This window comes from Chaetodon auriga, chromosome 14, assembly GCF_051107435.1.
Source record: "Chaetodon auriga isolate fChaAug3 chromosome 14, fChaAug3.hap1, whole genome shotgun sequence".
NCBI lineage: Eukaryota > Metazoa > Chordata > Actinopteri > Chaetodontiformes > Chaetodontidae > Chaetodon > Chaetodon auriga.
Window position 1 is genome coordinate 21,296,059 of NC_135087.1, and position 63,671 is coordinate 21,359,729.

At 41.2% G+C, this 63,671-nt stretch overlaps 1 protein-coding gene across 1 annotated transcript; it reads left to right on the forward strand.

Annotated features, from left to right (window-relative positions):
* The first annotated feature begins 547 nt into the window (after positions 1 to 547).
* On the forward strand, positions 548 to 42,639 carry syne3 (spectrin repeat containing, nuclear envelope family member 3). The gene is made up of 18 exons (XM_076748824.1): positions 548 to 644; positions 2,708 to 2,865; positions 3,920 to 4,092; positions 4,881 to 5,190; positions 8,166 to 8,321; positions 9,136 to 9,495; positions 15,531 to 15,667; positions 19,809 to 19,983; positions 21,533 to 21,715; positions 23,164 to 23,307; positions 23,910 to 24,044; positions 25,151 to 25,312; positions 27,636 to 27,808; positions 29,563 to 30,205; positions 30,828 to 30,971; positions 32,181 to 32,366; positions 33,094 to 33,144; positions 38,057 to 42,639. The coding sequence occupies exons 2-18, from the start codon at positions 2,722 to 2,724 to the stop codon at positions 38,237 to 38,239; spliced, it is 3,459 nt and encodes a 1,152-aa protein (XP_076604939.1). The 5' UTR covers positions 548 to 644; positions 2,708 to 2,721; the 3' UTR covers positions 38,240 to 42,639.
* The last annotated feature ends 21,032 nt before the right edge of the window (positions 42,640 to 63,671 follow it).

A 63,671-nucleotide genomic window follows, 5' to 3' on the forward strand; every position in this document is an offset into this window, starting at 1 on the left:
AACAGACTTGAGAGACGCGCCCTGCAGTTTGAATTAATAGGCTCTGGGACAGCAGCTGCTCCGGTTTATTCCCTCTTCTGGTTGAATCTGGTCTTCTGATGAGTTCAGCGCTATCGGAAACACTGACACACACTATGAATGGAACATAGCATGAGTAGAAAGTTGAAGTTAGATTTAAAGAGACGAAAAATAGCCATTATGCAGGCTTTTGATAAATAAATAAATGTGATCAATGAAAGCCCTTGTCGTCCGTTGTTTGAAAAGTGCGCGTTCCCCTTGTGTTTCTTTAAGGAACTATTTCCTCCCATATTAGTGTGAATTTGTCTTGGTTTAAAACAATGACATCACTAAATATATAATAAATATCTGGAACATCTGTATTTTCCTCCTTTCGGGTGAATGTTAATTGTAAAATAAAGAAAATTTGCAGTTTATGTATGAAAACCCTTGGAAGGTAGCGTTTCGGTCGGCCCGTCGGGTCGTGGTGTAGTTTACGCGGAGTCATTGAAGGCAGCATGACAGGCAGTATGTTGACTCCCCCCTTGGCCTCGGCTCAACTTCCTGCCTGCCATAACTTCACTGTATGCAACACAGCGGGACGGCGTTTTCGCTAGCTGCTCCATACACCTGATGAACACAAAGCAGTAAGTGTTTTTATTCGTATAAAGCCGCACTTTACCAATAAAGCTACCCCGCTGCTCAGCTAGCTTAACGATAAAAAGCCTAACATTACCTCTACCTACAAACACGGTAGCGTTAACTCCCTGTAGCTTCTCGTGCTTAGGCCAGCTCTACATTAGATTAGTGTACTATAATGAGCTGCGGATGTCTACACATACGGGTTTGTTGTCTTTTATGGCCAGGGATGGTACAGTTAACCAGTACGGGCCTAACGCTGAATCGTTACCTCAAAATTAGCATAGCATGTAGGTGGTTGATACTAGGCAGAAGTTACCTGTAGGTTTTGTACTTAGTATATGCTAATTTAGACTCTGTAAATAGTTATGAGCTTTCTTCGAACCAAAGAACGTGTACAGTAACCGCAGTTAGCATGGCAAGCACACAAAAACAGTGAATATTACCGCCGGCACTGGCATGTGTGATTGAAGTGGATTAAGGGGAAGTTAGTTAATGCGAGTTTAACGTTACTGCACGAGCTGTCAAAGTGAAGGAGGAGGGGCCTCACTGTCCGTAACACACGGAGGCGGTTTAACCATAAACTGACTTAACGATGAACAGGTGGACGCGACATTTTTACTCCTCTTTTCGTTAAAACTGTCAGCTATAAATTAGAAAAAGTAACGCATGGCATGTTCTATATATTGTGAGTTTGTTAAATCTAAAGAAAAAGAGGAATAAAGTGCTATAATGACAGAGAGACATGGAAGTGCATGTTTGTTTGGTATTAGCTTAATTGCTACAGATGCAAATTAGCTGCTGAGCTAATTCAAGCACATTTGGATTAATGTTTTTAAAATGTCATTGTTGATGCATGTGCATTGTCCCCTCTAGATGGATATAAGAACAAAACGTGTCAATTCCATTCCATTAAATTTAGTTGCCATATAACATCCCATTAATAGTGACAAATGTCTATCAATAATGAAAATATTAGCAAAGGAGAACAACAAATGCAGTCAAGGCTCTTAATAAGTAGTAAAGTAATAAGTTAATAAGATGTCTGTGGCTGAGGGCTCATAAGTACTAGCATGAGAAATGTTTGTTTGTTTTTGCTAAGTGTAAAGAAAGGTTTTTGTTAGTATTCACTGAGTACAGGGAGTTCTAAAAATTACCAAGCTGGAGAGTCTGAGGCCAACAAGCAGATATTGGGTGGAAAGAATGTTGTGGTGGGGAGAATTGAGTCATTCAGGGAAATGGCCCATACCCTCTGCATGTTATTCTCCCTCTACGAATGATGTGGTGCCTCATTGTGCTCCTGCAGTGCCAGAACTCCTCCTCCTCCTCATACATTTTACTGCAGTCTTCACTGCCTCTGTCAGTTATGTTCGCTCAAGGTTTTTCCTGTCAGTTGCATCTCCTGAGGGCACACTGAATTTCTGCACAGTGCCTTCCAGCCTCAATACAGCTGGCAGAATTCCTGGAATCTTGCCCTTACCATGCTCTTGAAAATGCACATAACAAGACATTGTTTACATTTATCCCAAAAGTATGAAGTATGTATTTATACAGAATATGGACAACTAAAGCAGTCTCTGCTTGTGTCATCACATACTGTGTTTGAGAAAAGTTTCAAAAATAACAAAAAGTCTGTGCAGCAGGATATATGTTTTTTTTAATTTCCTGTCTCTGTAATCCTCTCATGACCCCTGAGAGTCATCTCACGACTGTTATGGGGGTCGTGACTCTCCAGTTGGAGCGGAGGAGGTAGAGCGGTCGGTGGTTCGACCCTTGGCCTCAGCAGTCCACATGCCGAAGTATCCTTGGGCAAGATACTGAACCCCAAAACTGCCCCTGATGCTGCACCATCGGTGTGTGTCATATGTATGTCACTTTGGATAAAAAGCATCTGCCAAATGACTAATTGTAATTGTAACCACTGGCTAAGGTGGACAGCAGTGTCTATGGCACGACAGCAACAGCCAGTCATGAACAGCGTGTCTTCCGGTTTTCATCGTTCAAACCAGTTTGTTAAGTTCTTAACATTGTGTCTGTTGATATAGAGTCTGAATGCTGCTCCTCTTTTCAGGCCCAGGATTGGTCATGACGCAGCAGGAGCAGCAGGAATTCATGGAGAGCCTGGAAGTGGCCCTCTCCTGGATGCGTGCCATCCAGGAGAGGCTGAGGGCCAACGACAACACCCAGGGGCCCCGTGATGCACTGGAGGCCAGACTCAAAGAGACAGAGGTGAGATACTTCACTTACTGTTTGACCCTTTGTCTCTGACCCCGCTGCTACTTTAGTGCTCTATAATTAGACTCCAGAATGGAGACAGCCGCAGTGTCTGGTCTAGTACAGTACTTGAGGATCTTTTATTGTGACCAATTTTTAATGACATTTCATTAGATATACAAACAAATTAAAAAATCATCGACACAGACAAGAAGCAGTTAAAAACCTACATGAGACATGTCTCATGCACTAAATAAGACACATTTAAATCCTCATACAATACAGAAACCAAGTATCTAAAGATCCTCAAAGAGTCTGACATTTTAAATAAATAAATGAATTTTAAAAATCGAAAGTATTGTAGTGTCTGGATATAGCACATTCAAGTCTTCATTTTTGATGTATGATGATGTATGTCCATCATTGAATAATATTATTGAGGACGATATGTAAAGCAAAATGAATGAAATGTCTAATGTCTAAAGTCTAATGAGGAAAATAATGATCTTATGATAGGTTGTTGTATATTATTTCTTGTGCTCCATTGAGCATTTGATCTTTATCTTGATCTTTATTTTTGTTTTTGGCCTTTTAAATGCAAATCTTAAATGTAAGTTTTCAAAAAGTGTTTAAAAAGCCTTAAATATAATTTCTGAAGTGGGATTTTTTTTGTTCGTAATATAATGATACTCTAATGATTTTCTTTAAGGAATGTGGGGTCAGTGGCACGGCAATCGTGATAAAAAATTAGAACTAAGGAGAATTCAGAATCCAGAAACTTCCAGCATTTTTCTCTTCTGGCAAAGATGCTTGGCAGGAAGAGGGACAGAAAATGAAAGGAGTTAATGGGAAATGTGGTCTGAATTTAGTGAAGTATTGGCACTAATGATACATGTTGTGTGAAAAAGCTGCTAACAATCATCTCAGTCAAATTCTAATAAGTTAACAGTAATTGTAATGTTTCACAGTATTATTGTTTTTTTGTTTTTCTTTTTTTGACTTTTAATTTACAAGTTTACATTTTGAATGGACTAAAGTTTTGCCCCCTGTGACCCTGCTGAATGTGTAGAAAATCCATCAGTCGGAGCATGAAGGTCGCGTGAAGATGGACATGGCGCTGGTGGCTGCAGAGAGCCTTTTGCAGAGTGGAGATGAAGAGCTGAGGAACCACACCCATGCAAAGCTCAAAGACCTGAAAAGCCTGTGGGAGGAGACCTGCACCTACATCATCCACTGTCACAGGTGCTGCTCTATTCACTGCAGACTCAGTTATGTCTCCTCAGGTGTGCATTGTAAATTGTAGGTATTTGACACTCCTCCTGGTTAGTTTGCCCTGTCAGCTTTGGTTATGTTCACAGTTCAGCTGTTAATGCTCTGTTCTGAATATCTGTGGGTGTGTTTTTAGGTAATGTTTTACACCTGAACCATCACAGATGCTGACAAGCCATGTGCACATATTGCATTAAAAGTTTTAGATGCCTTTAAAAACTGTCTTGGTAATATTATAATAGTAATATTATTCGGATCATGGTTCCACGGTACATAGACGTGCTTAATTTCTATTTTGTTTGCCTGAGAGTTTTATCAGTGAGCTGGTTATACTCTGAAACAACAGCATGTGAGCTTGCTAAATGGGTTGAGTATGTCATCAGGCAGTTATCGCTCTGTTGTTGTTGACACATCTGGTTTGCACAATATCTGAGGTTAAATGACAGATAGCATGTGGCTTGTGGTTGTGTTTTGTGTGTTCATTGCTTTGCTCAGCAGATAGTTTGCTGTTTAGTTATATAGGTAAATAAGTAGAAAGGGAAATAAGAGGCAGTTTTATAAAAACTCTTAATGACAAGTCATATCACTGTGTCACAGTAGCAGCTTTTAAAATAGATTCACCTTATGTCACTATTGATTTGTACTGAAAACATATTCATGTGAACACAGTAATAGCATATACATACAGTATGTAGTCTGTAGTTATCTAAACCAGACTGCTCAGCCTAACTCTTCTTCATGTGTTACGCCTCACACCGTAGTCGGATCGAGTGGGTGTGGCTCCACTGGAGTGAGTACCTGAAGGCCTATGAGGAGTTTGAGCTGTGGCTGACGAAGCAGCAGTGCGGTCTTGATGTCAGGGTGGAGCTTCAGCTGGGGGTGAAGGAGAAGCTTTGGCAGGTGGACCAACAGAGAGTGGTGGTGAGCGACATCCACAGCCAGGCCACGCTGCTGGAGAGGTTGCTGGATGAGGCTGCTGCACTGCACAACAGAACACAGGACCCCAGTGTGGAGCCCCAGGCCCAGGAGAGGCTGCAGGAGGCCTACAACAATGTCAGAGACAGAGCTGAGGTGAGGTGCTTATTTATGTTGCCAGGCTCTTCACTGTTCATCTAGAGCCTGTTACATACGGTGGCCGACAAGGACAAACGTGCAGCAAATGGCAAAACGCTGCAAACGCAGGAATGATGCAAAACCAAAAACACACACACACATAAAACAAATGCAACAGAAAAACGCTGCAAGAGAAAAATGCTGCAATCACAGAAACGATGCAGAAGCAAAAACTTACAAACACACAAAACAAATGCAAAAGAAAAATGCTGCAAATATCAAATAAAAAACAAAACAAAACCCCAAAACAACTGCAAGAGAGAAATGCTGCAAATTCACTCCACAAAACGGAAGTGTGTCAGGCCACTAGGGGGACTCAACCTGACGGACGGACCGGTCCTGTGGGACCAGACCCTCTTGAAAGACATGAAGAAGAGCACTGTGTGAAAACGTGATTGCATAAAAGATATCACTGCATGGGCTCAGGAACACTGCATTCAGATTTATTTTGCGTTTTACATAATGTCCCAACTTTTTTGTACATACAAGGTGTACATACAGTCTGCTCAGAGCCACTAAAATAGGTGTGTGGGCGATGTGGCTGCACAGCATCATGCCTTTAGGGGACCTCACAATCCTGTAGTTTTCAGTCGTAACCCAACATGTTCAAAAATACATTTCTGCTCAGTAGACTTCATTATTCATGATCGAGGTCACATGGTTTTGTGCTCCCTGGGTTAAGGTCATCCTGTTTTAAACATCAGCCAGCAAAAACATAACTGCTTGCTCATGCAGGAGTCTGAGAAAAGCAGGAAAACGTAAGCTGAAACTAGTTTAAAAAGAGTAACAATGTATTTTTTTTATTATTGATTAATCTTGTGTTTGTCTGATTCACTGATAAATAATGTAGTCTCTAAGGTGTCAGAAAGTAGTGAAAGATGCCCATCACAACATCACTGCAGTGTTTTTAAATGGCTTGTTTTATCCAACAGTCTAAAATCCAAAGATGCTCAAAATTTTCACACTGGGGAAGCTGGAACCAGAAAAAGATTTCTGCTTGATAAATGACTTAAACAACAGATTGATTAACAAAATTGTTGTTGAATAGTTGTCTGTTAATCAGCAAATCTAGGAATCGATTAATTGACTAATCATTCCCAAGTTTACGGCTAATGAAAGAAGACTTTGCTGTTGACACAACTCTATGGATTGTGTACAGTATGTACTGTGTCCTTTCCCATCCCAGTTCCAATCAAATACAGTGCAGAGCGCACACTAGACTGTACACTGCAGCTTCGTTCAGACCTAGAGACCAACCACTACTCCTGTCTGAAATGCTACCTGGTCCCAGGTTTCTGTTCAGATTATTATACAAATTTGCAGTTAATTAAATTCTGTTCAATTAATTGACATGCTGTGAGCCTGGTACATTCGGGCCCCCTGGGTGCCAGGGCAGTGGTTGTGTTGCATACGCTGCTGTAGCGGATGCACACAGTAGCTGTTTGAAAGCTAAAAAAATGAACAACAAAAACAGACATTTATGCAGTTAATTCTTTTTGTTTCTATGTTTTATCACGTGTGCCCCTTCACACTGCTTTGGTATAATATGCCATGCAACTGGAAGTGGGGTAGTTATGACACATGTACTGAGCTGGTCTGTGACAGCTCTGCTTATGATAATTCAATGGAGAACTGGTGCAGGGGCTTGTGGTTTATGTAAAAGTGCACACAGATCAGCTAGTAGAATGTGTGTAGACTAATACTTTAAAAGCCAAACGCACTGAAGGAGATAAGGCATACAAATTTGAAAAAAGAAAACACTCAAAGAAAGAAAATGAAATTAAACCGCGAAATGAAAGCATGTTAATCCTCTTGAGAAAAACAAAAGCGAATTCCTTTGTTGGAATAAGGAACAGCTTCTTTGTAACAGGAAACACAGACCTTGAGAAACACTTGCAGTTGCAATAGCAGTGCCTTGAAATGGAGACTTTCATTTTGTTATGCTCTTCTTTGCTTCTTAACAACCACCACACACACTCACACACACACGCACACACACACACACACACACTCACACATGGGTGCATACTTGCAAAGACACACCTAAACATACACACAGTGCATATTGTGGATGAAGTTTGAGTTAAGGTTAAGTTTGGCGAAGTTGTTGTGGGGGTGGCTGTATGAGTTTGTGGGATTTGCATAGTTTTCGATGTCCAGCGACATTTTGAAGTGAGCACACAAATCAGTGAGCCTGCAATTTACATTAACAGCGAGGATTTCAAGCTTAAATTCATCCACTCTTTGTTTGAGCGATCCCTCAACGACATGACTGTACACAGATTTGAGATTAATGAAAGGCCTGCTCATCTTTATTATGTGCATTTCTAATCAGATCCAGACACTGCAAAAGGAGACGACTGTTTACTGAATTCTAGATGGGAACAATTTCTATTCAGAGTAAAAGATACTGTTGAATTAGACAACATTAACAGATGCATGCTGGCTGCTTTTCTCCTCTTGTGAGCACACAATGAGCTGCTCTTCCCTTTCCTTTGCAGACAGCTCTTTCATATGTCAGACAGATTTAACCACACGCCCACATCAGTCTTAACCTGCATCACATATCCACTTGAACACACCAGTTAGCTGCTTGTAAAGCTGTACTTTTAACTCCCATTGGGAAAGCTGTGATTTAAATAATGCTGTGTTTCATGGGCTAATGTTTCTTGGAGGCACCTCCTACCTGTGACCTTGCTCTTTTTGGTAGTCTTTGTCTTCTTGTTTAAAATTTCATCACACTCTCAAGAATCATGCACTTGAAGTATCAGAAAACAGAGCCTCTCACAGGAGAATACAAATTCACATTGCTATTCAGGCTCCTCGCTCAGATACCCGAGTGTGAAGCCTGTGATGTGTGCTAAAAGATGTTCATTCATTTTGAACAGTGTGATGCTAAAAATTACCACAAGGTGTGTCTCTTGCTGTGCTAGGAGCGTCTGTCGCTGCTTCAGAAGATTGCTGAGGAGCACCAGACGTACCAAGGCTGCGTTCAGAGGTTCCAGTCCTGGCTGCTGTCAAAAACCAAGGAGCTAACTGATCTGATGGAGAGGGAGGATACAGCCGAGAACAAGCTCAAAGCCTTACAAGTGAGAGTCACTGAAAGTGAATTAGGGAGCCGCTGTTTGATGTCGCCATATTCTTGGTCTTGAAACCTGTCATTGTTATTTTCAGCCATGGAAAAGGGAGAATATTCTGTTTGGAGTTTGAATAAATGTTCTCAGCTGTGTAACAAGTGCTTTTGTACTCTGAAGGTACCAACCAAAGGAAAAGCAAGTTATCCTCACGGTCACTGCAGCAAAACATCAAAAGAGCATGAGTGGATGGTCACAATACAATAAGTGTGGTCTGCAGCATTAGTGGTGAGGGCAGAACCCAAAGATGGTAACTCTGTCTAAGCCCACTGAAAATTGAGTTTCTCAGATGATTTGTCTATATTTGAGTGGGATTTTACAAACATTTATGCAGCCTGGAGTGTACTACCAAAATAAGTAACTTTTATAACTAATTTTCCAGTGCTTAATTAAAATCATGAATAGATTGACCACTTTAAAAAATACCAGGAATTCAACAATGTAATTAAAAATTGAAAACAAATGGCACACTGCTTACACACTAAAGAGAACCTACTTAAAATTAAAGCCATCTCAAAATGTGACCTATAAGTGAATTTCTAGTGTGAGCTATTATATAACAGGTAATTCCATTTATGACTGTTTTTTACCTGCCTATTACTAGCCACTAGCCTTTATTTCATTGCAAGAATTTCAGTAGTCCCAAATATTTCATGTTATAGATAAATACTTGTGATTTTAAAGTAAGTTGTAATATAATTTATATATACAACTCTACCCTTGTAATCCAAGCCAACATATTGTCACGCCTCTTCTGCCCCTGCTTCAGGCTCTGGATGACAGCGTGGCCGGCGAGGAGAAGACCCTGCAGCACGTCGAGGGCATTGCAGAGGCGGTGAGGGGCAACACTTCGCCTGCAGGGGCGGAGGTGGTGGTGGAGGAGGCCGAGGAGTTGAGACTCGGCTGGCAGAGGCTGAGACAGGGTCTGTGTGAGGCTGAGGAGGGTCTGCGCTCCAGCCTGGACTCCCACAGTCAGTACATGGCCAGGTGCCAGCGGCTGGGAGAAGACATCAGCCGCCTCAGGGTGATGATGCACGGGTTGGACCAGGAACTGGGGGAGAGTCGCGAGGCTGGGGACCATACTGACCGCACTGAAGAGCAGATGGTGGGCCAGTGGAAGAAATATACGGTAGGTTTTTTAGCATATCATTACTGATATTATTTCATTCAAACAAGTGTGCTTCAACTCTTCCTGACACTAGTTTTGTTAGAATTTGATGCCATTTACTTTTTTCTTATTCTATCAAAGATGTGTAGAGCCTGACAACCACTCAAAGCACTTTTTACAACACAAGTCTGTATTCACCCATTCACATACACGTTCATAGGATGGTGGCTAGGCCATCAACCATTCACAGGCCCACACACACACCAATAGTACAGCATCGGGAGCAATGCTGAGTTCAGTGTGTTGCCCAAGGATACTTTGACATGTAGACTGCTGAGGTCAGGGACCAAACCGATGACCCTCTGATAGGTGGATGACCTCCTGAGCTACAGGCACCCCCTGTAGCTCAGGAGGTCCCCCCTGTAGCTCTGTGGTCCAACTGAAGAAAAAAGATAGGAATTTGCAGTGCACTAATGCACTGGAAGTGCAAGTTCTTGTCTTGTCCTGTGTGCCATGACATTTGGCACATAGGACTTTCTGAACCACAATAAAATACTTCAAAGATGTCGTTGTTGTATGGTCAGACAAACTGTTTACCTGTGGAATGTTCTAAACAGGTGCTTTTTAGCATTCCACTACTCCTCAGTCTTTTGTTCCTGTCTCAACTTGTTTGAAATGTGTTGCTGCATCAAATTCAGAATAAGCCTCTGTTTAATCAGTGAATGAAGTTGATGAGGTAGAAACTTGAAATATATTATCTTCGTGCTGTGTTCATTTGAGTATCAGCAAATTATCACATTCCGTTTCATCGTTTTTGGTATCAAGGTTATAAGTAACCAGGTTGCTCAGAGAAACCTGGTTATCCATATACATAAACAAGACATCTGCATACTCCAAGAGACGTCTACCTATGGAAACCCAACTTCCTGATTCACCAACCCCCAATTAGAGAAATCAGGTTTCTACATGCCATTAATGAAATCAGCTTACTAAAGAAAGCCAGCTGTAAAAGCAAAGTGTGAAAAAGCAAATCGACTGTCATCAGAATTTCTGCCAGCTGAAACCAGTGAGAAGAGCTCAGACAAAAACGAAAAACAAAACTGTAACTGTGAAAGCAGAAAATCTCATCTTGAAGGACCCCATTGCTCATAATAATAAGCTAATTAAGGACATTGTTTTCAGGGCCTTTCAGTGGACAGATAGCATACTGTAGAGAGAGGGTATGACAAGCAACACATGGCAGCAGCTCAAATCCAACCATTGTGGTTACAGTATGGTACATGCACAATTACTGCAAAATTGGAGGATTTTATATGAGTATTCATAAACAGACATGCCACTGTATATTTTATTCATTAACACTAGTTGATATTGTGAATTTAAAACTGCTCTTATTGTTGATTTGATCTTTGCATGTCACTACTAATGCGAAAACAATAATATTTCTAATAGCCTTTCAAACCTTATGTTTATTTAAAAGGCTATATGTAGTATTTGTAATCTTCAGTGTTTTTTAAGATAATCTGGCCAGACATTTTATGCTAAATTCAGTACTTGACAGTGTTTGATTTTCAGTGTTGTGGAAACATTTCGGTTTGTAGGAAAAAGTGATTGAGGTTTGACACCCAGCCATTTGTTTAAGTTCTTTTTACTTCAGCATTGCCAATTTCACTCCACGCCTTCCCAGCATACCAAAATATATTGCACTCCATCTCTCCTCCCCTGTGTTGTCTGTTTTCCGTGCTATTTTCTTGCACACCTTCATTTTATTTCTTTGTGTCATTTTGATGCCTTCTCTCGATGGCTTTCTGCCTTACGCAAACATCATTCCTCCTCTAGTCCCTCATGGAGGTGATAAAAATCTACGTGCCCTGACATGATGACTCTTCACTGGAATCTTTATCTCCATCAGAGTGTATTTTACAACCTGTCTCACATGCCTGACACACGAAACAGACTCCAGCAGCCCTGTGAGTGAAGCTGCTTTATCACTTAAGTGGATCCACTGAGTGGCTTAGAGCGGCGAGGCAGAGTCACAGTCATTTTCTATCTGCGTGTCTCATGCTGTGACATATACGAGATTCATCCACCTCTCTTTCTGGAAAGTCACTACTGGCTGTGGATTAATAAGCAGCCCCTTGCCATTGTGTAGCAGAGAATTGGGAATAAACGTGACAAGTTTGGCCTCTACAGAATTTAGCTTTCATAAATTTATCAGCCATGACAGTGCGGTTTGTATTTGGTATTGTGTGTGTGTTTATGCATGTCCTGGAGACACCTGTTGTATCAGGAACAACCACAGAAACAGCTTGAGTACTTCTTCAGGTGTTTATTTGTCTGTGGACAGATTTTGTCAGTGCCATAGCCTCACAACCTTATAAGATGCAGTCATGAAACTTTGCAAGGCGTGTGGTTCAGATCAAAATGAAAGCAGCCCCACTTTACGCCCCTGGCCCACATTCATTTGAAGTTGCAGATTACTGTATCCCAGTTAGGCATGTTGAATAAATCTGGCACAATTCATGTGTTCCATTGCACCATATACGCCTATTTTGCGCCATGTCTGGTGTGATCCCAGGTCAAGATGGTCTAGTTTTCTGTACATGTTTGCAACACCTTAGTGGTAAAGGGCAGAATCGGCAAGAGACAGAGAGTCTTACAGAGGAGTAGTTCTGTACCTGTGGACCTGTGTTACTGCTTCTGCAGGGTGTGACTGGAATGCTAAATGACATGGTGGACTCATCTGTCTGTCATCTGCAGCGATCTAGATAGGCTGTCACCTCGCTGTGACACAGTCTGTTATAACTTTTAGTTTAAGACGTGAAATGGATTGTAAACAACAAATATGCCATTGTGGTTGAAATATTTTACCACTCAGAAAAGAAATACCAAACAATTATAGAAAATGCTCCACTAATAACCTTAAAGAAAATGCAGTTGTGTGGCCTGAATAAATGAATGCATTTAATAATTGATGAGAGCACATTTCAGTTTCTGGAAAGAAGACATCCCAACCTTTTTAGCCTCAGTAAATATTTAGAAGAGAATTTCACATCTCTGTTTTGAATGCTGGATAGATACTGGAATCAGTTATTCTATATATTAGGGTACAAATTTCAGCTGTCACGTGTCCATACACAATGGATTAAGTGAGTTATATGTAAGTTCTGAGAACTCCAGAACTATATAACAAAAAGTATTTCTGTCTTAATAGAAGAAGTGACATGTTCATTGTCTGACTTAAGCAGGGAGAGACACTCTGTGCAGCCAGTGTTTGTTAATGAGTGTTCCAGGATTTGACTGTTTGACTATTTTCCCAGTTGTGAAAATTCTGATTCCACTGCTGGCTCTTGCTAGTCATGTGTTTTACTATTGTTTGTAACTTTTTTGTGATGAAGTTATAGATTACCGACCTATCTAGTCTGTCGGTCTGTCTATGTATTTATCTACACCCAAGTACCCCAAGTACTCAAAAACACATGGAGTTGGATTAAAAAACACAAAACAAACTCATATACCCATTAGATATGCAGTCAAAATACAACTCTTGGATGTTAGCATATTATGGTGATGCTGTATCTTGATGAAGATTTCAGCCGGTTAAGCTTTGTGGTTCTTGCCTCTGTGTTCACCTCTTTACCATGGCCAATGTTTCATTGCAAATGAATAACACTTCACTGTGCGCACCATGGGTGAACGTGTATTTTGAAACTCACTCACTGTTTCACCATCAACCTTTCTTTTGCATTGGCCTGTTATGAATATGATATGTCAAATTTTCAGTTTCAGCACCTACACCTGACTACAATTTTGCTAACTGCAGCTACTAATGGCTGAAATTTAACAAGATGGTGATGTGATAGCCTTGTGTTAATTGAAAGCATAACAGGTCTGGATTAAATGTCCGTTTTCTGCCTCTGAATCAGCTCTACAGTAAATTTGGGTGCATCTCAAATCGCTCACTAGTTCAATAGATAGTGAGTCCTATACAGTGAATTGATTTTGGACACTTCTTAGCCTAAACTGATCCTGATGCTGTACCTTCAGTGTGCGAGAGTGAATGAGTGAAGGTGGCATGTGTTGTAAAGCACTTTGAGTGGTCAGCAGACTAGAAAAAAGCAGTCCATTTACCATTTTATCATTTTGTTAGATGTGTCGATGAAGTCTGATGTGACAGGTTTTCACAATAGTGTAACTCTGCTTTCCAGTCGACTCTTTTTACACGTCATAGGAGGGTAATCACTGCCAGAGCTGATAAAAGTCATTATGGGTACATTTCATTTATTTGTTCAATTAGCAGCCCCTCACAATAATACTAATAACACCGTTGGTTACTCATTGATTATTGTCTGCAGCTGTGTCATTTAGTCCATCATGACATTCGAAACAGCTGAAGTATATTTACACGAGCCACTTTTCAGGGCTTTGATATTGTGTATGCTGGCACATCTAAATGGAACAGAGCCATCAATGTTATTAGTCGCACCTGTGCTGTTCTTGCTTTGATGAGTCAAAATGTCCACTTTGCCTCACAATGCAAAATACAGCAAACATCCACTTAAACCTAAAAAGCAAAGTGGAAAAGACTATGGACGGTGGTGCCACGGCTCCAGACCGATCACAAAACATGGATACATAGTCACAAAGGTTCAAAGAACACTTTGTAAAAACTTTATTTTGAAGTTTTAATTTGTGATAATGTTCACAAGTCACATCGATTCTTCCACACCCTGTGCATATTTTTTCATTTCCACTACAAGGATTGATTTTATATTAATATTAAAATGATTAAATAGTGTGTGCTGTTAACATGAATAGCCAATACTTTATAGTATTAGTGTTGAGTTGAGACACAACAAAAAAGTTTTGAAAAGGGTCTATTGCATGTATGGGCAACTTTTTTCCTTATCAAGGGCCATTTAAATTTTTAAAATGTCCATCAGGGCCATACTGAAGTATTGAGCGCATGTATCACGCTAACATTTAATTCAATAACTGGAACTGCTTTTCCTTGGCGAGATGTCTGATGTCTGATGGCAGATGGTAGTGATGACGATGCTACTTGTAGCTGGTTTTCCAGGTTTGGATCAGTCAGTCCTGAGAAGAAGCAAGTCTTTGCAAGAGTCAGTTTTGAAAGAATTGCTCATGATTGTGCCAAACAGTGATGCATGTCTCCTCAGAATTCTCAGGACCTACCTACAGTTGCTTTGCAGCAACAAGGCACTCCTTCACAAGTTCTCTTTCTGAATGAGGTTTCACCTTCTTAGCTATTAGCTCACTCACCAAAAAACTTGCCTTTATAACACTGTCCCTGTTGGAATGTGGTGTTGAGAAAGCTGCTTGTTTGGCACCCAAATCTGGAGAGTGTTAAATGTATCCAAGCACCTTTGTCCTTGCAGCTCACCCAGTTTAATGTGTTTCGAGATTTAATGACACTCAAGATTGGCCTTTTCATCACTGCAAATGCATCTCCACAAATTAACTTGGACACACTGGCTGGCCTTTACATCAACAAAAAAAATAACTGTCTGGGAAGGGTGACATTCTGCGTTTGCTTTTCTTCATGATGCATTGACATTTCAAGTTTTTTTCACTACTGGATCAGACAGTCTCACAGGCTACATACCACCCGGAGGCTGGAGGAACCAGAAAACCTGTTATTTGAACTTGGCATTGTTTCTGCATTATACCAAGATGGTTATGCCCACTTCCAACTGTGTAGTCATACCATATAAACAAAATAAAGCTATTCTTGTTGTGTGACATGTTTTTAGTGGTTGAAGGGGTTAATTTATCAGTCTGTACGTCCTTTCTATTTAACTGAAAGAGTGAATTAGTGCTAAGATTGGATTTTAGTTGGTAATTCACTCCACAGTCCTCTTGCCACACTTTTGATGACATTACTGTCATTCTTTGAGCCAACTGGGTTGTATCTATGGTCTGAATAATGTGACGTGAACATGGCATTAAACAGTATAGACATGTCTGTGGTAACTGATTTGCTGCTGTTGTAGCTTGAGCTCATTTTGCTTGTGTTCTGTATTTGTGCCTTTCAGGGTGTGAGGAATACTTTGGCAGGGGAGGAGTCCCAAGTGGAACTGCTCAAGGCTCAACTCAAGGAGCTGTTCAGGTTCTCAGAGGACTCACGCCACCTTTCTGACGATGTTCTGGCTATTGTTAAAGAACATCAGAGGTATGTGACAGGAAGCCTACCACTGTTTAAATACTGTGAAAGTCAAAACATTGTCCATCATATGTTGGTGGTTTAATACCTGCATGTAATTCTTGTTCAAATTTGCTTGCAGTACCAAATTTTTGGATTGACCTCAGAACAGTTGCCATTTATTTCACTGAGTTCTCATTTAATGATAATGGTTAATGATTGACTTCGTATTAAGGAAATAGGGAATAAAAGGAAGGACTGTAAAATGAAATAAATAAGATCAAATAAATAGGAATAAATACTGTCAATAAAACATATAGCAAATATTTTGAGTTCAGTAGGCCCAGAGTACCATACTGTTAGTACAAAGACAGAAATGCATTAAGACCAGATATCAAAGACAGACAAAGCAATAGAATGCACTTTTAAATAGGATTTTAAAGGATTAAAACAAAGCAATATAGAAGATTGAACTATAAATAAGGTAAGAATAAGAAAGCAAATACAGTGCAGTGCAATATACGAATTAGTGCTCCAAAATTTAATTGAATAAAATGCCGTGGCAGACAGAAAAATCTGAAAAAGCCCTGATTTAAAAGGCCTGAGAGTTGGAGTAGACTTAGTGTTCTGGGCTGATATGTGGGGCAAACATCTGAATACTACTTGTCAGTATTTAATATGGGCTCTGGGGACAATAAGCAGACCTGTCCCAGACCATCTGAGTAGTCCAGATGGTTCATAACGGAACAGCAGATCAGAAATGTATTTTGGCCGTACCCCATTCATTGCTTCATAAACCAAGATTCATATTTTAAAGTCAATCTTTGACACACACAGAGCCAGTGTAAAGATCAGAGAATTGGGATGATGGTGTCCACTCTCTCGGTACATCCAATCACTGATTTGTTTGATGCTTACTCAGTGTGTGTATGGGACCATAGTCAACTGGTGTTATAAAAATCTGGATAAATGTAAGCTATTTTGTTGTTCTCTATAATATTTACTAGTGTGAGCATGTAGATGTTGAACAGAAGAGGCCCAAGAATCAAGCTTAGAGGGACTCCGGATGTCTTTTCTGCCAGTGGCAGAAACTCCTCCACAGTTGTCCAGTCTGTCCTGTGTTGTGGTCGACTGTGTTGAGCATCCAATATTTTAACCGTAGGCAGCAGGAAGAGGATTTCAAGTGTTACACAATTTCCTCTCAGGTTATATGAGTAACAGAGTGAAATTGTGTCACTCTAATTGACCTGGTTTTAAGTGGATTCAAGAACAATACAGACCCTGCACCTGATATGGAGCAACAGACAGCTTGTTTATTTTTCTGAATTTTGTTAGTGAGGGATGTAGGGATGCACCTGATTTAGTGAGTACTTGTCAGCGTCGACAACAGTAGCGATTAAAGAAGATAGTTTCCAATACTAACATGGTCTAAGGGAGTAGTGTGCACTTTGACAGGACTGATATACCCACTTTGAACACTTTTCGTGTGTCCTCAGAAATTAACGCAATGCACCTTTAAGATTCAATTAAGCCCATGAACAGTGGGGGCAGTGGTCAGCGGCAGACTCTAAACAACCCATGACAAAAACAGTTAAAAGTTCTGAGAGAAACTCATACAGCTTGTCACTGCTCCTGCTTTTTCTGCCATTAAAACGTGGTAAACTCTTTGATTGTTGGCATGTTTAGTCAGCTGGGGTGATTTGGTCCTCATCTGCCACCTAGTGATATACTCTTTAATTGCACACAAAGAACTCAGTCAAGTGTAGCAACAGTGACATACGTGTTGCTGCCACTTGCATGCACCCTGGTAAAAGCAAGTATATGTTGTTGTTTTTGTAGTTAATGTTGATGTAATTCACATTTAAAAGGTTTTAAATAGTCTTACATACAAGGTCATAAAAACTTGCCTTTCCTTCCCTTGATTTTCTAATCACCTTAAATGAAAAAAGAAAAAAAAATAGAATATTAAAGGTTCCTTGTGGAGTTTTTAACAACTGCAGAGTAATATATTGATGAGTGGGTCCTGATATTGTTTGTATATTATATGCTCTACCAACACTTGCATAAGGATGAAAATGCAGGCCACGGAGAGGGGGTTGATGGGATACACATTATTACAAACTGTAGACTGGATAGTAAACATGACCTAATTATCCTGCTACTTTGCTGCAGGGCAACAGTGCTGCTCAGCCCATGTTCCTCCTTTTCCTATGCTGGAATAACACCTGGCTCCAGGTTTGCTGTGTGGTAATGTGATGAAATACAAATGAGTTCAGGAATATACATCGTGTAAACATGCTATCAGTTTCATCTTAAAACAAAATTATTACCCTTGGATGCTCTTCAAGGTCAGTTAAAGCAGGACCCATGGGAAGTCTCTGATCTTGTCAGTTGATATTGTGCTTCAGTGCTGCTTATTATTCACTGGCAGTCACATTACTGCAGATGAAGTGCCACAATGGAACCCGGGGGCTTTGGGACTAAAGAGAAGTTGGCCGCTTTGTCGTGTTGGTAATTCAGCCTTCCACTAACTGCATATTAACGGTTAGTGGCAGTAATGCACCTGAAAACGTAGTTATTCAACAGTAAAGCAGGAGAGTGCCGCAGGCCAATGCAAACAAAGTAGTTTTTTTGTTTTGTTTTGTGTCTTAAAAAAGGGTTTTGCAAATATTTTAGGAGTTAGGAAATGTAACTTAAATCAGCTTCAAACTGCATTTTCCCTAAATTCTACCTGATAATGATCATAATGAATGCTTGGGGAAAATCCAGTCAAAATGTGTCAACAGAATCAGGTCATGGTTAAATGTGCTTCTCTTTGCCTTTTAACAGTATAAACTACTCAAAATAATAAGTAAATATATCACTTGTCTGAATTCTGTGTCCCTGCAGCAGGTTGTCCTACTTAGCTTTTAGTGCTACTCTCAGAGATTTGTGGGGCTTAATGGAGTGCCCCAGTTTTGGATATTTAAAACTCAGACATGGGCTTTGCTTTCCCTTAGATGGGTGGTAATGATGATTTAAGTAGTATTTTGGTTAAAAATCCTAAAATAAAGCAACATCAAAACAAACGAGACAGCTTCACAATTTCCACTGTGACGTACAACAAACCATTAAACATCCCATTTATGAATTTTACAGCTTTAAAACCCTAATTATGTGCACGAACCCTATTTGCCCTTTGTGCACCAACAAATGGTGGTAACACTTTTTTAAATGGGCCGATTATTTCCTGATAGCTTCCAAATATTTTCCTGAGTTTCCTGGAAAGAATTATGCGAGTCAGTGGTAATTGAAGGGGAAATGAAGACACATTTAGAGCTTCAGATGTGTTATTTTAGTGAATTTAGTTCGTTGTGATGGCTTCAAAAGCGGTTGTTGATTTCCAAAGGAACTTCCTTAAAGGAACAGCTCTATTTATACCCAAGTAAAAACTCATTCATTATTAAAAAGAAGCGTGCTTGCCTGAAGATACAATTCACATTTTTGGATGTTCAGCTGACCGGCCTTCCATAAGACTCTCTCTTCTGCTATCCTAGCAATTAATTCATGAATTGAAAACTGCATAGCTAGCCCTGCCACTGTAACAGGGCTTTCACCCCAAAAGCACTAGTTACATATTGCACAGAACACGGCAGTGGAGAGTTGCTGCACTCAGACCACTTCTGTAACTCTGCTCTCTGATCCCATTGGAACTTTAGTTAAAGCAACAAGAGAACACAAGGATGCATCTACATTCCATTGTAGTCCATAGCATCCTAACCACTTTGTGCTTCCTCCTTCTGTGCACTGCTTCTTGTAAACCATTTGCTTTTGAGTGTTTTGTATGGAATTTTGAAGTTTCCTCCAACTCAGCAGCATCAAGGGAGGCTTTGTGCGTTTAAACTTTTTAAGTAAACAGTAAAGGATAAAACAGCCAAGCTTCCACAGCACATCACAAGGGAAGAGGAGGGCAACAACAGAGATCAGTGCATCATCTTCACAAACACAACACCACTCCCCACACAATACACCCAAAAATACACTGATTAACAAACATAACCAGCATAACAAACCCACTACAATCTCTGTGCACTGTGTGTGTGTGTGTGTGTGTGTGTGTGTGTGTGTGTGTATAAATCTCTTTTTATAGCAAGTTCTCTGCTTGAAATTGCCTTGTGTGCTCGTATTGCAGTGTCAAATGCAGAGCGACAAGGCTGTGTTCAGAGTCCGAGTCAGGGCTGAGAAACATTCTCCAGGACCCACTGCTGGTCTACGCCCAGTGGAGCCACATGGTCTCTCAGGTTCTGGAGGCTTCTGCTGAGGTTACTGACTTCTCCCACATTGCCATGTTGGTCCAGAACATAGAGGTAAAACACACAGATTTCCTTAAAGTGGCTATAATCTAGATTTTCACACTAACAATGCACACTACCTGCTCAGCACCTAACAGTTAGCAACTGGCTGGTGAATATAGTGAAGTATTTAGCAGCTTAAGAGACATATATTTTTCTCAGGAGTTGGTAGACACCAAAAACATTCATGTTAGTGTTACTCCTTAACTGCTGGGTGTGTAAATAGCAACTGTTTGCCATATTAACTTAAAAGGTGACGATATGTCAATGTTGTCTTCAAAGCTGATTTCCTCTGCCTCCAAGTGCTTCAACACATTAACTGGGGTGCTTTCACACATGTAGTTTGGTTGAAATGATAAGACCAAGAAAAAATGGGGAAAACAAGATCTATTGTCACCTTTTAGGTTTTGTCTGTTCTGTGTTCACACTGACTTATTACAAAAGATCTAAGAGGAGTAAACGTGAAGTCACATCGACAGGCAGGTGACTCATTCATCGCACAGTCATCGTGCAGCATTAGCATACATGGACCTGTGGGTGAAAGATGAATTCTACCTACTGCTGCTATTTACTGATGCTGCTCGTGTGTTTATCTTCTCTGGTGTCATTAAGAGCTCATAGATTCTGTGATTGTTCTGCTTTGCTTTCATAACATTGTTTGAGCTTGATTGAAAGCTTTCTTACCAGCCTAAATGAAGGGATCAAACAGGCAATCACGCCAGAGTTTGTTTGAACAAACCAAGCAGGTTAGGCGTGAAAGTGACCATAGAAAACGTTCACTAACTTCTATGGTACAAAATAGACCTGAAGTCTGTTTGAACTGTGATCCTCATTACAAATCAAACATGTTTGAACTGCGCTACAGATCTACAGACTACAGAATGTCGGAACATCTTTGATTTTCTGTCAGATACAGACAGTATTTCATGAAACTGTGTGTTATCTCCCAGACAGTGAAAGCTAATGGATCTGATAAATAGTCTGATAACATCTGTAATGTCACAGAACTTTACAAATGTGTCACTGTCACAGCTTAAATGTGTTATTTCCCCCTCTCACAAAGTTCTTTTAATTGGTCTTCAGCCCAATGTTCGTGGAAACCTCAGCACGCTCTGACTTTTTTTTGTTTTTCAGAGACACGGTGGAAATTCTGACAAGTCAAAAAAATGTTCATTTGGCGCTTATGTTGGAAGTTAGCCTTAGCTTTCTCCAAAAGCTTCCTGTCTCACTCCATTGTTACACTAATGTCGCATAAAATAGTGAGGATAAACAGTGTCACATCATTCATTGTTGGGATCTGGGTTAGTGTATCCAAGGGTCACCAAAATAAAAAAAAATAAACTGCTAAAGCCCATAATTTTACGTCCTGCTTATAAAAAGATCAGAGAGCTTGTGTAAGAGTTACATCACTGTGGTAAAACTATATAGTCATAAAAATTCTGTGTGAAATATGGTATAAAATTCTGCGTGGAGATATTTTGTGGAGCATTTAAACAGGGGTTGCCTGAATACAAGTTTGAAAGCAGCTGACTTCATGTGTCCTCCATTTCTGTCCTCGTGTTAGCATCTGCTGAAGGACAGTGTCCAGCTGCAGGAGCGTTTAAGTCTGCTGCAGGTGAAGGGGGACCTGCTGGTCTCCGTATTTGGTCCTGAGAGGTCTGACAGCCTGCAGGACGAGCTGGGCGCCGCTGTCAGGAACAGAGAGCTGCTGCACAGTCAGCTGCTGCAGAGGAAGAGTAGACTTCAGGTAACAGAATGTTACTGCCATTCATTTGGCTTAACATCTTAAATTTTTCATGTGAACTATCAAAACCATTTAGAAAATTGGGAACATATCAGGTCTGAAATGAAGTCATTTTTAGGGCAATGTAGACCAAAACCAATGGTGCAATAACAATAACTCATAATTACATTGTCAGTGTATTGAAAAACAGTAGAGAGTCTATTAAAACTGTAACCTAAATGTTTGATTTTAACTTTTTTTCTATCACAGACCTCTACAGTTAGGAGTCCTAAGGTCTCAAGGTTGGACAACACAGAGACCTCAGATAGGCACACATGAACACAATATTTAGAGACAATCCTAGCAGATAGCAGGAAGTCTCTCCCTGTCTCAGCTACGGTGGTAACCAAGGTTTTATAGATAAACTGTGGACACATAGAGAGGACCAATCAAGGAGGATTTCTCAAGTATTCACATTTTTAGTAAGGAAGTAGGTCAAAGTGTCCTCAGTTAAAGGGGTGGAGGTCAGGACATACGTAGTACAGTAGGAGCTAATATTTGGTTTTGACTATCCAATAGAGTACCACAAGTGTAGAAGATAGGTATAGAATTTCCATTGAAGGAATAATTCAAGGAGTACACCCCTTTAGAAGGGACATCTTCAGGATTTGGTGTGGCACTACCTTTGTTCACTTGTGGACGTTGTGTTGCTCACCAGCTTCTCCTTGAAGCATCAAGCCTGCAATAAATACTTCTGCATAAGACATCTGAAGTCTGCTGGTGAACTCCGTCCTTCAGCTCACAAGAATTTCCACCACAATTGTAATATTTTAAACTATTGCCTCTTTTAACCAACTTGCAAACTCTGTCATTTATCTCAGACAAATCACAGCAAGCAACTCAAAATCCATTTGTTTGTGATGTATCATGAAACCTGATCCCCGCACTAGAAATGTAAAGAATGGCAGTAACTATAGAAGTGTCAGTCAGAGATGTTTTTTTTTTTTTTTTTTTTTTTTTAGACAATGAAACTTAACTGTCATTATTAATTATTTCAGAATCTGTTTTTAAGCAGCTGCCTCTTGCCACACGGTGTAAGGTCAATATTTCTCTGGAGGCAACAGTCAACGATGCGAGTGGATGAATGACAGCAGAGTTTTAGGCTGTCAGACTAGCTGCAAGTGGGATCTAAAAATAACACCACACCCACTCTCATTTTTCATTTGTCGGTGTTATCTCCATTGGTGGGAGGTGACACACATGCACACAAACTCTTAATTGCTTCCTGCATATTGTTATACTTTGAAAGATGTGATAAAGCACTGTAATTTAGAAGGCACCAGCTCATTGTGCAGACCTCATTTCATTATAGAGAAGGTGAAAACAGAAAGGAAATGCTCTGGTTTCAACACACAATTCAGACACGTCTGGCTGAATAACAACACACTGAATGACATTTTTCCCACTTGCAGGGCTTAATCTCAAGAACCAAGGACTTTGGTGACGCCTACGAGTTGATTCGCTCCAAGCTGGCAGGTCTCCGGGACCGACTGGTGGCAGCTGATGGCCCCCAGCCTGACATCCTGGCTAAAAAAAGCCAATCTGACCAGTTCAGGGTGAGTTCCCAGGTCAAACCAAGGCCAAGATACTCATGTCTTAACCTCCAGCAAATTAAGCAGAGAAATTCAGATCAAGTGTCATGGAACTTCTCACTGCAAACTTCAGAAACTCAGTTTTTGCAGTTTTGTTCAGGCTTTGTCAGATTCAAGAAAGACACGAGTGCTTGATGGAATGGTGTTCACGTATTTGGATGCATTACCAACAACAAGAATAATGCTGTGTTTTAATTTACTGCGTTAACATTTACTACACATCAAGTACACTTTAGACAAGTAATTTATTGAAGCGTGCTGTAGTGATGTCTTGAGTTTTGGCACCTTCAGGCAGCCATTGGTTTCACTTCATTTCAGTTCACAATGAGAATAACACTGCTATGCCTTGAAATTCATTATAAAAGATTGTGCTGGAGCATCGTACTGAATATTGTAGTATCCAGTACCTAAAGGCTAGATATTTTTAAATGATGTTAGAAACTTGAAGCTCAGTGCCTGCCAGCGTGTTTTGCCTGAACTGAAAGTTTACACTGAAACAACAGTTGTGTGTTGTTGTGTAATTTCCCATGGCATGCTATTACACTTTGTGTCTACTATGTCCACAGGTGATCCAGAAGGACCTGGAGGACTGTGAAGCCCACATTATAGCACTGGAGACTCTAGTCTCGTCCAGTCAGAACAACCGGACTCAGTTTGAGAGGCTCTATGCTGACTGGAAACATCTGCACAAAGCAGTAAGGGTAAGAAATGAGAGGGGTTTAAATGGATGAAGTTCTGAATCATTTCTTTCTGGCTAAAACTAATCCTTGATATCTGATGAAGCCTCTCCCCATAGTTACATCTGCACCAGTCATTTTTCTTTATAATAACAGTGAATCAAATGACTGTGTGTAATAGGGGTAAGGGGTTGCTCATTGTGATAAAGGACACATAAATTATCACCAACACTGCAGTTCCTCTCAGCTCTTCGGAGTTTTGGACTGTCTTTTTGATCCCATTTAAGTTTACTTGTATTACAATGTTACCTAGATAAGGAAAAAGCATATTAATGCAAGGTGTAAAGGCATCATCATTGACTGATCTGCCCGACCACACATGGCGATGGTCTGGCTCGTGTTGTGTTTGAATCTTAGATAGATAAACATAATCCATGCAATATTCTGCAGTCCGTAGGCTACACAACATACAGGTATTTCTTTTTAGCCAAAACAAAATATAGAATAATTTAGAGAGCGGCCAAACAAAGGCCTCTAATTACTGATTATACATCTATTCTGTGCCATGAAGTGCCAAAAGATGCCTTATTCAACAGAACTTTGTGTAAAAGACATTTAATTTATCTAGTGATGGGGTAGCCTATGCGCTGGCACTGCAACAGACCAGGAAGACCTGACAACATTTTTGGTGCGAGGCAAGGGATAACTTAATATATATTTGATTTGCCATTTGCCAAATAGCAATTAAGAATTTAGTGTAGACGGTGTTTCACAAAGTTTTCCCTAACTCAACAACTCAAAGCTGTGGTGATTTTTTTTATTTTATTTATTTATTTTTTTTTTTTGTCTAAACTGTCAAGGCAGCAGAACCAGAGATATTGCCTTTCTTATTTTTCATGTTCTTCTGCCTTATCCAAAACCTGGTGCCTATGTGACCAATTCCAGGTGACTTCTTCAGAGTCCAAACATTTGGACTTATTGTTCACAACCTCAGCCATGAACTGCCCACTGTAAAACTCATTGGAATGTTAAGTTACTTTTTGTATAATGGAGGCTTTTGCAGATGTTGCCAATACATTGCATGATTTTTTTCACTGTCACTGACTTTAATTTTTTTTTCTTCTTTGCAGGTGAAGGTGCATGAGAGTGATGAGAGTATCGCAGAACATGAGAGCTTCCATGACAGTCTGCTGAACATAGAGAAGTGGCTGATGATCATGAAGCAGAAGCTGGAGTCCTTCCACAACCCCTCAGGAGAGTGGAGCATAGAAGGTCGCCAGCACGAAGCTGAGGTGTGTGTGCATGCGTGTGTGTTTTATATATATTTTTATATATATATATATATATATATATATATACATATACGTATATGTGTGTGTGTGTGTGTGTGTGTGTGTGTATATATATATATCTCTCTCTCTCTTTCTCTCTCTCTCTCTCTCTCTCTCTCTCTCTCTCTCTCTCTCTCTCTCTCTCTCTCTCTGGCAGAGCCAACCCTCCATTCTCCTTATCAGCACTCAGGCAATCATATGAGTGCACGTCATGGTTTCAATTCTAGGTACATGGTTCATCGTTCTACATCACAGGGCTGTCTAACAAAATGCAATTGTAGTCCCTTTAATGTATGTTACATGCAAAATTAATTCTATGAAAGGATGGCTAATATTGGAAGTCATGAGAATTAGCTATTTTTTATGGTGGAGTGTGGAGGATGAGTTCAGGAGTCTCACAGCCTGAGGAAAAGAGCTGCTCTTAGTCTGCTAGTACAGCAGTGGATACTTCTGCATCACTAGCCAAATGGCAGCAAGGTGAACAGAATATTACACAGAATTGTTTAAAAATATGTATTCAAAATAAGAAGTTTCAGGTGATACACCCACTTCAACCTTCACTGTAATTATGATTTTTCTCCTAAAACAATTTTGCAGGTACTAATTCCCCTGGAGGAAATATGCGTAAGAGATGCACATTCCTTATTTGTAGTTCTGTGTTGGATTGGTCAGCGGGTCAGTTTCTGATTAAAACAGATTTACTGGGAAGCTGTGAGAGAGCAAATCAGGATGGCCTGTGACACATGTACGTTCATTCAGGTAATCACAGCAAAAGAACATTTTCTTGTGTCACTGCTTAGTAGAGGTCATTCTTTGCTCACTGCTTTTTGTTTACTAACTAGTATGGGGATCTTCCAGCCCTGATCGTCCAATGAAATTGCATCTGTAACTTTCTGTAACTTTTGTGAGTAGAGAAAACTTACCTTTTTTTTTTTTTTTTTTCCTTTGGGAAAATAACCTTTTAAATGCTAATTTCTAATTATTTTTAAGTGCATATTTTCATCTGCCTGCACCCTTCTTGAATTGACTGCATTATTTAAGGCTCTATGACCTGATTTTGATAGTGTACTGAAATGAACTGAAACCAGTGGGCTGTAAAGCACATAGGATTTACTGGTCCTTGAAGCAGTCTTCCTATAAGTGATCCAAACACGATTCAGACTGTTATTTCGTCATGACAGATAGGTGGCATTTTCCAGTCTGTTTCTCTCTACGATCAGCATGTTTGCTTTATTCTTAATTAGGAGCCTTGGGAACATTTTTGTTTTGCTTGTAGTTTGGAAGTCACGACCTGCGGGTGTCTGGGCTCATGATGGATATTCTCCTCACTTCATTAAAATCTATTTCCCCTGCTCTAGATTTCATATCATTTACATGTATTGTTCTGACAACTAGCTCCATAAAAGAACTGAAGACAGCTCAGTGACCTTACATGATGGCCCCAGTCATGAATTTTAATGGCAATACCAGAGAGTCTCTTTATAATTACATTGTTCGTTATTACACTGACCTACCTGCCAATTTCATCACCACCATGGGTTTAAATTCTTCACCTCTGCATTTCATTAATTCAGAGCATTTTTATACCGCTGTGCGCTGTCGTCGTGGACATTATGTTTTTGGCTACGTCCCATTCTGCGATATCTCAGGAACGCTTTGAGTGAATTTCCTCAAATTAGGCACAAATGTCCACCTGGACTCAAGGATGAACTGTTCAGGAGCTCTGCTCTGTCAAACTATGAAGTGGATATCAAATAAATGTACCAGTGTGCTAAAGAGCTTCACAAGTTCTTCATCATCCATCTTATCAGCCTGAAACAGACACCAGGAGTGCACCAGAGAGGAGAAATCCATTCCCAAAAATAAAACCATAAGCAGCCGGTACAGACCAACATGTACACTTCACTACAGATAGGAAATGATGTGTTGAAGTTTAATAAAGAAAAATTCAAACACTTTCTTATCCCGTAGTCCTTTCTCCCATAGTCATTGGTCAGTTAAACCAGAACTCAGAGACATTAAACACAGTCGAGGGCTCTGGATAGTTGTGATTAATTACACCTTAGATCTTCCTTATAGTAGCTGGACTTTGGACCTAGATTATGTCGTCTGTTATGGCAGTTTTGAAACCTTCCTGTACAATGATGCAAAGTGTCGCTCTGTGTGAAGCTCATTAACACAAGTTAACTTCATGGTGGTTCTGAAGTTGATGCTGACATGTATCATGATTGGCCTCATCCCTCTCTGACCGCTGTGTATGTTAAAATGTTGTCCTTGTCCACAGAAAGCACTGGGAGAGTTTCCAGAGAAAGAGCTTCAGCTACAGCAGATGGAGGTCCAGGGTCAGGGGGTTTTGGAGAAGACTTCAGTGGAGGGACAGGTCCACATTCTGCGAGACATGAAGCGCCTACGAGAGTCCTGGTTGGCGCTGTACAACATGAGTCTCAATCTTCACAGGTACCTGTGGATGATGAGTGGTTTTTTTTTTGACTCTGATTACATTCACCAGTGAGGTACTTTCAACAGTTAACTTGTCAAACTCAACCAGAAAGTTTTACAGAGCTTTTAGTTGGAGGAGCAGCGGCTCTCTGTGGGATTTGCTGGAGACACAGACAAGGAAAGCGTTCCAGAGCAGTAGTTGAACTACAATACATGTGACTAATTTCTGCTGTCTGGCCAACACAATGAATGAACTGCTGCTGCTCATAAGAGAAAAAAGGGATTTTCCAGATCAGCTACCCTGTGCTTCACTGAAACCTGGCTTGGTTATTGCATGCTAGATAGTACACTTAAGTCTTTTGGGCTTCCGGCTCCTCTGAGCTGGCCGTGATTGGTTGTGCAATTGGCATCAGGGCAGCCCCTGTGTCAACCGGTCTTTCAAACAGAGAAAAAAAAAAAGATGTTTCAGGGTCCCCCTCATTGAACTTATGAACAATCCACAAATTACCCACCACATCAAAGTGTGAAGAGAAGTGGTCACCTGAAGAATGTCTGTCTCGCCTTTGACCATCATCCAGGCTCAGCCTGTTTTCTCTGATCAAACTAATTTTCCACACTCCAAAGTGATCCTCGCCTGGTTAGTGTTCTGCTACATATTTTCCAAATCCAATTCCTTATCATCTTCAACCTGATGCTTTAACTTTTCATGTTCCTTTTGCGGCAGCTCCTTCTGTTGTTCAAATGACAAACCAGGTAACAGTTAGACCTAAGGCTGAAAACACACCAGTAGCACCTGAAGTAATGCCTTTCGCTGCGCCCCACAGCACATCATCTCATTCAAATTAGACTTTACAATAGACTTAACCGTGTCCTTGTCCTTGTTACTGATTTCAATTTAATATTATGTGTTTTACCTTGAGGGATATTGAATTATTAAATAAATAAGTTATCATTAACTACACACAATAACCACTAACTCCACTTTCACAGACACACACACACGCAACTAATAGGTACAAAATTTATGAATAAAAGAAGAAAGGAATGTGATCATGAATAGGCTAAATGCTACCATGAATAAATACAAAGACCACAGCAAAGACCAATTAACGAATAAACGATTGAATGACTGAAGTCATGAATGCAGCAATGTACCAAATTTGTGAATGAGGATCATCACACCCGATAAAGCATGATATCTCAATCAGATGCCTCAATTAGTGGAAGAAAAAGAACAAAAGAGGATGAAATCTTTTAGACATTAAATCAGGCTTAAGGTACCGTTCAACAGCTGAGATATTTTCTAAAGTAATTAGATATAACTTTATTGATGGGAGATCATCATTTTACAGCTAATGCTTCTTAGTATTAATATTAATCGATAGCATCACCTCAGTATCACAGGAGAAGTAATGTTTCACCTGTTGCTTGATTCCAGCTTTAGTATTTGGGAGAGAAGGGAACACTTCACCTTTCCTCCCTCTAGATCTGTGTTGTTCTAATTATTTCATTATTTTCTTTTCATCCAGTTTCTTTTCGAAAGAATAAATGATGCTTCTCACACTTTGAAGGCCTCTGTGTTTAAAAGCTGAGCCTTTTCAGCTGCTGAAGGATACCAAAACACTTTTATGAATAGCAAAAGATCATGAATAACAAAAGATCATCCATAATTATGAGGTAGCAGAACGTATTAAGGCAGGATTTCATCTCATAATGGCAATCGTTAGGTGAGTTATGAAAACACTTAACCTGTCTCTTTCTTTCTCTCCCAGGCTGCTAAACAGCTCCACAGAGCAAACAGAGTCTGACTCATGGAGGGTCGGTGGGAACACAGAGCTCAGTCTGGGGGAGGGGGACACTCAGGTGAGGACAGCAAGCTCCAGGAACCAGAGAGGTCAACAGCAAGACAAGCCAGTAGAGGTGTATGGAGCCTTGACCAGCTCGGGGCCAGGAAGAGGAGGAGGCTTGGAGGGAGAGGCAGGAGAGGGGGTGATGACGGGGCATGGTCCATGGCTGCAGGGCCAAGGTGAAGGTCACCTCATTATGGCCGGACAGGACAATGAACGTCTCAGCTCATCGAGGACGGGCAAGAACGATGCCTTTAAAGGAGATGACGTAGATTCCTCTGCTTGGGGCATTCACAGCAGAGCAGGTCATAAAGTTTCCAACGACTCCATCACTAGTGGAAGCCCTGACCGTGATAAATCAACAGGGGGCGACAGCAGCATCTTCTTAGTAGACAGAGGGGCAACAGCATTTACCACAAAAGTCAGCTCTGGTGAGGAAAGAAGGACGAGCTCTGGAGAAGGCACCATGGAGGCAGGGGAAGGCCTGAGCCCAGCAGGAGGAGCATTCATGCTGTTCAGAAGGGACCCAGCCAAGCAGCCATCAACAACACCAATGCAACACACAATGGTATCGTTGTGCAGAGTTTACTTTCAACAAGTGTTCATATTTCTTTGTAGCTAAAAAAGTCAGAGATCACCTTTCTGCAAGTTCCCATTTGCCTCTCGGTGAACTGTATTTAAAGGTACCCCCCCCCCAGTTTGGAGAGCCATTTTTTTACTGAAGTCTTTTGCAGCTACATAATTCCTCGAAAATGCTAATGTTCATTAATTTATTGTTGAAAAAAGAAACAGAAGAAAGTTAGTTGAGAGCTCAGCGTTGGCTCCAGTGATGGATGCAGCTGTCTAAGCATAGGTCTTGAGGTGCTTCTTTTCTTCTTTTGTCATCTTTCCAAATTTAGTCTCAGAGCATTGGTGAGCGTTGAAAAGCTGCATTCACCTTCACAGCCGTTTATCTGACAGATAAATTGTTGCTAAAATGAAACCTTATCGATAAGTAAACAAAGAAGCGCAGACTTCTGATGACTGCTGTGACCAGCCTCTCTCACTGATGGACTTGTTAACTGTCCACTCATCAGCCATGTGTCCGTACTTCAAACGCCAAAAAGGCCACAGAATGACTGCTGACTTGTTGGTAATGTTCATGTGTGCTGTGTAAGAGTTTTATGACATTTTTGTTTGGGGTCTTACAGGGAGGCACAGGACAGTACATATCAAGGAGGAAGGAGTTTGAGGCCTGGCTGTCCAGAGAGAATGAACTCCTCTCAGGGATCCTCAAAACCAACGGAGCAACACTCAGTGCCAAACAACTCAAGAGCAGACAGGACACACTCAAGGTGAGTTCCTTAAAACATTCAGGGTGTTTTTCTTACAGCTCAGCCTGTAGTTCTAGTATGACACCACTTCTTATTCTTGGAGGTGGATGTTAAGACTGTACTGTTTTCACTGGCTCTTTGCTAAGTGCTAAGTATGTTTAAAATGGCATGCAAAATGGATGTAACCTTCAGTACCAGCTGATGGATCACAAGCTGTTCTCACTGAAGTCTGATGAAGTTTGGAAGATGACTGGTTACATTTGTTGGTGGTTTGTTGAAAATTGATCACAGGAGTCAGGACTTAAGTTTTTGCATGTTGTTGCCCATTTATTACCAATGACACTGACATTACTGCTGACCGTCGTTTGCCAGATTTATGCCTGCATTTTCTCACCTACAACGCAGCCATTGTTGTCCAGTCATATCAGTGCATGATGACAATTAACTTGAGACATGACACTTGTTTGAGTTAGATAGTTCACCACAGTAAATATCATAACTTCATTTACTCACTCACTGCTAGCACAGAAAGTACAAGTACATGCTCAGCTGGCAGGGTATTCTAGGAACGTATCATGGTCAGCCAATATTTACATTCATTCACAAGTGTTTGTAGACAGTATGAAGTCTCATTGTTAGTCACTTAAATCCTGTGAGTCATCATACACAATCACAAACAAGGAACAATGTGTGAGCTGCATTTGGAATTTTAAATTTTTGAAAGCTGTGGTTAGAAATATTAAATAGTAGTAAAAGAAATGCATAAAACAGCATCAGCTTTTTATGCATAGGCTTTATGTGTATATGCCAAGTGATGTTTAGCTGCCTGAAGCCCTGTCAGCCTTATACAGGTAACTTAATAGATGATAATATCAAAATAATATACTCAGGGTAATACACTGTGTTGTAATTGATGTGAAGATACTGATCAGGTTGGTCACCTTTGATGTTGAAGAAAGCAGTATAGAGTCTGTGTGTGCTTCCTGGGAAAGGGTGACTCCTGTGAGTGGTGCGAATGTCAAATTTTTCAGGCTATTGATTTTATGTTAGACCTATTTATGCTGACTTGAGTGTACCATTACATCAAGATGAACTGTTGTGTTGACCTTTTATTGTTAAAATATTCAATTGTGTTGCACCTTATTTTGCTTGTCATTTCTGAACTGGGGGGAGAAAAACTTTCTGTACTAGTTCAGTACACCTAAAACTCTCTGCTGTGTCGTGGTGCAGGCTCTGAGGGCAGGAGTGGCCTGGGGTCAGGAGCAGTTCCAGCTGGTGCTCCAGGAGAGTCAGGGCAGTGAGACTGGTTCTGGACCAGCAGAAGATACGTATCTGGAGGACCTTCGCTACCGGTGGATGCTCTACAAGTCCAAACTGAAGGATGTGGGAGAGTTACGTGCCAGGACCAGTGCCAAGGTGAGAGGAGCAATCCTATATGTGGATCAACAAGAGACATGTGTCATTATCATTAGGGATGCACCAACTTTTTCTCCCCATACCAATTCAGACACAAAACAAAACAGAGGAAGGTTTGCAAAGTTGAAAAAGAACATATTGTGGAGCTTTGGGGAGAAATTTGGGGAGAAAAGGAGGCATTTTACTTTGCTGCAGTCCAGCTCTAAGTCTGCGTGCTCATACCGGAGCTGCTTGATCAACACTTGATCACTGACTCTTTCTGGAGGTTTCACCTTTTCTGGTTCAGGAGACTGTACTTGATTTGTGAAGCTGTCTATAATTGCTGCTTTTTGCAAGAGTACTGCATTAACTGCTGTGTCTTCACTGTCACATCTTGTCTTGGTATTCCCCCTTAAGTGCACTGCTTTCTTTCACCACAGGGTGGCAGTGTAACACAATTTATGGCACTGCTTGCACAGTAATGATTCCCTGTCACACATCTGTAAAAGAAGCTGCTCCTCATTAGACTCAGTACTTTAAGTAGACTGAGTGCGAGTTGCACAGTTGTCTCCAGATGTGGTGGAACCAGATTTTTACACAAACTGAACCGTCCACTGAGCTGTTAAACATGACACTAAACAGTCAGTCCAGCAGTGTGGGCCTACATGAGTCAGTAGTCTGTAAGATTGAGATTTGAACACAGTCAACATTGTGAATTGATTCAAATCTTTTTTCACTCTGTCTACAGAGAGTTCAAGCCAAAGAAGAGGAGCCGGCCGTTGCAGCAAAGGTGCAAAAGGTAACGCCAAACTGTAAAATTATGGCTGAGATAATTATCAGTATTAATTTGGTCAATACTGAGCTTAAGATTACTGTGATTAATTATCTAACATTGTGTTGTGTGTGGGAGTGGAGGCTTGTTTGGAAGCTATTGCCAATCTTTCCTTACATGAAAACAATGCATTTATAGAATTAAATTAAATATTTGGTCACACAGTTCATTTCACATAAATAAAGACTTCTTGATTTTGGTGTACAGACATATTTCACAAACTAATTTATGTCTAATTAAGTTAATAAACTGTAGATGCCAAGTCAAGCTTTTTTGATTTTTTTATAAAAAAAAGTAATGATCATGATTTTTATAACACACAGTGACCAGATTACTTTGGATTCGATTACTTTAAAAAACCTTCGATCGTGAGTACTTATGTGGCTTCTATGTTCATATATAGGTGTGTCTACTGCCTCCTGTGTTACAAATATTTAGAAGACTTTAATACCAAAGGACATATAGGTCGTAGTAAAGTAGTAAAAATGCCATTCGCAGTTTCCCAGAACCCAAGCCGATGTCTTCAAATGTCACATTATAGCCAACCAAGTAAAGTGAGAAGACCAGTTTTTATATGTTTATAGCACCCATTTCTTCTGTTCATGCCACAGGAACTAGACACATAGCAGGTATTAGGTAGTGGAGGATTAATGAAGGAAAAGTACCTGGTCAAATTCAAAATGTTTGCTGTTGCTCTCCTGTATTGACATATTGAGATTTCCCAGCAGTCTTTAGGCTGTAGAGAGCCAAACACCTGACCTGACCACCCAGGACTGGCATCAAATCAAGCATAACGAACCAACCCCCCAGCCCACCATTCATTTAGTAAGCAGTGGGTGGTGAGCAGATTAAAGAATGCCCCCCCCCCCCCGACCACCGTGTTGACCCCTCAGACGCCCCAGCTGAAACAGCCCTCCAAACATTCCTCTTCAGAGTCTTTTCACACGGTTTTTACAGAGTGAGGGCTCTGCTCCTGCTCACTTTTATCAGCCTTTATCTTTGGGGGAGGGGGGCTGTTTGCTTTATTGACTAGATGCTTTGTTGAGTCATGTAATGTGTTTTTCTTCTCTAGTGCCAAGAAGCAAAAACACCCACCATTTAGCAGCTATTTATGACAAACCAGAATAATTGATGTGCTGGAAAATTTAAAGTCTTTATTAACGCGTTCATCTAAATGAAGACATAATGTTGACTCGTTTTGGACTGACAGGCGTCTTTGTCTGCGTATCAGCTCTTGATTTAAAGCATGGTGTGCAGAGCAGTATACATCCTGTCTGATTAGCTATTGTTGGGCTCCATGTCTCTAAGCTGTCACTCTAATAGATACAGTATGTAGTCAGAAGTAGGCAAATGTATCAGTCCTGTTTATTTTTTTTCACCAAGTACTTGCACACTAGAGAAGTGTTATGTAAGTCAGGACCAAACTGATGAACCGACCAGCCGTGCTTTTTTAATCCTCTGCTTCATCAGGAAAAAAACAGTAGCAGTTTGTAATACAAACTAAATAGATGTGGCTGCTACCTACACCAAGCAAGTTTTATAGTCCACCAGGACATATGAGTCCTCAGTTTACAGCACATGATGAGTCTGGACACTTTGCTAATGCTACAAGTTTGACCAGCAGAGTACTTATACATTAGAGGACCTAGACAAGTAATTTTTCTTAAGCCTTTTGCAGCTGGTTTTCCAGGTTTGGGTCAGTCAGTCTTGAGTAGAACTGAGTTTTGTCAGTCAGTTTTGAGCTGAGAACTGCTCTCAATAGCAGGTTGTTGCTTTGCAGCTCAGTGATTTCATGTTGTAGGTTGTCAGGAACATCAGCTGCTTCCACATTAAACAGTAAATATGTTCAGTTGCTTTTGTTTCTTTTTCTTGTCCTGAAACCTCTCATCAAACGCCTGAAGGAGTTTTCACACTAAGCAGCATGTTCACATGTCATAGCAGGTTTTTGTTCTGACAGAGTCAGAACATGCAGTGTCTCAGCTTTACTTTCACTTCAGATGATTTCACGTTTGAAAGCTGAGGGGCTGGCTGCAGCTTGAGGTTCAGGAGCTTGGTAATGTCCACCGTGAATCCAGTTTGGCATGTTTGTAGTTGTAATGACGCTCAAGATATGCATTTTTCATCACTGAGAGCACATCCCCCACAAACAAGCACGATCCACACATCCTCTTACGTTTTGTTGACAGGCGGCATGATGCAATGCCGTGATATCAGCTGCTCTGTGTGTGTTGCATTCAGGGACCGCTTGGAAGAACATGTTGGTCTACTATGTTATGTTATTTTTATATTTTTTATTTATGAATTGCCTTGCGGGCCAGATCAAAAGATCAAACAATCTTGTGGGCAGTATACGGGCCCAGAGTATAATCGTTGATGTGTTGTGTTCACTCATTCACACTGAGCTGACACACTGTGTTGACCCTAAGAAACATACACATACCTTTGCCCAGTGAGTGTTTGTCATATGGAGTTTAGCTAGTTTCACTTCCTCTTCCATCAGTCATTAACCTTTACACACACAGTCCAACACACTCTGCATCTCTCTCTCTCTCTCTCCCTCTCTCTCTCTCTCTCTCTCTCTCTCTCCCCTACCCCCACCCCCCCCAACAGAGCAGACAGACTTCCATCTCAAATATTTGGCCTTCATTCGTGTTCGTGTTTCTCTCCTGTAGCTTTCGGTTTCCTCTGACACGGTTGCCACTGAAATGGCTACAGATAGGAAGGGTTTGGTGTAAGTGAATGGCACATATCAACATCTGGAGCAAAGACCTATACTAAACGTTCAGGGAAAAAACAACACTCAAAGAAATAGGAGCTAATTTTCAAGCAAACCAATCCAAAGTTCAGTCAGACATATTGGAAAGAGAAAACGAACACAAATAGTGAAATTATTCCATGTCAGTTGTGAACGTCCGTCACAGTTAACGGACACACATCCTGTTTCAGCTTTGACCTTGTGTACTTGCTGTGGTCGCGCACTCACAGTTGTCCTGTGCAGTGAGGGATTATTAGCAACATTCAGCTAAAGTGGTTTAGATAATCTGGCCCGTTTGCAAAACGTCTCATCATCTGACACTTTGTTCTTCATGCCATGTTGCACTTTTTCTTGGCCACATTGTTTTTAATTGCTTTGGTTTAACAAGTACAATGTTATTAGAACCGAAATCTCCAGAGCTGTGAACATAAAACACAAGTTGAAATAAATTGTAGTTTTCCTTTAAGTCACTTCTAGAGTATTTTGGAAAGAAACATTCTAGGGCAGAGTTTAACAGTCTGTTACGTACATAGCTATTTTTGTATTTTGGATTGATGTTCACAGACCTGAACAGGCCTCCCATCGACAAATCTGACCCCGTCCCATTCGTCCAATCTTGGAAAAACAAAAGACATCAGACTTAAGCATCATTGGTTCCAGGACCATGACCACAGTCTCCTGAAAACAGACTCCTCTGTCTGTGTGAAAGTAAGCACAGCACACCCTTCAGGCTGGTTTTTATTTATTTATCTCTGCGCCCAACATTAAGTATTTCACAGACCCCCTCAAAGCTAATGTCAAAGTCATAATTAAGACCAGGAGACTTGGATTTTCCTGAAAGCTCCCATATATTTGATCAGGCACTTAATTGTGTAAAAATCTGGATGCCTCATGTCAGCCAAAACAATTACATGTGTCTAGTTCTTCATTATGAAAGCACCGTATTTTAACCCTCAAACCTCGATCATACAGCCACCTTGAGTTATCAGATAACGTAAACTCTAGTTGAAAGCAAGTTTGGAGCTTGTGAATAGCTCCCCTCCCTAACATCCATTCCCTGTTATGTGAATCCTGCAGAAGTCTTCTTCACCATAGAAACAGTGGTTGAGCTTAATGGGTATTGTAGTATATGAGAAGAAAATTGCTTCACTTCCACTTTGCAACATCATATGACGTTTTAAAAGGTCTTCACAGGGTGTTTACAGGACATTTACAACCATCATCGGCTATGACACTGTGACACATGATAGCAGCTCACCAGGCGTTATGTTCATCATTTCAGATAGTAAATGATGCCAAATACATGATAGTTCAAGTTGTTATATCAGCAGATTTCATTAGATTTATTCCACAACTGCTAACTGTTATTAGTAATGTGCAAACTTAGCACTCTACCATGAGATAGTGTCACAGGACTCTGTGTGTCAGTATAATGAATTTTAGCAAATGATATTCACACAACAATCCCACACAAAAACACCTTCAGGGTTTCCCCATCTGTTGCCTGCTGTATCCACGTTTGATGCTGGGCCTCGGTGAAACTGACCTTTGCAGGCAACTGTTTTACATTCGATTATTTCCAGTGAGGCCGGGCTAAGGCAGTGTTCAGCAAGCGAAAGATGAACGTGGGCAGTAAACATGATTCACAGAGTAACTGTCTGAGAGAGAGAGAGAGTGTCCGAGTGTACATGATGTTCCTGACTGTGTGGGTGTGCTGCTTCTGCTGGCATCTCATCACAGTTCACATTTAGTTAGCTTTTAGTTTACTGTAACTCCCAGGTTTCAACTTGATTTGCCTAAAATACAGCTCGTCCCCATGGTTCATGTAATATTTGCTTGTGATGATGACATTCACTTGTCTTTATTTTGTCATCCAAGATCTGCGTTCCATCAAGCGACATCTGCTATATGTCTTTTAACAGTCAGTTGTATGGACCTCTGCATCTGGCTTCCCATGATTACATAAAGACTGTATGACGGCATGAATGAGATTTGAAAGCCTCACTCATTTTGTGACCTCGTCTGGACAATTTTCAGCAGCTCAGTCATTTCCACTGTTTTTCAATGATTAATTCTACATATATACATTCATGTGTTTTCCCTGTGTTGCTGCTGTTGTTGCAGAAGCCCGGGCTGTTGCAGCGGGTCTGCCGGCTGGCTCTTCCTCTGTGGCTGCTCCTGCTGGCTCTGCTGCTCCTGGCCTTCCTGCTGCCCCTCATGGACGAAGGCAACAGTTGCTCCCTCTCCAACAACTTCGCCCGATCCTTCAACATCATGCTACGTTACGACGGGCCGCCGCCTACATAGGAAACCTCCTCTGGAGTCATATCTGATCTCACTCTCTGAAGCAACTTGCGGACTTATGTAGGAAATGTTGACTTGACCCCTTAAGGTTCCACCTTGCCCCGCCCTTTGATCATCATACGCGACTGTAACAGAGCACAAACAGGACCACGAGGCCGTGCAGCTTCAAACTGTTTCTTTGCCACAAATCCTCTATTATTTTAACAACTAGTCACACATCATCTCCTTTAGGATGCACCACAGTCTATGAAGGAAGCCGCCACCTGAAGTAGCACGCACATCTGCAAACGACAAATCCCACATTATCCTGACCCCTCTACGCATTCTGGACAACAGCATCAAATGTCAGCTCTACAGAACCTCATATCCCATACACCTTTGCAGCTTCAAAATCATGATCTGTTGTCTCAACTGCCTGTCTGTCACAGAGGATCAGCAACACTCCAACAGGACTACAAATCCTGTGCTCATTCTAAGAATTTCAAAGTGTTCGAACTCGACCATAGAAGCTGTACCATCTGTAAACCAAAGTCCTTTTTTTGTCACCTTTGAGTGGCATGTCTTCCTAACGCAGGCCCCATTTTCCCATGTTTTTCTGACTAAGTGATGAATGGGGACAGCAAGTTTTGTAACTGGTCCAGTGTTGAGCAAGAGAGACAGCAGCTGTGAAGCAGGCTGCAGTGTAATCCCTCTGGACGTCAGTGTACATCCACCAAAAGCGCTTGTTTTTGCCAATGACAGGTGGGTTGTTATTTTAAGCGGGATCCTACAGAGAAATGTTTTCTCTTTACCTTTTGCTTGATGTGGTGTGCTGTATAACAAAGTCTCGCTCAAGGAGAAGTCTCTGTCTGAAATGTCTCGAGAGCTGAGTTGTTGCGTGAAGACATCAATGGAAATGTGAGTGAGAGCTGGAGAGAGGAGTGCCAGAAAGTAGCTTAGTGTTAGCTAAAAGATGCTTAATGCAATGGCTGAATGTAAGCAAACAAGCAAGCAACAAGCCATGAGACTTCAAAAGAGCTTCTCCTGGAGCGAGACGTGGTTAGACGACAGCATTTGTTTCTCTTAGACGCTTAGAAGAACAATCTGAGCCTCTCTTATTGGACGTACACTGACGGGGCGTAATTGCCACCGAGGTTTTGCATTGCAGCATTTCATGGCTGCCAGCTGTAACACTCCCACTGCATCCTGCACCAGTTTTAGAAAATGATTATCCCCATTTGTCACTTAGACATAAAACATGGAGAAATAGGGCCCAGGTTGCAAAAATACCAAAGTTTCCCTTTAATTATGGTTGTCAGCTTTTGTCTAATGAAGACTAAATTCTGTTCAAACGGCAAGAAGAGTTTTGTTCAAACGGAACAATCTGATATGTAGTAACAGTGAGAAAATATGTCATAACATGGAATTATCTTGATATGAAGTCATTAGAATGAGAAGTTTAGCAGGTACCGTACTGTGCATGGGGTGAGAGGCGAGGGCCGAGACCACAGCACAGAGCTGGACATGAGACTCACACCTTCTAAACAATGACTGATAGCACTGACAATATCCTCCGTGTGTCCCAGTGGTCCACCTGGAAAGACCAGGATCTGGACAGTTCCATTGTCTCTGCCTGAGGTAAAGCTGTTCCTGCTGTTGTGCTAATGATATGTAGCGATGCTAAATAGCCAGTTTGCAAAGAACTGCAAAGTGCAGCTTTATATTTTAAATTATTTTGAATGTTTTTAAAGAGTTTGAGGCCAAAAACTTGAAGTTGGGTGTTATTGCTATTACAGCATAAAATCAAGCAGGAAAGTCACTGTATGTTCATACTGAGAGCAACATGGCTAATGCTAATCCTTCTGTTGTGACTGAGCAGTGAAAGTCTGCAGTTAGAAAGATCCAAACAGAGGAATCATATATTCTCATAGCACTCCCTCACTGTCTTTCCCCTGTTCGTAGTTTGACACGTTACCTCTTGGAAACGGCATCCTCTGCTCTGAATCACAATAGAGAAGAACGGTTAATCTGAAGAAGACGCTTGATTCAAACATTCATGTCAGCAGAGTTAAAGCAGCTCTGTGTGTGTACGTGTTTTTAAGTGTTCAAGCGTCTCATGAGAGGTGCTTTTTTGGCTGAAACCCCCCGATCTGTCTTTTTCACAGCCTGAACCACCTGTGAAAACAATTAGAAAGCTGTCTGCCGTAGCCTCTGGCATTGTCTTGGACCACAGCGTGCTTTGATGCCAGTGCCTGAGTCGTAAACTAGGCGATCACCTTTTTTTTTTGTCCAAACACAGAATAACTTGCAGTTATTTTTTTTTAGACCCTGCACTCTCTCTCTTCACACCACGCACACCCCTAAAAATACCCAAACACCTCCACACACCCTCACATACAGTTACTTTCCCCTTTTTGGCTGAGTTTGTTGTATTGACTCATCATGTTGCCATGGCAGCAGTGACCAAATGAAGTTAATCTATTGCGTCGTCTTACACAGTAACAGACTTTGTTTGAGGCAGCTTTCGAGTGCTCCAGCATATTCATTATTAAACTCAGCTTTTTGTTTGGAGAGCACAGAGCTTTATATTCAGCTGCAAGATATGTTACATCTATACTCAGTTACTGATTTGTTGTCATTTGCTGTAAGGCAGCTGCCAGGCAAGCAGCCTGACCTGATCGTATCCAAAATGCTTCCTCACATGACACGAGTGCTGCTGTCTGGTCAGCAGGGCTCTCTTACTGTCATTCACTTTATGATAATGAAGAGGATAGTTGTCAAAATTCCTGAGAGAAGAAGGCAGCGGAGCAACAGGTCAGAGGGACATCAGCCTCTGGAGCACAAGACACATTTAGCTGCACTTTAGGAACGTCAATATTCAGTTTCGACAAGTCAATACACGTTTGTTAGAAACACACATATGAGTTGAAGGTGAAATGTTCAGAAAGGTGATGATGTAAGCCCAGTGCTCTCGTTAGATGATGTTCAGACCTGTCATTAAGCACTTCAGTGCGTATCAGACTGTGCTGTCATAAATCTACTGAGCCCTCTAACAGACCACACCATCCTGCAGCCCTGAGCTGAGGCACCTTTAATCTGCCTTTAACTCACTCTCATGTAAGCAAAGAGGCAGCCTTGTATCTGTTTGCTATCTGTGTAAGATAAACCACGTGTTCCGACCCCTCTGGCTCGACAAACCTCTGCAGTACTCCAGCCACCATCACTTCACTGTTTCCAATCATGACAAATTAGCAGCTTCTCTGGCTTGTGAACCTTTTCATGAATCATGTCCCCTGACCAAAGAAAATAAGGAGTTTGAGTGTAGAGTGCAGTCCGTCACTGGGTTGGTCCCACGTGGTGTTTCGAACAGGTCATCAGTTGGAAAACTTGCAAATTGCTTCTTGCTAATGAGTTACCTCTTATAGACAACCCCACTCGAGTCAGGTTTTTACGCTCTAATGTGAACACAGCGTTATGTAGTCAAACCCTGATGTCCGACCTGCCTCTGACTGGCCTTTAGTGACGTGTCATGTCACTCATATCACGGACATGGAAAGCACTTCCTTAAATGTTTCATGAGCTTTAAATCAGGTGTCTTAAACAGAGTTCTGGTCAACGCTGTGGATTCTGATAATGATAATGGACAAGGCAGAGGTGAGAAGACACGATGATGAGCTTGCTGACAGATCTCAGGCGTCTTACAGACATTTTGAGTTGGGAATCTAATAAAATCCCACATTTCTGGAAATCATGGAGTTAATTTTGCACTCGCTTTGACTACCAACCCCCCCTCGGTGTGTATGATAAAACAGTTCTTTTGATGATGACTTCTAATGTGTAAATATGCTCCATGTAGCATCACATATTGAAGACATACAGTTCCATGGCCTTAAAGCTTTATGATACCACCCAGTTCATCGGCTGTACTCAGTGCCATAACCACATGTATTTAGTTAGTGTGCTGCTTTGTAAAGCACTTGCAGCCAATGTACTGTTTAACAGTTATGTAACCAAGTTAAATATAAGGTTTAGTGTGTCATGTATGTTCATACTGAATCAGTAATTAGGCGCCATGGTGTTGCTGCTTATCGTACTGCTCTTCTATTATGCATGTGTCCCTTTAGAGAAGCCTATGCAATGCCTACATTATTGTGTCCATGGATACTTTATGCAACATATGAAATGACTTGAATCTCCTGAGCACAACTGGTTCTTCAAAATGTCCTCCACGCCAGTGACGGCGCTCGGATCGAGGTGCACGTTACGCGAATGCGCAGGCAGCGATCGACAGCTGAGAGCTCTGTTTTTGTAAAAGGGTACATTTCTATTTTATTATGGTTTTGAAACAGAGTAGAAAGCTCCATATTATTCAGCAAAGCTTGTATTTAACCAATGTTTTTTTTATTCTGATGAAATAAAAATACAACTCAAATAATCCATTTTGCAATTGATTGTTTGTGTGTGTTGGGTTTTAAGATTGAGCGAGGGGAAGAGGAGGGCGTTGAGAGACAGACTTTTGTGTCGTTTTGTGGGATTTCATAATACCAGCCTTGTCCTCTGACATTAAAATACACAGTATACTGGGAAAGTGGACACAGAAGCAGACTTGTTGCACATTTACACAAAGTGTAAGTGCGTGCGTGCGTGTGTGCGTGTGTGTGATGGGACCCATTAAATCTATTTGTTATATCTCTGCTGATGTAATGTACACTCACTGGTGCTTCTGTTATGGTGGAGCAGGAAAAGCTTTTAAACAGCATTTAAACTCCCCTGGGACTTAAATTCTCTACTGAAGACTAATTTAAAACATAGTTTCAGAACAATTAGCACCTGCTTGAGTCAGATGGCCAATATTTATTACCCCGCTTTAAATCAGGATGCTGACAATCAGCCTAACCCCAGTTTGCTGCATAAAGCCTTTATTTCCTTTCTGTGTTATTTGAGGTATCCTGTTACTACCTCCTGCTACTATTAGTCCACTTTCTCCAGAGACATCATTAGTTTTCATCGTCTAATCTGCATGCCTATGTTCTCACTGCGTGTGTTTGTGCTTCCACACTGTGTGTGTGCAGCCTCCCACGCCGCTCTCACCTCGCTATCCCAGCCAGGCCCACCGAGCTGTGCTGCAATCTGGAGCTCACATTCAGCCAAATACATGGAGCACCAATACCAGAGCAGCCTCTCTCCCGAAGAAGCTTCCAGTCCTCACCGACCTGCAACATTTTTACAGAAAAATACAGACAAAAAGTTAAGCAGAGCACAGGGCTTCTCAATAAAGAGCAGCTAATAAAAGACAACAAACAGCCTGATGAGAAGTAAACAATATGACCAAAACAGTGCAAAGTAAAGTGTACATCATCCTTAACATCATTAGAACAGGGTTATCTTAGTAGTTGTGGGTTTGATGTTAGTGTATGTGCATGTGTGTGTGTGTGTGTGTGTGTGTGGCTATGTATTTCTTATGTTGTGGGCACATAAATCTGTTTACACTGTCACATTGTGGGGACTCACCTTCGTTTTCTGGACCAAACACAAGTCTCTGTAATGTAAATCATTACATTTTCAGATGAAGACTTGGGTTAAGGTTAAGGTAAAGGTTAGGGTAAGTCTCCAGGAAGTAAGAGTAAGTCACAGTAATGTCCCCTGAAATGATGGAAATATGATTGAGTGTGTGTGACCATTCGGTCTATGGAGCAGATGGTTGAAAAAAGGGAAGGGAAAGTATGGGAAGGGAGATAAAAAAAAAAAAAAAGGAAGAGATTAAATTGATGGGAAAAAAATAACAAGAGAAAAAAAAAGTACACTGATGCTACTCCTTGTTTAGCAGCTTTCAATGCTACTACTACAACTAATAATAAAAATAACAATAATAAGTCATGGAGTGGGAGTGGGGGGGACCCAGTGGATGGCACCCTGTCCACTGGTGATGAAGCAGGATCGGAGCACTTAATGGAAGGATCAACATAAATTATTGTTTGCTCTGATAATCATTTATCTGAAATTTGAATTTTCATTTTTTGCACTGCTGTAGCCTTGTTTTCCTTCTTTTAGTTTTGACTAATCAATCCACCTTTGTGTCAGTCAGTGCAACTTTGTTACTATAATGCACTATACCTGCCTAATTACATTTATTCTCATTCATAGATACTCTCGTTCAACATTGGGGAAAAACACCTGTTGAAGAGGGGCAGTTCGTGTATGTGTTGCTGTGTGCAGTTTTAACAGCGATGTCCTCTCCGTGCATCGATTAAAGAAACATAACATGCTGGTCAGTGATCTTTAGAAATGTGGCTGGCTATATTTTTTAACTTTGGAAAGAGGCATGCAGTCTGTTTCCCCCTGCCTCCAGTCTTCATGCTAAGCTAGGCTAACAATGTCCGGTCTCCCGCTGTCTAAACACTCAATCTGACCATCTCAATCTCCAAAAGAGAGCTAAGCATTTCCCAAAGTGATGAACTGTTTTTTTTTTTAATGATAGATGATGTTTTATTTACATGTCTACTTAAACAGCTTGATGCTTTGCGGCCTTAAGTTTGATTAACATTCAATACTGTTGTGTGTTGTTGGAGAATATTAAAGGGCACTCCGCCAGTTGTACACACAAGTTCCGCCTGTGATGGATGACAGCTGTATAATTTCTTTTGTGGCTGTGGAGCAGAGTTGAAAAATATCTCTGAAGATGTTGTCAGAGTTATTTCAGTTTGGATTTGAGACTTAATATGTTTGCCAGAAAGCCTGCATTATATTGGGGCTTGAAGTGGGCATTTAGGATAATTATGAAAGACATTACTGAGATAGATTACGGGAAGTGTGGGATCCAGGAGCCATACTAAGGGCCCCTGATGCACAGATCTGTCTCTTGTGAGTCCCTCAGCTTTATGGAAATACAATACTAAATTACTGGAGTACCCGAGTGGCTTCAAAGTAAATATAGATTTTTTTAAACCCGAAAGACCTGGGGCCTCATTTATAAAACATTGCGTAGAATCCATACTAAAAGTGTGCGTACGCCCAAAAGCTGAAAATGGCGTACGCCAAAAAATATTCGGATTTATAAAACGTGCGTACTCACACCTGCACGCAATTTTCCCTTTATAAATCACACTCCACCTGGAAGATTGCGCAGGTGGATTCACCTCACATCCCGCCCCCGACACACCCACATTTTACCATGAATGGTCAATGCAAAGTACCTCATGAATGTCTTTGCATATAAATATGCCTGCTGATCAATGGCATTTTACGTTCGATCATGGCAGAGAAAAGAAAAAGAAATTTTACGGAGACTGAAATCGAGGTGCTTGTGGGTGAGGTGGAGGCCAGAAAGGATATTTTGTTTGGTGGTCACAGTAGTGGCGTCACGAATAAAATAATAATAATTAAAAAAAATGAGTGGCGGCACGTCGTCACCGCAGTGAATAGTTCCAGAGCCACAGAGCGATCTGTGGCAGAAACTACAGATCCCTACACTACTGTGCGTCAGGATGAATGAGTCATGTGCTGACCCAGGCCACCGTGCCACTACATTCGTCAAGATCATGTCCGAGGTACAAATAATTTGTACATTGAGTGAATGCACATTTTTTCGATTCACATAAGCAAATTCATTTTCACTCTGAGCCCTTATAGCAATGTGAGTGCAGTCAATTGCGCCGATTACATTTGGGAAAACCGGACATTGCTGCAAATTGCCTTTTAATGTTGGCCTGTTCACCCACAGTGTAAGAAAACCTGATGTATCGACTGGTCATTTTTATAATGCCATCCAAAACGGCTGGCATTATGGCGCTGAGGGATGGCTGCGATATCCCAGACCTAAGGACATAATTTAACTGAATTATACCCAAAAGGGGCTTTAGACAGACAATGTAACATTATATAATATTAATCATATCAAACACTTACCTGTCGGCTAATTCCCGCTGAAAGGAGCCAGTCGCCAGAAACCCCAGAGTGGTCAGCACCTGGATATGCACCGGGATGGCGCGGTTCCGGCGGGTGGGTCTATCTAACACTGGGCCCAGTTCAGCACATAGATCCAACAGCACCGCTCTGGGAATCTAAATCGGCTTATTAGCCAGTCATCATTGTGGGCCAGGGAATCTCCGTGGTCCCGAAAACTTCTCTCCATCCTGATCCTACCGTTTGCGTGATCTTCCAGCAGTGCCAGCGCATCCATTGTGCAGCATTACGCACGAGTGTCACCGCGCTATTTATATGCTTACTCAGCAAATTGAATGATTGTTACACACCTTGTCACAATTAATACTAATCCATCAGTGCCATCCACCGCTCTGTATCATTTGAAGATGGAAGTATGATATATGAACATTGTGCATACAGTAGTAGGCCTAACGGCTCATTAAAGGAACACATCTATAACACTGCAGACTTGGGTGTTTATGATTACGCGGGTCTATAAGTCTGATATGTGATGACATTAAATGTATGAGATCAATCTGGCTTCAATTCACCACCTCACCATCTGCACCGCCAGTTTCCCCGTCTCCAAAATGTTCGTACGCAAGCATCAAAGTTGGCGTACCGGTGCGCACATTCTCACGCTAAGTTTATTTTTATAAATCACAACCTTTGCGTAGGAAGTTGCGTACGCAACTTTCAAGCCCCTTTTTGTGCGTAAGCAAGTTTTATAAATGAGGCCCCTGGAGAGGAGGTTGCAGTACTATGTGCGTTTGGCCTGCACACACCTTTAAGCTAATGCCATAGCATTATGGGCTTAAGTCCAGATTTCTTAGATCCCTCTGTCTTGCTCCCATCTATCCTGTCTCTCTCTCTTTTTTCAAGGTGAAAATGTCTCTGAAACATTTAGACATTTACACGCAGTCTGAGAAAAATCCCTTAGGATTAGCAGGTCACAGATGGGATGTGTTTGTGAAGGTGTTATGCCAACTGTGAGAAACACACACCTTTATTTACAGTATAATCTCTTCTCTTCCAACCCTATTAAACCCTCCTTTCACCTTTTTTCTTATCACTCTCACATACGTACCAATGGAATTTAAAGTACTTTTACATACAACCCTGATTCCCCAAAAGTTGGGACATTGTGTAAACTGTACATGAAAACAGAATGCAATCATTTGCAAATGAACTGTGTTTACCTACAGTGGCATACAAAGTGTTCCTGAGTTCATGCAGTAACATCCTTTCAGAATCAGATGCCTTTATTAGTCTCCCGAAGGAGAAATTCCATCAATTCCATGAATTTATCCAATCATGTGTTCACAAAGTGTTGAACCTCTCTCCATCCTCGCTTGTGAACGGCTGAGCCTTTCAAAGATGCTCCTTTCATACCCAATCATGATACTATCACCTGTTACCAATGAACCTGTTTACATGTGGAGCAAGTTGATGAGGTAAAACATTAAATATATTTTCTTTGCACTGTTTTCAACAGAATATATGTCAAAAAGGATTTATTGTCATTTGTCACATTATTTTTTATTCATATTTAACACAGCGTCCCAACTTCTGGGGAATCAGAGTTGTGGTTGAGTAGAACACAATTGTGTGCCTGTTTTTCACAAAATGATCTGTTTCATCAAAACAGGAGTGAGTGGTTGTCTCGTGGTTGTCAGAAGATGCATCTTTGAGTAGTGGTGGGCAGCACCAGCATGTATCAAGATTTAATGAACAATGAATGACACCCTGTAGCTTCTCCAGTGTTTGAAGATGTGAGCTTTGCATCACGGAGGTTGTCTACAACCTTAAAAAGGACCACAGTGGAGTTAACAATGAAGAGGATCGAAACTCAGATTGGGAAAATTAAGGTTAAAAACAGACTCCAAACCCTTTGATGATGTTTGGAACTTTTTCATGGGCCGCGGGAACCTACTCAGATATTATGGAACTTATGAAACTCCTGAAACCTTCTTGGTTCTTAGCTTCTTGGTTCTTTGATCCACTTACATGGCTTTTCCTACAACAGCTATGCATGTGACACTCAGCTAATTCTGTTTTTTCCCTGATCTGAAACCTACGTCGCAACATGAATCTCTAGTGGTCTCGCTGACATCTCTCAGTGGATGCCTGCACACCACCCAAAACTCAACCTTGACAAGACCATGCTGCTCTTCCTTCTCGGTTAGGCATCACCCGTCCATGATTTCATTACCATTGAGAAGTCAGTGGTGTCCTCAGTTCAAACTGTGAGGAACTTTGGTGTAACACACAGAATGCAGCAGCTCAGCTGGTCTTTAACATATCTAGTCAAGGACTCTCAGATCTTCTAAAGATCAAAGAAACTTCTACAAGCAGAACTTTTAAGACCCCTGAAACCCTCTTAAAGACCTTTTCCCTTTAAATTATCACAAGACCTCAAGACCCCTGGAACTTGTAGGACCCTTAAGACTTCCTTAAATCCTGGAAGATTCTTCTTCAGGGACTTCTTAAGAGATCTTGCTAATTTACTTAAAGATTGCTTAAACTTTTTCAAAGCACTCCTGAACATATTCTAAGACCACGTACTCCCCGTGAGTCGATTCATGTGCAGATGCAATTACCATGTCCATGTGCCAAATTATATCCTTAAATGTTAGTGCTACACAGTATAATGGAACAGTCTAAAATGTTGCCATTGAGCCCACTACAACCCACTATAGTGATAAAATGTTACTGTGGAGCAGAATGCTTGGTATTTTCCTGTAACTTGCCCTTTCGATTATTGTTATCATCCACAAACTGGAAGCTAAGTGCAGGCACCACAAAAAGGCAGCCATCACTGTGAGGGCAGCATTTTGTGTCTGACAGAGGCAGGCAGGGATGGCAGTGATTATCCGAGCAGAAGAGAGTGCTGGGTGAGGAGCTGTGGCTAGGCTTAGCATTCAGATTGATTTGTGTTGGGCCGAAGCCTGGTGGAGGGACATTGTTAGTCACATAGCTTTGAGAACCCTCACTACTGCAGACAGTGGGTCAACGCTTGACAAACCACAGTCAGTACCATTATTAAGGATGACAGAACACTACTGTTAACTCATGGGGGAAAAAAATGCCTACTGCAGTGTTACAAGTTGCATTACAAGTAATCGTCTTCTTGATAAAAGGAGATTAATGCATTGTGTTTTCATTTCACCCAAAAATAGCCAGATTATTTAAAGGGAACAGATCTGTGTTTGCAGCAGGAAGATGAAACTTGGTCGCATTAAGTGAGGACACAAGGTGGTTTGAGTTAAAATAACTACTTTGATAAGGTTAGGGACGCGTCATTGTTAGGTTTACTACACTGAACAAGAGTATAAATGCAACATTTTTGTTTTTGCTCCCATCTTTCATGAGCTGAACTCAAAGATCTAAAACATTTTCTATATACACAAAAGAAACATTTCTCTCAAATATTGTTCACAAATTTGTCCCTCCTACCTCACAGGTGTGCTCATCATGCTGTCTAATCAACATGTTGATTAGACAGCATGATTATTGCACAGGTATGCCACAATAAAAGGCCACTCTGAAATGTGCAGTTTTGCTTTACTGGGGGGGTCTAGGGGGGTCAGAAAACCAGTCAGTATCTGGTATGGCCACCATTTGCCTCACGCAGTGCAACACATCTCCTTCGCATAGAGTTGATCAGGTTGTTGATTGTGGCCTGTGAAATGTTGGTCCACTCCTCTTCAATGGCTGTGTGAAGTTGCTGGATATCGGCAGGAACTGGAACACGCTGTCGTATATGCCGATCCAGAGCATCCCAAACATGCTCAATGGCTACCATGTCTGGTGAGTATGCTGGCCAAGCAAGAACTGGGATGTTTTCAGCTTCTAGGAATTGTGCACAGATCCTTTCAACAAGGAGCCGTGCATTATCATGCTGCAGCATGAGGTGATGGTCGTGGATGAATGGCACAACAATGGGCCTCAGGATCTCATCACGGTATCTCTGTGCTTTCAAAATGCCATCAATAAAATGCACCTGTGTTCGTTGTCCATAACATACACCTGCCCATACCATAACCCCACTCGGGCCACTCAATCCACAACGTTGACATCAGCAAACTGCTCACCCACACGAAGCCACACATGCTGTCTGCCATCTGCCCTGAATAGTGAAAACTGGGATTCATCTGTGAACACCTCTCCAACATGCCAGGTGCCATTGAATGTGAGCATTTGCCCACTCAAGTCGGTTACGACGACGAACTGCAGTCAGGTCAAGACCCCAATGAGGACAACAAGCATGCAGATGAGCTTCCCTGAGACGGTTTCTGATAGTTTTTGCAGAGATTCTTTGGTTATGCAAAACAACTGTTGCAGCAGCTGTCCGGGTGGCTGGTCTCAGACGATTTTGGAGGTGAACTTGCTGGATGTGGAGGTCCTGGGCTGGTGTGGTTACACGTGGTCTGCGGTTGTGAGGCCGGTTGGATGTACTGCCAAATTGTCTGAAACGCCTTTGGAGACGGCTTATGGTAGAGAAATGAACATTCAATTCACAGGCAACAGCTCTGGTGGACATTCCTGCAGTCAGCATGCCAATTGCACGCTCCCTTAAAACCTGCAACATCTGTGGCATTGTGCTATGTGATAAAACTGAACATTTCAGAGTGGCCTTTTATTGTGGCCAGCGTAAGGCACACCTGTGCAATAATCATGCTGTCTAATCAGCATCTTGATATGCCACACCTGTGAGGTGGGATGGATTATCTCGGCAAAGGAGAAGTGCTCACTAACACAGATTTAGACAGATTTGTGAACAATATGTGAGAGAAATGGTCTTTTGTGTATATAGAAAATGTTTTAGATCTTTGAGTTCAGCTCATGAAAAATAGAGCAAAAACAAATGTGTTGTGTTTATATTTTTATTCAGTGTATAATAACCACCTGGTTAAGGTTGGAGAACAATCCTGGTCATGCTTACCAAACACATGGCCTGTCAGTAGGAAACGAACCTCCACTCCATTGTTGATCCATCAGCGCTGTTACAGAATCACCTGACTTCCTCCTTTTTTTCCTCACCATAATTCCTAAGACCACGAGATATTGCATGATGTAATAGATTTCACATCAAAAACTCTAAAAAGAACAAAATCCAGATTATATTGATTACTCCCTTTGACACTATCACATATTTGTGTATATTAAACATCTCTTGGTGATGTAAGGCTCTAAAGCTGATATAGGTCACACAGTCTGAGCAGATGCCAGTTTGGTAGTGAAATGAGCAACCTGAGATAAGGTAATCTCCAGTATACAAAATTAAACAGAAAAGAGAGGACAACAAAAATGATTCTGCATTACAGTATGATAATTGATCATGATCTTGCTCGTCCTGCTAGTTGTCAATAAGTAAATACACACTATAACAATATTTTCATATGATTGTTATTGTTAAGCTAATCCTACCCATGCTGCCATCTACATACAACACAAGTTTTCATCCTGTTCTAAATTCAGATGTGGACACTCACTGAGCATACAGTAAGGCTTATTGAGATTTTACTGTGGTTAGCTGCATGATAAGACAAACTGAATCAGCTTTGTGTTTGTGCAGCCAAGTGTTGACTTTCCCTTCCTCTGACTGCATGTAGTCTCAGTGCATGGGGATGGGATGATGACTGTGTGTGTACGTGTGTTTTCAGCCTTCTGTATTCAAGCAGTAACACAACAGATGGACAGAGAGCTGGACATCATGTTTGTCATAGGAAGCGGTGGAATTTGTGACAGTGTGTTTGTATGTGTGTGTTATGGGGATGATAAGGAAGTGTCTGTCACTGGATGAACCTGTTTCTGTGCTTTGGCAGTTTGTTCTTTATCATCTAATGTGTGTTTACTAGGATTTTATGTGTGTGTGCAGTAAAGAATGTATTTTCCATGCTAGGAGACATGACATGACTCATATGTTATGTATATATATATATATGTTAAAAAATATATATGTACAGTTAGTATTCTACACAGTGAGTGTCAACAAGGTCTGTCTTGGAGTAATGCCTTTTGTTATGTGTCTAGTTTACTTCAAATTAATTATTTTGGGATAATAATGATCTGTTTTTCGTCTAAGGGATTGACCAAATGCTTCTGAGATGAAATGTAATGTTTCTGAACAAGGGGATGTCATCTTCTACAGTGCACCACATTAGCTGTTGTTGATGTTGTTTATTTGATATTCCTTCTTGTAGCAGCCTGTAACGAAAACCATTTCCCAAAAGCTCATGACTGCCATCAGTTTGATAGACTGAGGCCAGTCAAGTGGCAACATGTGTGAATAGACAGGGAGAGCCAAACAGCACAGAATCTTTTTCAGACAGCAGAAATTGCTGCTAAAAAACTAGGACTTAAAAGTGGTGCCAAGAAACAATACAGGGGCAAAATAGGGTCAAACTACCAAGGTCCCAACATCAAGAACATGTGGTCTGGATTAAGAACTGTTACAGATTACAAAAGGAAAACCAGCAGTGCTGAGATAGTGTCAACATACAAGGCACCTGGACCTGATGGCACCCCTGGCCAAGATGGCACACCTTGTGCGCCGATCAACAGGTGGATGTCTTCACAGATATTTGCATCCTCTCAGTCTGTAGTCCTCCTGTTTCTAAAAGAACACCACTGTCCCTGTACCCAGAGAGACTTAAACCCTCTGCCTGAACAACTACCACCCACTTGCACTCACTTCTACTATCATGAAGTGCTTTGAGCAACTACCCTGGTCTACGAGGATAGGCAGCACCACATTCCCCAGCCTTACTAAACAAAAGCGCCCCTCTTGTACTCCCTGTCTCCACCCACAGCTCCAACACCATCATCTGCTGATGACAAGAATGTTATCGGCCAATGACAATGAGACAGCCAACAGAGGAGGTCAGAGCTGGGACATCTTGGTGCCAGGACAGCAACCTCCATCTCAAAGTCAAACAGCAAACGACAGGGCTACAGTGGACAGTCAACAGATTCAGGTTCTTAAGGGTTCACATCAACAAGAACCCTTACCTAGATTCACTACACCAGCTCCATCACAGGGACAGCGAGACAACAGCTCTTCTTGTGTAGGATGAGGAGGCTCAACATGGAATCAAGGATAATCTGTAACCTCTACAGGTCCACCATTGAGAGTATCCTGACTGGCTTCATCAATGCCAGATATGGAAATTGCACTGCCCTAAACCATAAGGCTCTTCAGAGGGTGGTGAAAACTGCTCAGCCAGGATGAAGCTGCCATCCATGGCAGACCTCTACACCCACTGGTGCAGGAAGATCAATAGCATCACCAGAGACCCCAATCACCCCAGCCACAAACTGTTCTGCCTGCTGCCATCCAGCATCTGGTCCTGCACCACCAGACTTAGGGACAGCTTCATCCCAGGAGGCCATAAGACTGTTGAACTCTTGAACTCAGCATCTCATCACAATGACACTTTACTCACACTGTATTGATACATGGATGTCACTTAACACTTAAATATTTTGTACTACTTATACTTGCTGATTTTGTAAATATATATTCTGCATTTTCTCCACCTGCTTTCTTACCTGGTGACCTACTGTTTACAACCTGTTTACATCTCAGTATTTACATTTAATACTAATACTAATATTAATTATCTGTTTTTCTATCACAGTATATTTATTTACTCGATAGAATTACATTTTTGAACATTTTCAGAAAGGCCAATGAAAGAAGCCCTCAGTGAATGCAGTGTGTTAGAGAGGTTAATGGAACAGAGGCTAACCCAGATTTAACATCAAGGCTTTGGTTGCATATTACAAATACATGTGCAGCAGCAAAGAAATTGTCAAACCCACAACATACGTCCTCAATGAAGAACACAAACCGTTCCATCCACCTGTTCAATTCTTTGTCTATAGGCTATGCTTTTTTGCTTCTGGACAGGTGGTGTACAATGGGCTTATGACAATGTTCTAGCTTGAAGCAATTTGCAAAATAATGGACTAAAAGAAGCTAAAATGTAAGCTGAGGGGACCACCAGAGTTGATCATGCTCTGTGGTTTCATTGCTAAGACTGACACGTTTTACATTACATTAGTAATTTCAGTCATTGTTCATAAAAACATTGATTTGTGCTGCTCTAAAGGGATTTTAAAGGTGGAAATTAGAGCTCAAACTGCTTTCAAACAAGAAAATGTTGGAACATTATCCAGAATTCTGCTCATACAGTAGGACTGGAGACAGACCCAGATACAGTTAAATTTAGCGTACCCTGCCGTGTGTCCTCCTGGTCCTGATTGACTTAGTGCCCTGTAGGGAGTGACTCTGTGCTGTTAGCCTGTTTCTCAAGACTATGTCTGATGGAGAAGAAGCTGTGATGACTGACACCTGCAGAAAAACTGCATTTATGCCTACAGGCTGTCACATGGCTAACAGACAATAATAATATCCTTTATAATACCCTTTATACAATCATGTGTTTCACAGAGTGGTGAACCCAACTCGTCATATATGGATGCTTTGTTGGGACCCCTTGGTGTCAATTTTTAAGGCACTGGGTACCACTTCAGCATCATTTTTCAATGTGCAGGGTTCCTCAGTCAGGATAGCAATAATGAATATAAAATATCTGGTTAGCAATGTCCAGGTACACTTTCAAGATAAAGTTTGCAGAGAATAATGAACATGTGATCAAGGCCGCACTTTGGTTAGGGTTAGGCAACAGAACTACTTGGTTAGATGTAGGAAAAGCTCATGGTTTAGCTTAAAATAAGCACATTTACAAACTTTAAGCTGTAAACGTTACATTACTTCAAGGAAGTCAAACTTCACTTCTGGTTTCACACAGGACACAAATCCCAGTGCCTGACCCATCCAACAAAACAGACTTTTCTTGCTCTTTATACTGCATCATTTGACATGTTGGGAGTGACAACTGGCTGTCTATAGCAGCATATTACGCTAAAGGTGTTGCCAATGCCAGTGACACCAAGGGGTCCTGACCACGTGTATGTATGTGATGAATTAGCAGTGAGAAGGGGTTGGTCAACCTCACTCCATCATTGGTTGAGAGCGACTGAGCCAACTGAGACTGAGCCGAGGATGCCCCATTCATACCCAATCATGAGACTATCACCTGTTACCAATGAACCTGTTTACCTGTGGACTGTTCCAAACAAGTCGATGAGGGACTAGGCCAGGCACTGCAGTGAGCAGCTTCTCATATCCCTTGGGACAGAGTGCATTAGCAGATTACACACCAGTTGGCTACTCACTGAGTTGAAATCATAATTATAGACATCATTGAGTTGTGGCTCACTTCCTGTTTGTCTTCACTACCAACTCTGTCACAGCCAAGTGTTCTGCAATACATGACATGATGTTCCTGACAAAACTGCACAAATGGTAAATCATTCACTCAATACTAGAAGAATGTGATATGCTGAGAAGTGTATTCAGAATTGTGACTCATAAACATGTTAGTTGCTATAAATAATGCATGTGCTCATTAATCAGAGAGTTCTTTGCACTGAAAAATTTGTGGTTTTAAAACTTTGTCCTGGAAGGACAAGTTTGATGACCTACATATCACACAATGGGTTCAAATGTTTGTGCTTGACAAAAATAGCATATAAGGCAGTGACACAACTGTAATTTATGTCCATAATCTTTGTTTTTAAGTACACTAGTGGTGGAGCAGGGAATAATAATGTCAGTCATCTGGCTGGTCGCGTGCCACTTTGATCCAGACTGAAATATCTCGACATTTATTGGATGGAGTGTCTTGAAATTTGCTGTAGACAAAAGCCATGGTCCTCTGAGGATTATTTTTAAATTGTTTCAGTTGTTGACTTTTCCTCTAGCACCATCACTGTGTCAAAATTTCATTTGGTTCAGTACTTTCAGTTTTGAAAAGTGACCTGTAAAACTAACTGCACACTCCAGCTTCAGCTGTACTTCGTGTTTAGTGCTAACCAGCAAATGTCAGCATGTTAACATGCTAAACAAAGATGGTAACGCTGGTAAACACTGCCTTCTAAAGCTGCATTCATGCCATATTGGATGGATGGTAGAAAACTTGCCCTTTTTTTTACAACTTGGAGGTTAAAAGCCCTGTGCACTTACAATACAATTGTGTATCTCCTTAATTTGGGTTTAAATGCCTTCAGTTGTTTAAGCTGAAGCTGAATACATTTATTTTCAGAATGGAGTTTTCCTATTAAAATTGACTTGGATGTCTATGTATTTACATGTTGGAAACTGGCAGTTATTGTACCTTCCACATGAACATAAACATTTTACCATTGTCAATATGAGCATCTTAGCATGCTCACATTACCATTTGGCCTAGTACTGTATACCAGTTTCAGCATCTCCAAAAGGACAGACCCAAGTCTGACTGTATCATAACTGTAACAGGTAGGTGTAGTACCCAATCACAGTACCTCCAGAGCACAGAAGTCGCTTTCACTGACTTTGATCTCAGGAGTGACACAGATGGATAGGCCGCAGGCACATGTTCTTCATGCATGCTCAGGGATGTTATCAGGCCAGACAGTTCTGAGTTCTGTTTGATTAAGATCACCAGCTACAATGAAACCACCATCCCATTGTTTTGTTTTGTTACTGCTGATGACCTTGTACAGTTCCTTTTTTGAGCTTGCATCAGGAGGAATGTGAAAAGCAGCTACCAAAACCCAGATGAATTCTCTGGGCAGATAATGTGGTTGACGTCTTAATATTAAAAACTCAGCATCAGGGAAATCTATCCACTTTGAATGCATTTGAACAGCAGGCATCATTTATGTACAAACACAATACACCTGTCGAGTGTGATAGCTTGGTCAGGGATGCTGTGATGGGGTCATGTCTATGTAAAGATGTGGGCACGACAATCTCTGGATTTCCTGTTGCTGAGTCTGAACAAACGGACAAATGGACATTTAGGTTGAGCAGTGGAGTAGTTTTAGATCAGTGCCCAAGATGGATTATAATAGCTTTTGTCATGGCTTCTCTCCTCTCTTCCTGGGGTGGTCGTATCACTTGCAATGGCATTTGGTCTGACTGGTTTGGCTGGATGTGTCGGAGGTGATCATTTCAAGGTCTGCTGCTCTTCCATCCAACCCCTGCACTTCCTTTTCTGATGCTGATGAGTGTATTTCTGTCAGCAATACTGTTTATGCATCAGTAATAAAAAAAAAAAAAAGTTTTTAGTCAGTGTTTTATTCATTTATTGCCATGAACATTGGAACAGATATTCAAAGTCCCCAGAGGATGAACACTAATGATATTGGTGATTTTCATTCAGTGTCATCAGCAGGTCAGTTTTCACTTATTCGCTGATATGACATTTACTAGATGGACTCGTATAGACAGAAACTTTTGCACAGACATTCATTATTCATTTATGGATAATGTAATATATCCTACTACTTTGTTAATGGTCTGACTTTTCATAGAGCACCATCATCAAGTCAAATTTCACTTTGTCCAATGGGTTATGACCAAACAGCCTACCTGGAAAACTAATGAGAGTTCCATCAGCCTCAACTGTACTTGGCCTTTACTACTAATTAGCAGAAGTTAGCATGATAACACTCTACAGTAAGATGGTGAACATGGTAAACAGTATACTTGCTAATCATCAACATGTTGCATAGTGTCACAGTGAGCATGTTAGCATGCTGATGTTAGCATTTAGCTCAAAGCAGCACTAAGTACAACTTCACAGAGTTTCTAGTGCCTAGATACAGATTCTTAGTCTTGCAAAAGTTGAGTTTTGCACACTAAAATAATGAGAACACACTCACTAAATGTGTCACAAATGTGTATTTTCGTTTTGAGAAAAATGAAAATCTGCATTAAACTCCCTTGTCAAAAACGTATTGGCTCCTGCAAACTGTGAAGCAACTTGCAGCTTTCATTCTCCATTGTTATTGTACTGCAGCCAGTTATCCTTTCATAACAGCTTCTTAAGCATTCTAACACAAAAAACAAGACTGAAGTCTCTGTACATGGCTTCCTCTCATCTGTGGCATTCTCTGCATTCCCCGCAAGCAATTACAAGGCTGATGCACTTCAGATAGAATCCACACACGGCAGCAGGGTCAATGAGACCAACACAAGTATGTGATTACACATGAGATTGAGCCACATAAAAATCCACATCAGAGAGAGGACAGCAGTGGAATAACATGCAGAACCATTTTTAGCACTGTGACTGAGTTAAGTGGGTGAGTTATGTTTTGTGCGGATTGCATGACAGTAATCAAAAGAAATATATTGTTCTGGTGGAAGTATTGCGGTGTGATTTGATTATTTGTTGAGCACAGCTTGGTGCAGTGAAATGCGCCAGATGGCTTTTAAACAGATTACTCCAGATGATATCGTCCAGCGGGTTGCTGATTTTAGCTCACCAAAGATTAGGATCAACTTTAAAGATTCACTTCAGTGTCTTTGCCTCAAAAACATCACTTTTTTGTCAGTCGGAGGATGGTCATTGAAGCGGTTACGTAGCATCTGCCTCTGCTTTGCATTGTGAGGACTGAGGTGCGCTGACTCCTCTGTATACAAGATAACATCAGAGAGGGTGAAAATAACCTCCTAACTGTTACACTGCAGTAATGTGGGTCAGCATGCAAATGTGCTCTCTCTCATCTATATTTATTTATAGAAATCCCAGTTTATGTTGCCAGTGGTGTCAGTGTGTGTGGGTGTCTAGAGGTGGGTTAAACAGAGTCCTTGAAAAGTTTTGAAATAAATGATGTTGTCATATAAAGTGGTTGAATATACAGTTCTCAGCAGGGATGTAAAAGTTGTATTCATTCTGAACCGTTTGGTACAAGACGTTCAGTTCAGTATAATGTTCTCTGTTTGGTGCAACCTTTACCCGTAAAGTCTTATTAGTACAGTAGCCTTTGCCTATTAGTTGCAGCATGTTAGCCCAATTAGCAAGGTTAGCTCATGCACAAGTAGTGTCGCTGAAAGGCAAACACAAATAAGAGACCAGGGGTCCGTTTCACAAAGGAGGTTCAACAAACTCCGAGTCTAATCCTGAACCCTGAGTTGATCTAGCCTGAGATAGGAAACTCCGAGTTTCCGGTTTCAGAACAGGTGATTTGAGTTAGTTCAGTCAACTCAGAGTAGGTTAACTCAGAGTTAAGCGCGTGCACCACGACTATAAAAAGCCAACATCAATGGAGCCCCGATTCGACGAGTCACCATGGCGACGGGGAAGAGGAGGGCTGCGTTTTTTACCACACTGGAACTCGAACTCTTAATGCGCTCATACGGCGAATTTGAGCATGTTTTTAGAAAAAAGTGTAACACCGCTGCAGCTGCAAAAGAGAGGGAGGCGGCGTGGGGGAACATTGCTGCTCGGGTCAATGCGTAAGTTTAAATGTAGTCCTTTGCAATCACAATAATATTACAGGGGAAAACTGCTTGAATGGGAGCTCATTAATTTATTTCATGTAGGTGCAATCCCGTGGGGGAGAAGTGCACTTGGCAGCAGCTCAAGATGAAACATAAAAACATTGTTCAAACAGGTAAGACACGGCATAATTTAATGGGGGTACCTCATTTTGATCATGTGTTATATTATAAAGTTAATATTAAGTGGCTGTTTGACTGTGCAGTTGTTTTATCACCAACATAATGCTGCGCAAAGAAACGCAGCGCAACACACAATATCTGCTGGGATGTGAGAGCATGACTCCGGCTGGTAATGTTGCAAATGCAAGGACGGATTAGGTTGTGTATGTAGATGATGGACTGTGACGTGAAACGGTACCGTTCAAAAACATAATTGTCTGGAAATGCCAGAACATCTATGCGCGGTCTGATAACCATCTCCCGACGAATATTTAATTCCCTGCGCAGTAATGCTGCACCTTCATCCACGGGATCGTTGTCAAAAAGACATGTTAGAGAAAAAAGTGCCTACTGACTGATTTTTTTTTTTAAATAACAGACGGCAAAACTATGTTATCCCAAAACTCGCCTGCTGACGAATGAATGAGGAAATCAAATACCGTGTGTGGCTGACAGAGGGCGGAGACAGAGAGAAACTCGAGGTTCATTGAGAAAAACCTGGTCCCGACCAGGTTAGGTTCATAGAGGCTGTTACTATGGTAACTGACCGAGAGCTTAAGTTACCGCTCTCTGTGAAACAGGCTAGAGTTACCCCTCTTTCTCTGGTTTGAGTTACCTCCCTTTGTGAAACGGAAAACTCAGAGTTTCCTTCATTTCAGGCTTAACAAACTCGGAGTTTTCACTAAACCTGCTTTGTGAAACGGGCCCCTGCTTTGTGAAACGGGCCCCAGACCTGCAGGATCCTCCCATGACATTTAGATCCATTGTATGGTTTCCTGGTAAGGTGCAACAAGAATGGTCAACAATTTGTACCGACATTCTGCAGCTGAACTCGGGTATGTCTGTGGAAATACTTCAAACATGTTGTTTACAGTGGCATCACCCAAATGTGTTGATTCTCAAAGACATATGCAAAGCCAGTATCTAGCTTTGTTGACATCCATGTTTACCAGCTTGCAGTCTTCTTCTTCCCTGCCTTTGTTGTTGCATTGCAGTGATATCTTGACACATTACCACCACCTTCTGGTCAATGGACCAGTATGACACAATTGGTCAGACTGTGCATTACATCACCCGTTTGCATGGTGCTATTGTGTACAAGATAAACCATTGATAGAAAAACAGCTCCATGCACAGCTCCTACGAGAGCTCAGAAACCCCACAGGGAGCAACAGCAACAGCCTTTCAAATTAGCTGATACCAATGTTAGAGATTGAAGTTGGAGACAAAAGCACTGAATGTGGAGATAAAAGAATTAGAAGGAAAATAATGAATAAATACTAACATCTAAAACCTACTGTCCAATGATGGAAGGAATGCACAACATACTGATTATCTGGAGGCATGCTAAGGCTCATGGAGACATTCATATCAAAAGACTTCATCGTCTAGGGAGCACTCATGGTCATGAGTGGCCATTAGTTTCCAGGAAACCAATGAATACTCTGAAGAAATATTATAGTAATTTGGCAGTGCCTGTCTAGATATCTTGCCCCGGGCCGAAGTGACCTACCAACAGTAGGCCTTGCTGCCTACACTCTGAAAAATGAATTTTTGATAAGTGGATTTTATACACCTCTGACATACTTAACATTATGAATAACGATTTAGTCCTGTCCTTGACTGTTTGTAACCTTTGACCTGAACTTTTCCGTATTATCCTTTAAGCATCGCAACAGCTCAAACCAAAAAAAAGACACCAATTAAAACTTTTTTCAGTTTGGCGCCTTTGTGTCAACACCCTCCTTGTAGCTCCACTGTAAACTGAAAGATTGCTGTCTGTCTGAAGTGTATAAACATGCTTCACTAATATCATCCTTATTTCCTGTGTGGTGACAGTGTACAGAGCCCAGACACAGCTTCAGTCTGGACTTAATGACTACAGCACAGGAAGAGACGCATTGCAATTATGCAACTGCACATTCACTTTGAGGATTGTGTCAGCTGCTGTTTATGCACAACTGAAATAAGCGAAATACTAAACCAGTCCTCTACAAGAAGGAATGGCTCTTTTTTACATGATCCATCTTGCTTTAGACTTCTTTTAATGCTAGCAAAACACAGAACACAATTATTTTTTTTTATCTTACATACACTAGCACACAAAATATTAGGAGGTCCTGGCTAATGAAGTGGAGGTTTTGTTTTGTTTTTGTTTTGTTTTTTGTTCCTTGACAACCAATACTATTTTTTGACCTGAAGAGGTCAACAGCTTAGATTTTGTGCAGATGTTTGTCCACTAAACTAAAAGTGACTAGAGTTCAGTGAGATATCATGACATTAACCAGATTAAATTTGTTTAAACACCATTCAAAGCTACTAAAATCCTCACCTATACCATGTCAGTGACTGCTGATAGTTTTTTTTTTATTATTATTAAAAAGACTTGATATGCTGTTACACTGATATATCTTTATAACTGCACATTATAATAGGTTACCAGTAGTAGTAGAATCAGATATTTTCACATACTAACATTAGCTAGCTGCCACATGTTAACTAGTGCCTGTTCTCACAGACGAGCATGACTTTAGTTAGAAGTTCCATTTAAGCAAGCCCAGTTCGACAAGAATAAACAAAGGCAGAGGGAAACAGACCTGGTGTTCATGCCTTGCGCTAAGTGTGTAGTCATGTCAGAGGCTTCACAGTGGATGTTGGCTTCAGGAGGAGTGACTCTCCTTCCTTAGCGTGCAGAATAAATTACTCTTTGCCGCCTCCCCACAAACTCCTCCCTGACGTGTCAAAACATCGACTTAAAGTGAAAACTGTCATAGAAAAAAACTTTCACAGAGAAAAGACTGACATGAAGAAAAAAATCCAAAGATCAGAATATACCATAATTCCAAAACACATCATAAAATTATTTTAATGCCTTTGTTTTGTCATTCATTGCAACCTTTTTCAGTGCCAATGCTTATTTCACTGCCAATGTAACTTTTTCTATCCAAGTGTTTCAATGCCAATGTTTCCTTTTTCAGCTCCGCCTTTGTTTTCATTGTCAGATTTTATTTTCAATGCCAGTATTTAAAGTCACTGTCCTGGTTCCATACAAAGCAGGCCACTGGCACAGAGCCCTGAAACTTTCAGGCTGGCAGTGGGACAATTTTTTTTGATGTAATCTGATGAACTGTATCTTTGTTTGAGAATATGGGAGTATGCACTATTAAGGCACAGTATCATCAAACCACTTTATCAGCTAACTTTATCTTGGGTTTGAAGCAAAAAATTCACATCTTGAGAGTCAGATGACACAAGAAACAGCAGTGGTTGAGATATGTAAAATGTCCCGTAGGTGGGGATCTGTTCATCTGGACCTCAAGCAGTTCTTGTTCAAATTCATAACAGACATCTGCTCACCCAAATATGTGCAGCCAACCAAGCCCAGCACTTTCTTTGCAAATGTTCAGGGAATCTACCCTCATCCAGCTGGTAAAAGTTCAGAAGTGAAAGCTGCTGATTTCTGCTGTGAAATTCATCATTGCACTGCAGCTCAATGAGCTCCAACTGCAGCTGATGTGGGGTATTATCAGGGTCCATGGGCAAGGGAGGGGAGAAAAGCAGGAGAATATTCTTTTCAGGAGCAGCACTGAACTCTGCAGAGAGAGATGTGATGGCGGCCGCACACCTCCTCCTTTACACACCAATATCGTCCTGTGGAAAACTGTCCGTGTCCTCATGCAGTGAAGGGAAATGTGAGGTGCTGAGATCAGTCTGTGACAACTGTCCAAAGGTCTTGGCGTGTGCATATAGCTGGCTCACACCTGCTTCTTGCCTTTGTAAGCTGATGTTTAGTGCATTCAAAAGCTTTACTGTGTCAACCAAAAATTCCAAATCTGCCACCCAGACAGGATCCAACGCTTCTGATTCCCCAATTTTCCTCCCTGAGAGAGACAAAGTGCTGCAACACTGACCCTCAGCTGATAACATCTTCATAATTCACCTCAATGTCAAGCAGGAACTGCTGAAATG

What these genes read in the sequence shown, in the direction of transcription:
- syne3 (XM_076748824.1), top strand. Translation starts at nt 2,722, where the DNA reads ATGACGCAGCAGGAGCAGCAGGAATTCATGGAGAGCCTGGAAGTGGCC. An exon ending in TACATCATCCACTGTCACAG is followed by an intron (nt 4,093 to 4,880) that starts GTGCTGCTCTAT and finishes CTCACACCGTAG; the next exon opens with TCGGATCGAGTGGGTGTGGC. An exon ending in GCAGACAGGACACACTCAAG is followed by an intron (nt 30,972 to 32,180) that starts GTGAGTTCCTTA and finishes GTCGTGGTGCAG; the next exon opens with GCTCTGAGGGCAGGAGTGGC.